Raw genomic sequence first — 58,543 nt, forward strand, 5'->3', positions numbered from 1 at the left:
TACTAGGCACATGCTCCAGGCTGCTCAAAGGCAGCAACTTCACCTTTCTGAGATCACGCACAGGCTGACCAGGAGCAAGTGGACACGGCGGGCTTCATGCCGGTGGGCCCAGGGGTGTCATGGTGCAGCACGGAGGCACTCAGACACACCCGTTGTCTCCCTACCTACGCCAGTGTAAGCATTTGTGCCTTAACTGTAAAATGGGGCTAGTGACCAGCTATAAGGCTTGAACAGAATTTTGCTACAAGCCCTAAATGAAGGACAAGTACGGCATCATTTTTATGATATTATTATTATTCTCCTCCTTTTCCTCCTCCATGTGTGGTCTTAGAGGCCAAACTTCCACTGAATAACCCAGCAGCTGCAGCCACCTGGATTCCCCTGCTTTTCCGTGGATTGACAAATTTCACATCACACGCGTCGTACGGCTTTTATAACTTTCTTTTACTGGGGATTTTAAACGGTTGTCAGTACAGTGCAAAGCCTTGGATGTTCTCAGTGTTTTCAACAATACAAAATTCAGGATAGGTGGGGAGGACAGCTGGTGTGTGATACTCGCACCCCTTGTCGCTTCCCAGGTAACGGACGAACCCCAATATATTCATGTTTAGTAGTTTTCAGCTTGGCAGGAGGCAATGCTCATCATCAGTAAGAGTTTTGAATACCAAGGCACGTGTGGGGCTTCAGCATATATCCCTGTTCTGTTATGTAAAGCCTTTGATGGAAATGCACCTTTAAGCTACCTACCATGCCCTCTTCACCAGGTCTGAAGAGGCTGCTTCTAACCCAAATCTCCCATTCCCCTTGGAAAAATCCTGAATGCAATGCACACCGGGCCAGCTGGCATCCTTAGTGTTAAGCAGCATAAATCCAATGGCTACAGCAGAGCTGTTATGATCTCTACTAGTTAAGGCCAGGCCCCTAGTTTCATGGGTTCACAAGCCATAGGCAACCCACTGAAGATGGATGGGCTCAGCCTCTTACAACCAGGTCGCTGTTAGACACTATAAACCACTAGATCAGTTATGGCTGATCAGTCTGAGGAGGATCTGTTCAGTTTTGCATCATTCAAGAAGTCCCCAATGCTGGAGCAAATGATTTCAGGGATGCCTAAGGATGGCAAGTTCCAGCCGGCTGAGCATGAGTTGTGGGACACACAACTAGCTGGGAAGCTGGTGCGGTGGCATTTAGTTTCTTAGGACCACCAAAGTTAACAGCAAACCTCTCCCCGACTTCAGAGGGAGCAGGATAGCGCTGTCAACAGCTGCTTGGTACCTGGCCAGCCCAGGGGGAAGATGCATCATATCTCACAGCACAAGGTCGGGTGACATATAAGGCACGAATACAAATCGACTTGGAAAGAGGGAGGATGTGCAAGCAGGTCTGATGACAGCTAGTTCAAGCACCGGGAAAAGAACTGGGGGGTGGCAATTGGAGGTGGCTCCAGTGTTGGACAAAGCACCTTGCGTCTCAAGGACAGCAGCATTGGTCAGTAGTTCCCTGCAAAATCAGCCCCATCATTCCCACAAGAAGGTCAGTGGCTGGTCTGGCTGCAGAGAGGGATATGGGGAAGTGGATGGCATCACTCACAGATGCAACGTGGGAAGACTAAAAACACCACCAAGGATGCAATGGGGAAAAGTGGAATTGCTTTTTGACACCAGTAGGTGGTGATACATATCCACTGAAGATGTCTTTCTAGGTTCTCCACGCCCAGATGGCATTGCTTTTTCTGTCCTTTGCTTGGGGCAGATCGTGGAGCCTGGTTTGCCATGCTTGCAGAAGCAAAGGCCTGGTCTATACCCAAAGACTGTACCAGAATAATCATGTCTCTCAGTAGTATGGTTTGCTACGAGCAAAAAGAAGCCTACTGCAGGTACACACACAGTGTATACAGGTATTTACACCATAATCTTATGCTATACACCTTGAACAGGTGTCTTGCCCTTCCTGCAGGGAAGCATGTTTATACCAGCATAACTGCATTCACACTTCAGGGCAATACATTTTAACTGGACTGGTATTGCTACAGCAGTGATGTTCAGTCCAGGCCGGCTCAGGACAGCCCTGGGTGTATTGTGGCAGCTCAACAGAAAGCTCTTGTCCTACTTGTACTGCGATCAATAGAAACAGGAAGGGCGGATCTACATGTGCTATTAATGTGAATGAATAAATATTGGCATACTTCGTGCTGGATTGCTCCCAGGTGCTGCATTTACACGTGCGCCCGGGACTCCACCAGCTGGCAGGAGACCCAGGGGGGTCAGCCTGCCAGCCCAGGGCTGCTATGACCCGGCTCGATGTCCTGCAGAGAGGCTGGCTAAGGCACAAGGGTACTTCCATGCAGTGCTAGCCAGCAGGCAGCTCCCACACTGAAGCACCCTCGTGCCCCAGCCAATCCCATCAGTGTCTGCACATGCACGGCGGTGCACTAAATAACATCACCGCAGGACAGTACTTGTGTTTACAGGTACTAACCTATGGCAGAGTTAATTAGTTTACTGTGGCTTAATAGGGCTGAATGTGTAGACGCTGAGACTTTACTCCGGAGCTAATTAGACAACTCCGCAGTAAACATCCTGGGTAGATGCACCCAAGTGCGTGCCACATTATTTGATATACCCAATGCATGTAGGAAATAAAGTATCTGCTTGAAACCATGGGTGATAAACTGAAGAGCCACTTGTGGCTCAGGAGCAGCAGTCTGGGTCTTGCTGGGCTACAGGAACACTGTTCCATAGAAAGTTTTCCCCAAAAGGATAAGAGACCAACACAATGTCATGAAGACAACTGAGTAGTTGCCTCCTATTAAAGATTTCTAGTAATGACCAACCCAGGCTAGATTTGAACTGTGAGTGCCGAGTTCAAAACTTCTCTCCATCCTTTAACCCAAGCAGCATCCCCCACATCCCATCCTCCACAGATTAAATCATTAAGGCTAATATTTTCAGATTGGGGGGCCTAGAGTTAGGCCCCTGAATCCAAAGAAAGGCACCTAGTGTGTGGCTTGGTTTTCCGAGATCCCCCTGACCCTACCCTCCTCCATTTTTGTCTCCGATTGACCTTTACCCAGCAAAAGGTTATGGCTGACATCACAGCTTTCTGGGTGTCAAAGCCCACAACAAAAGGGGACTTTGAGAAGCTCCTTAAAGCAGATATTTGAATGCTACAGCCAAGGCTTGTGGTGTGTGAGCTTCAGACCCACCTCTCCCAGCACCATCTCCAAACTCCCACGGTGTTTGGCTTTGCATATTTAGACTCGGACTTGATGTGCACATCCTCAGCTGGAGTAAATCAGCGTAGAGCTACCAAAGTTAATAAGGATCTACACCACGTGTGAACCAGCTCGCTCAAGGACCACCTGAGCATGGAGACCAGGAACAGGACCTACACAAAGCATGGTGGCATATCCAACGGGAGGGGACCAGCGTGGATCAGAGGGAGAGACCAGAACGGACAATGCAAGAGGTGGGTACAGGCTGGCCCTACGAGGACTCTGCCTAGGCAGGGAATCCTAGAAGGCAGCTGATATGAAGCACCATTGATTTCAATGGAGCTACGCCAATTTACATCACAGCGTTCTGGCCCGGTGCCTCCAGTTTCCTATTTCCCACTGAAGCCAACACAGCAGGGACTTGGCCAGTCGGCGAATAACTTCCTATCCTGCCAGCCCCTTGTCGGTCGTGTGGGGTGGTGGTAGTCACAACCCGCTGCAGGAAATACATAAGCTGCCCCCTCCTCCCATTCCAGTCCCAAAGGAAAAGGCACCGGTGTCTCATGGTTATACGCTGCCTGCCATATGCCAGTCTTCTGCCATCCTCTCCTTGCAGCAGAGGGCAAGGGCCTCTTACACCATCCGCTCCATCCCTATGCCAGCACAGTACAGTCTGTGCCCTCTCCAGTCCCTGGGCACCCGTTGGCGCTCTGCGGAAAGAAGCATGCAGGAGCAATTTGCCATCCAGGATAGAGAAGAATCCTGCCCTGAGGTCAGGACAGACCATCAGACACCAGGCAGGATTTGTCAGAGGGAGGATGAGCGCATCGTTTTTATCTCCCCGACTCCTTTCTCCTCCTGTCATGATGTTTTAATTGATGATGAAATGTGGCAGGTTCCTCAAAGGCCTCTGTTTGCCCCTCTAAGCATGCCACAGGCTGGATAATGGCGCATTAAAGCACACTGCTCCTGCCCAGAACAGGACCATACTCACCGTTAAAGGGGAAGGGGGAACTTCATGCTGATTTAATCTTTGTTGCCTTTGTGGGCAACCAGGGAAAATGCTCTGTTCATAACTAGGCTAGAGGCACAAACTCGCATTTGACTTAGGCTGCCAAATAGCTAACCATATCATAGACAAGCCAGGATGCATTCAAACAACAGACATACAACGGAAAAGGCCTGTATCCAGTTACCCCTCCCTGAGACTGTCTGCCGCGTCGTATGAAATTTTCATGAGCAGCCCTGGGACTCGATGTCTGTAAACACCTGCAGCACGACGGCCCTGGGAGAAAAGATGGCTCTGAGCTCACATCACTGCTGCGTCAGCTGCCTGAGAAATGCTGGGCCAATGCCAATCAGTGGAGCAGAGGAAAGGCCGAGGTGTCAAGGCTAGATCTGGCTCTCAATGTCCCCAAAGTTTTTGGGGGGAAGGTGGAGCTAGAGGGTAAAACCAGGCCTATTGCTACAATGGTTTGTCACAGTCACCCTACAAACCTGGTATCGATGAAGCCGAGGACGAAGGAGAGTGGAGAACGTGGTGGACAAGAACCCAAACCGGAGAAGGAGCAAGGACGAACTGGGGGTCTTTAAGAGGAGGTTACATGAACACCTCGCTGGGGTCGTTTGACCCCAGTACTTTTTCCTGCCATGGCAGGGGGTCGGACTTGATGATCTGCTCAGGTCCCTTCCAACCCGACCAACCATGAATGCACCTGCATATCTTGCAACACCCTTGCAGCTGCACCCTTAATTTTAGACTCAAAGCACCCAATCCTGCTCCCAGGGACATTTTGCAATTACTGCCACAACAGCTGGATCCACCCCACAAAGATGGACAGACCCCAGTGAGTCATCTCATTAGTCTAGGACTGATCTTTGCCATATATTCTCCAATGTTTGCCAAAGCCATGAGTGCCTGTAGTCATGGTGCTTCCCCATCTTCCCTTGGAAGACTGCTCCACAGTCTAATATAACAGCCCTTGGCTGAAACTGGGTATAATATCTCCAGCAGGCTTACTGGAGTGGAATGGACTAGAAACCTCTGCCTCACCCATGCGTCCTTGGTTAGGTGTCCTGATCTGGCATAAAACACCCCCCTGCCCTGCAGGAAGGGGCCACTCCAGCAGAAATGCCTCTGATGCAAAGGCTCGTCCAGCCCGAGTCTCCTCTCTCAGCCATGTTAGACAGACAGTGTTATGCAAACAAACCAGTTTAGGTCTATCTACATTATCCTCCTTCACTGGTTTCCAGCAAGCTGGACCCAGCCAGTTAGTATCTACTCCATCTCCAGGATGGCCTCTCAAGAGTCCTTTTTAACCAGCGCTGCCTTGATCCGACACCGCAAGAAGTAGGCTGTGACTGCGCTGCAAGCCACGAGGCCAAAGAACGAGCCGCAGGACACGTAGATGGAGAGAGGCCCGTGTCTCCTCTGGAAGATTTCCTGCCTGTTCTTGTAGTCTAGGAAGATAGCCTCAAGCTGCGAGAGCGTGCAGATGGCCAGGAAGGTGTGGAAGATCTGGTGGGCATGGCCAACGATGTCGCAGGACCCAGGGAAGTATTTCTCGGGCACGGGGCAGGAGAAGAAGTAAGCGCTGATGAGGAAGAAGAGGATCTGGAAGGTGTGATACCAGGCAGCCTTCTCCTCACAACCCCCCAGGTGGCACATGACCACCCGATGCGCCACCGGGCTGATGTCCAAGACGAAGGCCAGCCCGGCCGGGATCACTTGGCACACCTTCCTCATGATGGGGTACGGGCGGCGGTATCGGTATTTGGCATAGCAGCAGCCGGCACAGGAGAGCCAGCCGCAGAAAGCAGCTGCCGGGAGGAAGAAGAGCCGGAACTTATCGTACCAGGCTTGATCAGAGCTGTAGTAGAAATGGGCCAGGGCGCTGCCATACTGGTAGATGCTGACTCCAACGTAGTCCGCAAAGTAGAAGGTGTAGTGGGACAGCTCTGACTTAGACTGCAGCAGATGGGCTAGGAGGCTACACGTCAGGTAGGTGATGGAGGACAGGACAAAGATGAACAGGGGCAAGGACTGGACATTCACGGACAGCTCCTCCCCATCAGCAAAGGTTTTGAACCTCAGCAGCACTGCCAGGGCCGCCAGGAGGTGGGTCCACACATTCACCACCTCATTGTGCTTCTGGAAGAGACTGAAGAAGTAGTACCGCCACTCCTGGCCGGTGGGGCGGTACCCGGTCTGGATGTAGGGCTCCCGGAAAAGCTGGGGCACGTCCGACTCCCTGACAGTGCACGGCATTTTGGGGAAGCCTTCCTCCAGCAGCTTGGGCAGACGGCGCAGCTGCTGCCCGCTCACCGACAAGGTGCTGATCCGCTCCAGGATGGCTGTCATCATGCTCCCTGCAGTAGTTGGTAGTCTGTCACCAGGAAACGTTGTGTTCTTGTCCTGCAAGAAGGAGAGAAATGAGAGGCATTCATGACCAAGAAAACCCCTGCAGCATGAAGCCCATGGTCCCAGGATGGGGGGGGGAGGGATGCTCTCTGGAGCTCATGGGATGCAACCAGCTCATGCAACCCCTCTCCCTTCTCAACCCAAGCTTTTCAGGGCATTTTGGGTGCACTGAGATTTAGGTGAGTTTGCCTCAGTGAGTGGGAGACTTAATAAGGAGGAGCCCCACACATCTTTTGAGCCAGCAAAAAGCAATGGGAGAGCTGCAGATCTGCATGCCTTGCCATGCAACAGGCCACCAAACCTGCCTTCCCAGAGCAAAGCAACACTGCCTTAGTGCCCTCATCTCTCCTGCCCTTCACTTGCAGCAGACTGCTTTGGCCCTGCAGTGTGCAAGAGGGGAAAGAGCAGACTTTCCTGTGGACCTTTCTGCAAGCACAAGGGATTGGGATCAATGGCCCATGAGGCTCTGCCAGTGCAATGCCCCAATATTCAGTTTGATCTGAGCTGAAACCTCTCCCTAGGACTAGGTCTGCATGGGTATGCCCCTCCTCCTGTAGTGGGATACCAAGCCCCTCAAGACTCTGACCCATGTCCATGAAAATATGTCTATACCCCTGCGCAAGAAGCTTTCACAGCAGGCTGCTGAGGAACAGACAACCTGCTCCCATGAAGGTCTCACCCGAATCCCCAGACTTTGGTTTAAACTTTGCTGCAGAAAGTTTGATATTCCTTTGTTCATTTTAACATTCATTACTACCCTGGCATCCTTATTCGCTGCAGGATCAATACAATGCAAATAAGGTGCAGTTGTACAAGAGCCTATTGACCTCTTCTTACAGATCTAAGTATAAGGGGCAGACAACTAATACATTTACTTTGAAGTAATCTGACTTTACTCCTGGGTAAAAACGGATCGGACCCATGCTGTACAGCCTTATACCAGGGTAGATCATTTTACTCCAGGGTAAAATCACCTCCTCCAAAATGAGAAGCAGCTATACTACCGTGCGAGTTACACCAGAGTGTACTGATCATTTGTCTGCTCCCCAAATCTATTTCCTCCTGGGTACCCCGCTTTGTGCAATACATATTGGGTTCCCACTGCCTAATGGCCAGTCATTGTAACAACTCCTATTGGGAACAGCTAGCAAGGGAGAGCTCGTCGTATGCCTGCTCCTTACTGGGTGCCTTTACATGTGCAATTCATATGCAGCAATAAACTCCGGTGCCTGCTCCTTACTGGGTGCCTTTACGCGTGCAATTCATACGCAGCAATAAACTCCAGTGCATATCATACCAAAGTTTAGTGCTCCCAGGTGCAGTTTTTACACATGTACCTGGGATCACAGCATACTGAGTTGGCTTGGAGCAGCCCCAGCTGGCAGGGAGCCTGGTGGGAAAGCCTGCTAGCCTGGGGCTGGTCCAATTCAGCTCAACGTGCTGCCAAGGGGCTGGCTGGGCCATGAGGGTGCTCCAGCGCAGGGCTAGCCGGCAGGCAGCCCCCACACTGAAGCACCTTTATGCCCTAGCCAGCCCCATCAGCATCTACACATGCATTGCTGCAGAGTAAAAAAAAAAACTCCACCACAGGATAGTACTTGCATTTACAAATACTAAATTATAGTGGAGTGAATCACTTAACTCCACCCTAATAGCACTGCACATGTAGACGCTAAGACGTTTACTGCAGAGCTAATTAGGCAACTGCAGTAAATGTCTCATGTAGATGCACCCACTATGAAGCAGATTCACTAAAGATTAAAATCCAAGATAAATTTCTCCAAAACAATTGTGCCACGTGTCCATTCCTTAGGAAAGGGGTGTCCAACTCACCTGGTTCTGCAGGCTGGATCAGGCCCCCAGACCCCCTACCCCACATGCCAGATCCAGCAGCTGTGATGCCTGCTCCAGCTGATCTGGGACTGTGCCACACATAATGCCTGCCCTGAACGCAAGTCCTGGACTGGCTGGTGTGGGCATCATGTCTGGCAAGCTCCCAGACCAGCCAAAGAGGACACTGGACCACCATCCCCTGCACCCCACCAACCTCATAGGCTGGATCTAGCTCGTGCTCATGGTCTGGGACTGCACTGCACATGGGGCCTGCTCTGGGAACCATGCTGCACACAGCACCCATCCCAGACCGGCTGGAGCAGGCACGGGATCTAGCATGCAGGGGGGGTGTGGATTGGCCCCATGTGCCATGTCCATATGAATGGTGTATGGTGTGTGCCCTGGGCCCTGTGTACAAGGCTGGTCCAGCATGCATCCCCTGTGGCACGTGGGTCAACTCAAGTCCCAGGGCGAGTACCGGGGGCCGGATAACATCACTCTGCAGCCTGCGAACCAGATCTTTGACATCCCTGCCCTAGGACTACTGTTACCGCTTCGTTTAAAGATGTGCACGAGCATTTGCAAGATCTGAGCCTCTCCCCTCAGCTGACAGGCATCCAGCAGCCACCACGTTGGAGACAAGTAAATCCAGATAAGTATTTTGTTTCAGGGCAGGAAGTATTTCCCTCTTTCTCTGAAGCACTGGATACTGGTCATTGTCAGAAACTGGCATCATGGCTGCTACGCAAGAGGCATTGTGGGCAGGGATGATTGGCAGAGCGTTTCCTAAAGGACCTGGAGACTAACAGCTCCGCGAATCCTCTCATTGCTGCTTTGGCCTTAAACCCAGAGCAAAGGCTGGGGAACGGGACAACAGATCTGCAGCAAACCAGGTCACAAAACCTACCCTGGGAAGGCAACAGGCCCAGCTTGCAAAGCTGTGGAAGAGGCAGAGAGGAAAGTCGAGGACGGTCATTGTGACCCTGATGCAGCATCTCGATGTCTCCCACTTCCTCTACCAACCCGCCTGGGCTGTCAACACATGTCTGACTGCAACTTCCCAATTCCGGCAGGCACCGGTTGCCATACCCAAGATTACAAAAGGGTTTCTAGCACAGCCCCTGCTTCCCTGGCATGCTGACCTCTCAGGGCTGTAATTTTCCGTGATTGCCAAAGGGGAACTTGTTTGGTGAGATTGTCCCAACTCCCCTCGGTCATTTCAAGGTGACGCGAGGGCTCTTTTGCACATTACACTCGGACAAAACAAGATTTTAACGTGTTTTTAAAGCGGGGTTGTAGCAAATGCTGGCAGCCAGGTGAAATCTGCTGAGGGCTTCTGCCTTGGCCTCAGACCAGGAGGAAATGGTTTACATCTTGACTATGTGAGAGCAGAAGACCCCCTACTCGCCACTGCAGCAACTGTCCTGCAAGGGTGGGGGAGCAGGTAGTTGAATCCTGCATCTCAAGGTCATTCCTGAGTATAAAGCACAGCAGCTCGGGTGGTGTAGCTCAGTGCCAGGGTGGTTGTAAGCCAGGTTGGTGTGCCCCTTCCTAACCCCATCAATCCTGGGGTTATCCAAGTCCCAAAGCCATCTCTGCAATATGCTGGAGCAGTGTTAGGGCTGCTCTGTTTGAAGCTGCAGACCATCATGGCCCAACTCAAGCCCCTTTTCTCCCATCCGTGCTATGCTGCTATGCCCCTGGATGAGTGCAGCGATTCACAGCACACAGGCACTCAGTTCACCCAGACACAGCACGTGGCAGTGCCACCTGGCACCGACAGTGCCAGCAAACTGCGGGAGGAGCAAAGCAGCCAAGGATAGCACCCGTACCTCCCACTGAAACCTAGCGTGAAGCCCAGGGGGCTCAAAGTCCTGCAAAACCACCCAATGCACAGCAGTACCCAGTCCTGGCACAAGCATGGAGAGTGCAAGGAAGCTCCTTCTTGCAGCATGACACAAGGGCCATGAGCACTTACAGCTCTGCCATGCAGGGGAGATAGCTGTTCCTGTGCAGGGGCTGGCCAAGGGCCTGGGCACCATTTCTGTCCCTTGCCAGGCAAGCTGGGTCACGCGCAGGATGATCTCATGGCAGGGTAGCACGAGGTCACTGTTGAGGAAGTTGGGAAATTTTCTTAGATACCAGATCCTGTTAAGGGTGCAGCATTTACATCTATTGTCACCACACACAGCATCAGGAAGCAGGCAGCGGCTAAAGAAAATGAAAATATAAGTTGCCGGCAGGGTGGGATCAAGAAAAGAGTCCGTTCTCCCCCCTTCCCCAAACAGATCTACATAGGAGTTGTGTTTTGGGAAGTCAGTAGGAAAAGGGGAAACCTCTCAAGCAAGACCACAAAATCACAGAACAGAATCAGAGGAAAGTAGAGCTGGAAGGGATCCCATGAAGGCATCAGACCCCTGCTCAGGGTAAGATTGTCCCCAACCATCAAGTCTCTGCCCAACCTGCTCTTAGAAGTTTCCAAGGATGGAGATGCCAACCCTCTCTAGGCAGCCGGCAGCAATGCTTGACCACCATCGAAGGCATTAAGTTCTTCCTAACATCCCACCTCAATGCCCCCCGCTGCAGTTTAGGACCATCAAACCATGGGGTGGTGCAAGCTGTCTCACCAGCCAGGAGCAGAGGTGGGTAAATCTACCCAATGGCTCTATCTGGACATGGTCTTTCTGAACAGGCGAGGGGGCCCAGCTGGCACTGCAGGAGACTGGAGACAGTGCATGTGTGTATCACAGCATCACAGCTGTCTCCGGGTCAGCTCCTCCCGAGAGTCCTAGCCTGGGATATGCCATGCCGCGCGGCCTCCAGCCTAGAGCTGAGCACAAGGGCACACCTAGCTTCGCAACCAGGGCTGTGGCTGTTCCCATGCTGGGAGAAGGCCCTATGCATCTTGCAGACAGGACCATCTGTATTGCCACGCAGAGCAGCCCATCGTCTGCTGTCTCTAGCTGACCAGCTCCCGACCCTGGGGTTTGCCTCGCTCCCTGCACGGCGCTGTATGCACCGGCAGGCTAAACTCCCTAGTCCTACACTCCCTCCGGTGCTCCAAACCTCTTCTCTGGCCCCTGCCCTTTTACTGACTTTGGGTCCTGAAAGCTCAAAGAAAGCACAGGAACCTGCACTCCCCCAGGCAAAATGCATGGTTGAACGGGGAGATCCCGAGATGAGCTACATTGGGAGGTGGCCATATCGTGGTAGCCATAACTTCTGTGCCTTCTCGCCCATGAGTGGACCTTAGCTTTCTGCACACTACTGGCCCCTTTCCTCCTACTACCCATGGGACTCACTGATACATCCCACACCGGAGGGTTTGTAGCCAGGCCCCAGCTGACTATTCCCCAACTTTCCTTTAAACAAACAGCAGCCATGTACTCTGCCCTACTGAAGGCTTTGAGTTGAGTGATGATCACTGGACAACCAGGAGACCTAGTGGTCTCCCAGAAGACTTATCATGGCTAGCTTGTGTGACCCTTGTGAACCCCACTGGGGACTGACTGTGGGTCTGGATCTATTCAATATAAGCTGGTTTACCCAAAGGCCTTGGAGACCTCCAAACCCCCTGGATAAATGTGGCACTACTGGTGTCAAAGGCTCTGACCGGGTTTAAAGTTAACCACACGTCATTGGGCTGGCATAGTAAGACCCAACTGCAGTTTGTACCTGGCTGCTCTGATGCAAGACGGATAGGCCTGGTGTATAAATCTAGATAGGCTTAAATGGAAAGATCCCCGCTACTCATACACACAGGCACCAATGCATCAGCATGAATGTCTTCCTTGCCCACATGGCACGGGGCTCCTTGCCCATATGGCATAAGGGCTAGGGGAGACCACACTGGCAAGGTCCACACCAGCTCAGGGCATCCCTACACAGGCAAGTGCATACACATGTTGAATGCACCGGCTCTGGCACTGTGCGTCACAAAAGACACGCAGACCGGGCTGCTGGGACTTCTGACGGCCGACTGCTGTGCTAGGCTCCAGCTCAGGGTGCAGACCGCAACGTAGCACTGTCCAGCTCCTGGATAAACAGCCGGAAGATGAAACAAGCTGCCTAGGCAAGCAGTGCACTCCCCTTCAATGCAATCCCCCTGGCAAGACGAGACGGGGTGGGCAGCGATCTGCTATCATTTAGGAACAGCAGATCCTGCATCCATGCAGGGAGAGGACTAGATGACCCTCGAGAACCAGTCCATGGATTCCAGCCCTACACTTCGACGCTTCTTCCCCAAATGTATTTAGGGCCTCGTCGAAAGTGCAGACCAGCGATTCATAACTGGGGAGCCACAAGCGGGAGGGACCGTGGGGGCAGGTGGCTCCAGCTGCTGGAGGAGCAAGCCCCAGAAACAGGGTCAGCCCCGTGCCCCCCCTCAGGTACAGACCAGGAGCAGGAAGAGGGCACAGTGGAGAAAGTGGCACAAAGCAGGATGAGGTCCTGCCCCCATGACCCTCCAGGATACCACCTACATCAGTGGTCCTTCAAACATTTTACCTTCCAGGATCCCTCCATCATCTTTCTGAATTTAGATTTTCTCAGTGATTCTCGACCTAGGTGCCACTAAACGGAGAAAAGTAACGGCAGGGAGCCTTCAGGCTACAGAGATTGAGAACCGCCGGTGCAGAGCATGCACCGTTTTGAGGAGAAGCTAGAAATGCTCAACACCCTTAAAAATCAGGGGCACGTCAAAATGGATCCAATCGATCTTATACACAGGAGACATCCTGCGAGCGGCTCCGGGTGCAGAAAACACCAGCACGTAAAGGGCGAAACCAGCCTGAAAACGAAACGAAACAAAACCACCCCTCGGTATCAAAAAATAAATAAATAAATAATCGCAAGAAACCAGTTGGAAACGGAGATAAAACCATGCAAAATTAAGAAATTCCCGGGCTGCTTATTTTAAAGCAACCCCATGACACCAGCGAGCAAAAAAACAAGTTGGCAATTTCTGGCGATCATGGGGCGAACAAAGCAACAAGCAATTAACGTTCAAGGGGGGGAAAAAGAGAGACAGAAACCCAAGGTCAGCGCTGACTGTTTCGCTTTCACAGAGCCTCTATTCTTCCCCTCTTGCGGGGGTGTCGTGCCTGCTGAAAGCAGCATTTATTTGGAGGGCGGCTCAAAACCTTTCCCTACCCCGATCTCTGGAGGATACAGTTATTTGGGCTGCTCCCAGTCAAAAGCAACCAAATATCATTTGTTCGGGCTCAGAGATGCAACAAGGGAAAGGAGTGAGTGGAAAGCAGCCAGGTGGTATCATTTACAGCCATAATAGGAGCGTCAAAATACAAGGAAAGCGATCCCTTTTCAAAGCTTCCCCCTTGCTGCTTTTGCTTTTCACTTGGGGTCCGACATCTGATGGGGGCGTTTGAATGAGACAATCTGAAGCTCTGTACGGGCTCCCGATCTCCCCATTGGGCTGGCACCAAACCGAGAGATGTGAAATGAAGATTGTTCTTATCTATTGTATGCACTCGAAGGACATGAATCAGGCACTAGATATGTGTGCGAGAAAGGCAGGGTTTCATAGGGGGCGATTCCCGGTACACCAGGCAGACGGAAATGCAACCCGAGTTATGCCGAAGTCTGTTTAGAGCCGTTTTCTTCAATAAATGTCTCCGTTTTAGGAAAGACTGTGATCCTATATGTTATGACGTTAGCCGTGCTGGATGATTTCCCCTGCAGAGCTGGCCAAGGCATTATTATTCCTAGCTATACAGCGTGAAAAATGGGTTTGCCACTTACAACAAGATGTCTGAATTCACGACGCGAGAATGATCTGCTTCCAAAGCCACCAGCTCCAAGATTAGGTTGGCTCGTTACAGGGTTTTATGCAAATGGATGGAGCGGGTCCTCCGTGAATTCATTACCACTGGCTCAGTTCTTTTTAAAGGAAAAGATTTTCCCTAGGAAAAACAGCCATATTTTTAAATAAAAACACTTCTGTAAAAACACGGTCAAAATTGGCTAACTTGGGGGTGGGGGCAGCATCATTTTTAAAGTACAATGTCAAAACCACTAGGGATTGTTTTAATTTAAAGAAAAAAGTTCTCAGGAAGCAGAAATGATTTTGCAAAAATCACTGGGGAAAAAAACCCCATTCTTCACATCCACACTGCACCTGGAATACAATTATAAACGGCACAAAAGTGCAAAAAATGCAAGTGCCCCAGCCGGATAACTGCCATTTGCATGCACAAAGTGAAATATTTTTGCAACATCCTATTTGAGAAACATGGAAAATGGGTCCATTTGAAGCCTAAAGAAAAAATAAATCCCTGAAACCTATCATCCCTTCTTTTCCTTTAATCAACTTTACAATTTGCTCCTTGCTGGGAGGTCTGAGAGAGCGGTGTTGGATAGTTATCCATCATCCCAAAAGTGCCTGCATCTTCCATCATAGGTTTCATAGATTTCATAGGCATTAGGGCTGGAAGGGACCTCGGAAGATCATCGAGTCCAGCCCCCCGCCCAAAGGGCAGGACGTCAGCTGGGGTCATGGGATCCCAGCAAGATAAGCATCCAGTTTCATCTTGAAGGTGTTCAATGTAGGCGCTTGAACAACCTCCGGTGGCAGGCTGTTCCAGACCTTGGGGGCTCGGACAGTAAAGAAATTCTTCCTTATGTCCAGCCTGAAACGATCTTGTAGTAGTTTGTGACCATTCGTCCTCGTCATCCCTTGGGGCGCTCTGGTGAACAAACGTTCCCCTAGATACTGGTGGTCACCCCTGATAAACTTGTAGGTGGCCATCAGATCACCCCTGAGCCTGCGCTTTTCCAGGCTAAAGAGCCCCAGGGCTCTCAGCCTGTCATCGTAGGGTCTGCTTCCCTGACCTCTGATCATGCGCGTGGCTCTTCTCTGGACTCTCTCAAGCTTCTCCACATCCTTTTTGAATTGTGGAGCCCCAAACTGGACGCAGTACTCCAGCTGCGGCCTCACTAAGGCCAAGTACAGGGGGAGAATGACGTCCCGGGATTTGCTTGAGAAGCATCTATGGATGCAAGCCAGTGTTTTGGTCGCTTTACTAGCCACAGCATCGCATTGCAGGCTCATGTTCATCTTGTGGTCAATGATGACCCCCAAGTCTCTTTCTTCCTTAGTGCTAGCCAACATAGCACTGCCGAGCCTAAAAGGATGCTGCGGGTTTTTTTCCCCAAGGTGGAGAACCTTGCATTTATCGGCGTTGAACACCATCAGATTCTCGTCCGCCCACTCGCTGAGCCTGTCCAGGTCAGCCTGGATCACCCGCCTGTCTTCTGGCGTGGATGCTTTGCCCCAAAGTTTGGTGTCATCGGCGAACTTGGCCAGTCCGCTTCTGACTCCAGTGTCCACATCGTTAATGAAGATGTTGAACAGTATGGGTCCAAGGACAGAGCCCTGGGGGACCCCGCTGGTCACAGGACACCACGATGAGTGACTTCCATCAATTACTACCCTCTGGGTCCGACCCCGGAGGCAATTTTCCAGCCAGTGGATCGTGGGGGACCCAAGGCGACAATTGGCCAGTTTCTCCAAGAGACGATCATGAGACACCAGATCGAAAGCTTTTTTGAAGTCAAGATATATGACATCAATCTCTTCTCCCTTGTCCAGGTGATAGGTCACCTGGTCGTAGAAGGAAATGAGATTGGTCAAGCAAGACCTACCCGCAACAAACCCGTGCTGGCTATCCCTTAAGATGTTGGCGTCGGCCAGTCCATTAAGGATGGCCTCCTTAATAAACTTTTCTAAGATCTTCCCCGGGATAGAAGTCAGGCTGATGGGCCTATAGTTAGCCAGATCCACTTTCCTCCCTTTCTTGAAGATAGGCACCATGTTGGCCTTCTTCCAGTCTTCGGGCACTACACCAGAGCGCCAAGAGTTTTCAAAGATCCGCGCTAGAGGCTGGGCTATGATGCTCGCCAGCTCCTTGAGTACCCTGGGGTGAAGATTGTCAGAGCCGGCTGACTTGAAGGTATCCAGCTTCTCAAGATGTTCCTTCACAAAGTCAGCATTAATGGAGGGCAGGGGATCACCCTCACCCGGACTTCCCGGCCCTGTAGCGGGCACGGGCGTCCCATGGGGCTGATGAAAGACCGACGCAAAGTACCTATTTAATAGGTTGGCTTTTTCCTGGGCGTCAGTTGTCAGTTGCCCCATCTGGTTCAGCAGGGGTCCAACGTTGCCCCTGCTTTTCCTCCGGCTCCCCACATATCTGAAAAAGGACTTTTTATTGTCCTTGATGCTCAAAGCTAGCTGGAGTTCAGTTGCAGCCTTGGCTTTCCTGGTCTGCTCCCTACAGGACCGGACCAGTGCAGAATAATCCTCCTTGGAGGGGACTCCCATCCTCCATCCTTTGTAGGCCTTTCTTTTTAGCCTCAGGAGGTCTGCTAGGTCCCTGGAGAGCCAGGGGGGCTGCTGTGCCCTCTTGCTGCCTTTCCTCCGAGATGGAATAGACTTAGTTTGTGCATTGAGGATCGCTCCCTTGAGGAGCAACCACTCTTCTTGAACTCCCCTCTCCCTGTGGTCACAGTCCCTTAGGGCCTCACTGACAAGCCTCTTTTTTTTTTTTTTTCTTTTTTTATTTACTTAATCTGATTGCAACTAGCAGATAACAACACTGTCAAGAGTCCGGGACACATAACATGTCTGCAATCTCTCTTACTTCCTCCTCTTAGCAAGAATGCAGTGCATGACCATAATCCCCATTCCATTATTACGAAGTGCGAGTATGCAACAGGGGAGGGGAGGGGAGGGGAGGGGAGAAAAAGGAAGCACTTGGGAATCAGTTAGGCATCCCACCTGTGATCCTGTGTGATACCTACAAGAAACACTGCTCGTTTATAAAAATACCCCCTATACAAACCAACCTAGATAATATAATGACTGAAAACTTTATTAACGCAGAAATTAGGCTGCCCTTCTATAACATCAAGTTTACTAAAACACAAACTTCTGAAAATCATAACACTAAGAGTTTAGGTATCTGTCCACATAACCTTAACTTTGTCTTCTTCGAGCAAGTTCCCAATGCAGTCGTAAACATATACACTCTCACTGCTTCTGAACTACACTGAAGAGGGGCTACCGGTTTGCCATACAAACACTATCCCCAAGGAAAAACAAAAAGAAAAACCCATACCACATATGCTAAATTTTACATCCTGGTTTACAACTTCTTGGCCCTTACATATAGGATGTCATTTATATTTTCACTTACCCATCAGTAAACCTAGAGAACACATTCATCTCCCACCCAAAACTGAGAATCCCCATGGCAAGACAACCCCAGGATTTCACTCCAGACACATAATGTCGGGCCAAAGGAAGCATCCGAGATCATTCAAATTGTGTGCAACTTTTTCTTTTGATCACAAAGATACAGGGGACAGACTCAACCCCCTTCCAGAACAACATGGTCCCCCATGGTAAGCAAGAGTGTCGTACCCCATTTTTTTCCGTGACAAGAAATAAAGCCTGCAGAACACAGCTCCTTATAGCCTGCTGCTGCAAGGCTCAACAGCTCTGCTTAGATGCTCAGCTACTTGCTATACTTTTCCTATTTCAGCAACCAGTTAATCAGGCCCAATAGAAAAAAGTCCTTTGTATATTCAGTGGCTAATTACGCGAAATGTGTGGTATGGCACAGGAAAGACTCTTCAGGGATGAAACCTTGCCCCTCTGCTGCTTCGGATCCTTTTTTATCTCCTGGTTTAGAAGATGTTCCACTTTTTTTCTTGTCCTCATGCGTGGCGTACCACCAGCGTGCGAAAGCCATCGCCGCCCGCCGGATCGTCCTCGCAGCTGAAGCCGCAATGGGAGCACGGAGCCCAGCCCCGGCCCGGCCCATTCACCCCTCCTGTTCACGGTCTATGTAAGGCACCGGGCGAGACTGCAAGGAGTTTTGCAATCATGTGCATGCTGCATTCTGGTTGGGAGAAGCATTTATAAGTAGGGACCTGCTTAAATCACAGCTTTGCGATTTTCATGGAAACAGCAAAAAAACAGAGATCTCTGTGAAAAATGGCACTGGCCCCAATTTCACAGAAAATCAACCAAAAAATAAAAATTAAATAAAAATAAAATGCCGGCTCCCCAATGGGTCCTGGCTGCCAGGGTGGCATGAAGGGCAGCACCCGAGACGAGACCGGGGCTGTCCCCTGATGTTTCTCTGCCAATCAGTGTGGAGGGGCAGGGACACATGAAGAGCAGCCAACCCTTGTCCCTCCTCCACACAAACCCTCTCCACCAATCAGTGCCAAGGTGGGGGCCACCATGCAATGACCACGAAATCAGCTCTTACCAAGCTGTGAAAATTGGTTTCTCTTGCCATGAGTTAGGTAGGTCCCCATTTATGACATGCTGGGCCACTGTCTGTGCCATCAGTTGAGGAGCTATAGATACCAGCTGTTAGGATGGCTCATGGCTTCTGTCCCCGTTGGGGCCACTGCTGTTCAGATAGCCGTGGCAGCCATGGGGGTCTTTTATCTCAGCACCCATGACCATCGCACTCTCGTGTGGACCTCAAGAATGTCACCTACACGTTTGGCACATCCAAGCGTGACCACAGTCACACTTTTGGCACATCCAAGCTTGACCGCAGTCATGAACTCAAAAATGATGAGCGTGGAAGCCTCCTGGAGTATCAGCTGATGCAGAACGTGGCTCCCCGACACCCACGGGCCATTACGAGCACAGTGCTGTGGTCAAAGCAAGCCAATTTTTCTCCCAAGGAGACGAGGAATATTCAATACCAACAGTGCAGCATGAAATCCATGAAGAGCGGGAGCTCAAAGCCCTGTTGTTTTACAAGGATACATTCAGCACAGAATCCTATTTCACTTTCCACATGCGAATGGCAGGGATCCAGCTGGGGAAGTCCCAGTCTTGGCACATATGCACAGTTTGCGATTCTATTCCATGTGCAGCGTGGACATGGAAAAGACCACGCAGCTACTCGGCATGGGCAGGTACACACTTATATACATGCATACCCATGTGTATGGCCTGAAATTGTGGCCCAGAAAAAAAAAAAAATCAGTGAGGAAGAAGATGCTCCTCCAACTAAGGCATTCATCCAGAAAGCTGGAGTGCCAGCTTCCCCTTACAGGGTATTGAACCTGCAGCTCTGACTTCCCCCAAGGCCATGCTTTAGCCACCAGGCCGCAGGTGAGGCATTAGTTAGCCGATCACTTTTCCAGTGCTCCTTTTGAAGCAGAGCCACTGCTCCTTGTTTTGCATCACCTCTTAGTCATTTGATAAAAATAGTTGCAGAGGAAGAGGATGCTTTTGCCCCATCGGGAGCAAGGATTCAGACTAGAAACCGGTGCCTGCTCCCTTCCAAGGCTGCAGTCAACTCACCGAGCAATATGTTTGGATATCTCCCCATCTCAGCTGCCAGCTAGAAGAAAAGGGGCTGGCTATTGCCTAACCTGTGGTGTTTAGAGCACTGTGCTGGCAAGTTGGAAAAATTCAGCTTCAGACCCTATCTCAGTGAGGGGAGCCTATAAGCCAAGTTTCCTGCTTTCTGGGAACATGCCCTACCCAGTGAGTGACTGGCATCCCTCCTCTGGCATCTAACACCTGCTAGTCATAAGGCCTTACCAGGTAGAAGTTTTGCAACGTACGCTCATACGTCCTGGACCGGCTCACCCAGACTATAACCTGCAGCTCAAGCTCAGCAGCAAGGTGCCTGCTTATGCACAATTGATTGTAGGAGGCTCTAAACTGCTTAACGGCGACCCATCATGGCACCTGCTCACATCCACTTAAGCAGAGCTCAGGTTAGAGAAGAAAAGGGGAAGGTGAGAAAATGTCCTAGGCAAGACAAGTTCAGAAAGCAAAAATAAAGGCTGAAGCATGAAGATGGAGGGGGTTGTTACACGTTACACTTACACACGTGCTAAGTGTGCTAAGACTCCTCCATGAAGATAATATCAATTGCTATCATGGCTGGGATCCACAATCCGATAACTGGACTCCATGGGGATCTCCATATGACTCTGGTGGGTCTCCGGGCTGGGGTATTCAATTCAGAGAACAGGCCAAAGCCCTGCTCTCCCAACACGCATACTCTCCATTGGAAGCCAAGTACAGGGGACTCAAGGCAGGATCTATCCCAATATGCATTAATCCCAGAGTTATTGCCTCCTGACAGAACGAGCCTTGCCATCCAAGATGACAAGCCAGAACAATGCCACTTCTCTCTGTTTTCTAGCCTGGAGACCTGCTTGGCCAGCAGCCAGCTTCTCTGTGCTGAGCAGTAAGTGCCTCTTGACACCAACCTTGCATTGTCCAAGGGTTGGGTGGTTTCCAGGACATGAGACTAGTGCACCTAGTACAATGAACAATGTGCCAGGGCCTTGGATGTGGGTGAAGTGAGACCAAGTTCCTGCCAAGAGGAGAATCATGCTATGTGGCTTCCTTGGGCAGTGCTTGGGGTGTTGGAGCAGGTATGGCAAAGGGCTCGTTCAAGCCGTGAGCTCTAAATCTGGCAGCAAGCTGGGCCATTAACAACCTCTGTCCCCTGGGAAAGTCACTTGGGTCCAATGTATTTAAAACATAAGCGATCAGAAGATCTGGCCTGATTTCTAGTGTTTTGGGTGCTCTGCTCCCTATCAACTTATCCAGAACCTGCAAAATAGAAGCCATGTGGGGTGCTTGGAGATGGGTTTTGGTGACTCACCTGCAAGATCTTCATTTGAAAATATTTGGCTAGAACCCCCTACAACCTCCATGTCTCTACCTATGATACGGGTGTTGAGACTTCTCCAGTGTGATAAAATACTGAATTAACCTACAAAATTAACTACAAATTTAAAAAAAAAAAGAGCAACAACCAATCCCGGATACGTGCAAAGCATGAGTTATCATCAATGTATACTGCAATAGGTCCAACAACTCTACTCTGGGACCATTGCCCCCTTGTCCTAGATAGTGTACACAGGCATTTAGGAAGTGTCCCTGCTACAGGGCCCGTACAATCCAGGGAACTGTTCCATTCACACTTCATCTCCTCTAAACACATTTACCATTTGTATTCCCCACATCTACTCACTACTGCTTCAAGGGATTATTTTACCCACTACAGCTTGGCCATTCCCTGTCTCAGTTCCTTCTACAGTTTCCTCTTAAAACCAAATCTCATGCAGGTCGCCAGCCCAGGGGGTCTCTTCCAGTCCTGTGTTCCTACTGTGGGTCCTGCCAAGTGCAGGTCCTGCCATGCACTGGTGAGAGACTACGGGGTGAGTTTCAATGGACAAGGACATGAGACTAGTGATGTACTGCTGAGAGTCATTAACTAAAGGAATCCTGCAAATAGTCTCCCTAAACCTTCACAAACACCAAAACCACCATATAACAAGCAGGGGTAATAGGGGCACTGCCAATGCCCTGTCAGGGGCAGGGAAACGGATGGGTAATGCATGCTTAGAAGTTCCTACGAAAAAGGACCATGACCCTCGTTCCAGAGGAAGTCAACCCTTGCCCCCTGCCCTGCCTCCTCCCAAATCCATGCCAATCTAACCCTGAGGAAGACTTCCCTTCTAATCCCAGAACTGGCTTTCTATGACCCCGAACGGAAGAGCAAGGCCCTCTAGCCAGGAACCTCTTGGCTTTCTAAATACTGGCAGGAACATCAGCACAACCTAGTTAAAAAGCCCCAGCCTTAGCTATGGCCAACGTCCCAGTGCCTCACAGGAAAGTATTAAAAACAACTCAGAAGCTAGTAGCATTCATGAGCTGTACTGCTAAAAGCCCATTTGTTGTCTTCTCTGCCAAGACCGCAGAGGAAGATGCCAATTAACACCAAGGGGTCCAGAGTACTTTGTGGCGTAAATACACTTCCAGTAGGAATTTAGTTGTGACCGACCTTATTGCACAAGAACCAGCCAGTGAAAATTCATTCACTGATGGCAAAGGAAACCAAAGCCCCAGCTGAGAACTAAGTAGCATGGATCTGCTGGAGGAACGAGGAGCAATGGTCTCAAGTTGCAGCAAGAGAAGTTTAGGTTAGATATCAGAAAAGCTTTCCTACTAGGAGGGCAGTAAGGCACAGGAACAGGCTAGCCAGAGAGGTTTTGACATCTCCATCCTTGGAGGTTTTTAAGACCTGATTAGACAAAGCCTTCGCTGGGATGATCTACTTCGAGACAGTCCTGCTCTGAGCAGGGGCCTGGACTAGATGACCTCCTGGGGTCCCTTCCAAGCCTCATTTTCTATGATGAAACAAGTGGTCAGGACCTCGTATAAGATACTACATCTAAAGTCTGGAAGGCTGCCGTAACTAGATTCTAGAGGCAATTGCTTTCGGACTTCCTTCCAAAGGAAGGAACTTTCACCGCTGTGTTGACTGAGATGCTCCTTAACTTAGAAGGCAAAAGAAGGTAGGAATTGGGAGACAGTCCCTCAGTGAGAGGTTGGGGAGAGACAAAGGGACTGCAGAGGCTTGCCTACTGCTCCACAATAAATACCGTCATTTATTTCTTCCTATTCATGCCGGTTTATCTTGACTGAACCTGACGACCACTACAAGTGGGACATGGTATCCTCCTTCACATCCTATCCCAAGTCCCTGGGTGATGTTACCATGCACTGCAGAGGCTGCTGCATCTCATTGGATGCATCTACACAAGACATTTATTGCGGAGATGACTAATTAGCTCTGCAGTAAGACGTCACCATCTGCACGTGCGGTGCTATTAGACCAGAGTAAAGCAATTAAGTCTGCTGTAGGATACTACTGCCAGACACAAATATTACCCTATAGTGGAGTTATTTTTTCCACCCCAACACACGTGTAGACGCTGACTGGGGCATAAGGGTGTAACAGTGTGGGGGCTGCCTGCCAGCTAGCCCCACACTGTAGCATGTTTGTGCCATGGCCAGCCTCTGAAGCAAGTTGAGTTGGGTCGGAGTAGCCCTGGGCTGCCAGGCTGACCCCTGGGACCCCCTCCTAGCCACGGCTGCTCCACCCTGGCTCAACACGCTGCATCCTGGGCACATGTGCAAATGCCATGCCTGGAAGCAATAAACTTTGGTGCAAACTGTGCCTGAGTTTATTCAGCCACACTAATTGCACATGTAGATAGAGGCTGTGAACATATAAAGTCTGTAGTCTTTTGGAAGAGTTAATCCCCACTTCGTCCCTGGACAATGCCATGTCGCTTCCACACCAGCCACATTAAGTGAAGCAGCATGAGATCCGCCCTGGATGCAAAACCCACCAGGTGCGGGTGAAGTGGAAAGGCAGCCACGGCACGGGTAATGCCTGCATTGGGAAAGTCTGACATAACGTATAGCCAAGGCAAGGCAGAGATGCACCCTCAGAGACCTGGGAGTTTGCACCAATATTATTAGGTGCAGTTCCCGCTTCTCTGGTTGCTCCATTTCCTCCTTATAGCCTCAAGACCTATTGATGGGGCAACCTCCTTTCTGAATCAGCACCTCCCTAGAATACTATGGGATACCGAGTATGCAAAAGTCCAGGCTAGGAACAGAGCCCAGCAAAGTCAGTAGTCAGAAAATCAGCAGAGGGGCTTACCAGAGCAGACCTTTAGAGGAACTGCTGGCTGGCCTGCAGCCCGCTGCCATTGATGGGACTCAAAGGGGAAGCTAACCAGGAAACCCAGACAGTGGCCAACTGGTTCATTAGCTGGGGAACAGCTGCCAGTCAGAGCCCCAGACTGGTGTAGCCAACTAAACCACTAGCCCAGGCTGGGACCCTGACTGATACCACCTTAAAAAGCAAACCATCCCTCGTATGGGCAGATGTATGGACTTTTACAGGACTTCACACCCAAAATGTATGGGTTTGCTCACGCAAGTGAGATTCCTGTCAAGCCAGGTCCTTCTAAAGATCACTGGTTAAAAAGCAAAAACCAGTGATCCATATTAGCACTGTGGCATAAGCCAGCATGGCTTGCACTGCCTTGACATGCACCAGCTGTGTTCCCAGATCCACCACATTTATATTCTGCATGGGATTTCTGCAATCAAGTGACCCGCTGTGCCCTGCCAAACAAATGGGCCCAGACTGTGAGAGCATTGTGAAAAGCGGAGGGGAAGTTGCCCAACAGATCTCCCTTAGCCTGTAAAGCTGGACTGGCTAGGTTTTATTTTTGCTTATAAGCATGCTGCCTCCGCAAAGACAAATGCAGAAAAATATTTTTAAGGCTTTAGATCTGAAGACTGCAGCATTAGAAAAAAAAAAAAGCACATCTTTATCAGGCACATCATTAGCAAGATTTGTAAGCACACAACGTGTTGCCAGTGAGCTGTTGGCCCTGCAGGCTCTACCTTTTCTATACTGGGACCCTTCCCTATACTGGGGAATCCCTAGCCATGGTTGAGCTGTGAGGACCTTCCACTTTGCAACACCAGAAGGGCAAGGTGGTCATGCCCCCTGTCCCCATTGTGTGACCCACCAGTGAGTGACATACCCCAGGAGAAGAATCACTGCCTTAGACACTCTTCAAGGGAACATATCACCCCCGAGGAATTTATTAAGCAGGCGTTGTTAATATGATGCTGAAAGGGCTGGGAATGGCTGCGATGTATTGCTAGCTATACGCAAGCCTTGTAAATGATTTAGAAACATCAAGCTGAGCACACAGCTGCCTCCGCAACCATGCCACTGCTACTCCCTCGAAACCGCTCCCTCCTTCGGCTCGCTTGCAGCACCTCGCCGCTTCAATCTGGCTGTAGACACTTCACGGCGGGGAGCATCTTTTCCCCCTGCTTCGGGAGAAAGCCTGAAGCGATGAGGCCCCTAATCTCTACTGAAGCCTTGGACAGAGCCTCGTTTAAAAGCATGCCGCATCCCATTCCTGTTTAACAGCATCAGGACCTGGAAGAGCATGCAAAGCTGCGGGATGGATGGGAATGGCCTTTAGCCACAATTGGGAATCAACAGAAAGGTTTCTGTGGCCTGGCTTGATTTTTCTGTTCCTAGAAACTCTTAGCAATGTATGCAAGCTACCTGAGGAAAGGCTGAAAAAAATGGGTGCACTTAGGTTGGAGAAAAAAGGAGATTATGGGAGGACATGACAGCAGCTTTCAGATATTTGAAAGGCTGCCATGAGAGATGGAGAAACTTTCTTCTCCTTTGCCACAGAGCACGGGACTAGAGGCAATGGGTTTAGGCAAGGTAGGGAGACAGATCCGACTTCAGGACATGCTTCCTGACCCCAAAAACAGTAGGACAGTACAAGAAGCTGCCTAGAGAAGTTGTGATACCTCCTTTGCTGGAGATTTTCATGAAGAGGATGACTGGGTTCCTGTCTGGGCTGATTTATGGGTTTAGGCAAGCTAGGCAGACAGGTCAGACTTCATTCAGGACATGCTTCCTGACCCCCAAAACAATAGGACCGTACAAGAAACTGCCTGGAGAAGTTGTGACACCTCCTTTGCTGGAGATTTTCATGAAGAAGGTGACTGGGCACCTGTCTGGGCTGATTCATGAACAGCAAATCCTGCCTCTGCTGGGGGTGGACTAGATAACCCCCAAGGTCATTCCCAACCCTATAATTTAACAGGTAACATCCAGGTGAATCTGTATGTTCCCCAAATAATAAAAACGCATGTCTTGTTTAAGTAACCCACAGTTATGCTTCCTCCCAGCATATGCGAAAAGCAACCGTATACTTTCAATCTGAATGGTTTCTATCTCAGGAGGGAAACAACCCGCAAAGACACGCTTGCCCCATGAAGACACAGCAGATGCACCTTGCCCGCACCAGGCAGCTGTGCCCTAGTCGGGGAAAGCTGACTTAATAAAGACACTTCACAAAACACAAGCACCAACACCTACAGCCCTCACACTCTTCAGTATATTTAATCACACGGTACTGGAAAGCAGCCTTTCTTCAAACCCAGCCCCAGCTGAAAGAGCATAACATATGGAACAAGGTTTTAATGACTAATAACAGTACGTGACAGGGCAGAGTTTGCCCATAGCTCTTAGAAGTATATATACTTGCAAAAGGGTGGCGAAGAGTCGCTGTCCATCCATATCTGCAGCTGCATAAGCCAAGGCCCCAAGTCAACGAGCTTCCCAAAGCCGGGCAACAGCAAAGCCAGGATTGGAATTGAATTCTCTTCCTGACAGCTCCTTATCTAGCCCCCCCGAGGCAGAGATGCTCCTTTTCAGAGGCAGCAAGCCCTTAAATATTTTAGCTTCCCTCTGACCTAAATGCACGCTAAGTCTTATTCAGCTAAAGCAGAATAAGAGCAATCCGTGGTAGGTAAACTTAAGTTACAGCTTCACAACAAAAAGTTGCAGAGGTACCGGACAAAGGACTGGAAGCGACCACAAGTGATCAATACTCGAGTTACTCGTCTCCAGGAGTCCAGTGCAAGTTGGAGGGACCACACTTTGAAATGATCCCAAAGCTGTGCAGAGGGCCTAGATTTGCATTTGATGGGGTTATGAATGCAAACTGATGGTTGCTACCAGGGCTCCTGTACACCATGCTGGTCTCTCCTCCAAAAATATGTCACCCACAGACTCCAGAGAGCCATGCGCGTCTTCTTCTGGGGATCCAGATGGGAGAAGGTGGCGAGAAAGACGCTGTACAAGACCAAGCAGACCAGAAGCAGGAGGAAATGCCAGACATCCTCCTGTTCCCCAGAGCCAAGCACATGAGCCAGATCTGCAAGCTGGCAACTGGACCAGAGCCTAAAACAGCCCACTACCCAGGGCACATGCCGAGCTGGCGGTGGGTATGCCCAATGGGTGACCATGGCCCATGGTGTAGCCATGTTTCTCCAAGGTCCTGGATGAGATCTGGAGCAAATACGACCTGCTCAAAGAAGCCCCTTCAACCATGACCAACCACCGAAAGATGCAGGAGGCAGAGACAGACTGTCAACCATGGCCCTGCTCCTTGGTGACAACTGCCAGGCCGTGCAGGAGAAAATCTTCTACAAGGTCTTTCTGTAGGCCCTTGTGTACACACACACACATGCACACACACCCCTTTTTATTTTAATTTTTTTGCAAAAATAACTCCCTTGCACAATTGACTTGAGCATCAGGAGCTTTGCAGCTTCCACAGGCTAACTTAACTTGGAAGCACTGTTGTGCTTGAGCTAAACCCGAGTGTGAATGGGGGTCGGATTAGGGCCAAAATTCAAGCCAAAAATGCATTCAAGACAAACTGAAGGGACAACGAGGAGTTGTCCCAACACGACTTACGGCCTGTCCACGCAGATGGTGCCGGTCAATTTGATTAAAAGCTCCGTGACTCTTGAGATCCATGTGTGCGGGTGCAGGTGAGTTTCTAGGTAAGAGCCTTACGTGGTTTATAATCCCTGCCATACCAGCGAGCTCTCACCGGTCTTCTGAAGGCTCTCTGAGAGTTGCAGACGACTTTGCAAAGCAAAGCAGGAGGAAGTTGTCTTCAGGGCAAAAATCCATTCAGAGAAGGAAGAGCGCTTTTCAGAGGTCGCCTATCAGGTGTCCTGCAGCATGTTTATGAGCTGTGCGTAACACGGCAGGGAGGCGTACAAATTAATACACAAGGGGCCAAGATCCTGCTTTCATTCCCCGAAGTATCCAGCGAGGTTTGCACCACTGGAGGGTACCTGAACTTGAGTTACTTCCTGCACCTTGACACCTGCGTGACGGAGGAGAATTTGGCCGCGAGAGCCGTGAGATTATCAGCAACAGAATCCCAAGCGATAAGACGCAAAAGCAAAGAAAGGGAACAAAAGGGTGGGAAACATGCAAGCTCGGGAAGGAATTTGCCTTCCACGAAAGATGCTTTTTTTCCAAATATTGGTGAAACTGTTATAACAAAGTACAGCCTAATCCAAAGTACACGGAGCTCAGAGACACACTGGCTACAAGGAGATGTGGATTAGGCCCACTGCCAATAGTACACTCTGCAATAATAATACGCCCCAGAAAAGACCTAAAAACAAGAGCGGAAAGAGCAGAAATACACCTGTCTGATCTCCTACTATTGAGCGAGATACTCCGGTCCATACCAAGGAGCTCTGCTCACAATTTTGATCTGTTCCTTTGAAAGTCTGGGAGGAAATCAAAGGCCCGAGGTGCACAGCTTTACTCATTACCTGCCCTGCACACTCCTTCCAGGAGTAACACCCGGGCTGACAAGGCTGTCTAATCCCAGCCTTTTTGGCATCCTCCTCAAATGCTACTCTGATCCCCTTCCCCTGTCCTACCTGCTGCTCTGCTTTCTGCTCTCTCTGCCTGTTCCCTCCCCAATCGTCCATGCACTGCATACGGGCACTGCCTGGTGCCACTTGTGGCATAAATGCTGCAGATTGGCCACCCCTGATCTAATCGATTCTCCAATCCAACATGCCTCTCTGCAAGGCCTCAGCCACCCTGATATTACTATTCAGGTTGGGGTTTCCCTTCAAATTCAGGTGCAAGCTGTAATGTGAAGGGACTTATACTGATCTACAAGGGATCTGAAGCTGGGTCTACAGAATAGGGGGTGAGAAAAACATATAAATCAAGAAGCCCTGGCTTCATGCCATGGCCAAACAGGAAGGCATTGGAAATCTAATCTCCCCCCAGCCCAGCCAGGAGAGCAGCCGAAGGGCCCTGCCACCCAGCTCACACCAGCACTCACATTCCCACCCAGGCTCTCCTGGGTATTTACACAGCAGGCATTATCTGAGCTGTCCCCTGCCGTTAATATATGTATCCTCTCATCATCGCTCCTCGGGCAGAAAGGAAGCAGCTATGGACCCATTAAACAGCGAAGGATGTGACTCCGTTTAGCATGGATGTACCTGAGCCAGCTTTCAACCTGAAGCCACCCGAGCAGCCCGCAAGCTTCTCAGGACAAGGTTTTGCTGCTGGCCCGTAGCCCCCACCGCTGCCACGGGCATGCTGGCATTGCCAGCTGGAAGCCTGGCTGCGGTCGGCACAGACAAACGAGCCACTTCTGCCTGTGCAACATGCAGGTCTCCAGCGAGGCTGGCCTATTCGATGCACAGAAGCAGCACATGCGTGTGCAAACACTTAGATGGTTGCACCTCCCCCCCGTTATTACATGAGGCTCTCAGGTGTGCACCACTAATTCCTTGGAACAACTAAAACATGGACAGGGGCAGGAGCGAGAGGCAGAGGTTGATAACAAGTGCTCCAAGGGGGTACAGGGAGCAGAGCACACCAGCCAGTGCCCCCTGACCTCCAAATGGATCCAGTGCACGCTGCCCAGTGAAACCCGGCCCGGAGACATCACCGGACAAGAGACAGGAAAATGACCCGCAGTCGCCAGGCGTGTCCAGCAAGGCGGCAAAATCGAACCCCATCGTCCTTGACCCAGGCAGGCACCACGGCCGCCGAATGCTCTAACCCGGCAATTCTCAACCGAGGTCCCACTGCACCTGGGGGTGCCGTGACATCCTTTTAAGGGTGTCCCGAGACACAAATGCACTTAGCGGTGCAAATACCTGTTGCCAGCCTTGGCCATTTTCAAAGGACCTAGAGCCAAGCTGCAGAAATGTGGCTAAGCAGCCCCAAAGCCAGTGTCTGAGCAACCACAGTGTAAACCCACGCAGACATGACCACTAGCTTGGTCAGCAGAGGAGAGGAAGCCCGGCCTGCCACACCTCTAAGTAAAGCAGCGATGAGATGCAATTAAGCAAAGCAACAAGGCCTGAAAGGAGACATTAGAAGGGAAGAGCATGCATTAAATCATCCAAATACACTGCATCATCGCTTGAGCTTAAAATATGAATATTGGCAACTGATACCAGTAAATGCATGGGATGTTATTTTGCTCTAACCGATATCTTTTTGCTAAGATGCTTAGAGACGTAGTTTGTAAAAACACGGCAGCCCTGTCAGAGAAGACCATAAAACTAAGGTAAAGAAGAAACAGGCCAGTGCTGAACTCATTCCACAATGGGGAAAGAAAGGAGATTAAAAAAATACAAATACCCTCCCTTTTATTTCATAGAAGCATAAGAAACGAGGACTGGAAGGGACATCTTGTCCAGCCCCCTGCCCAAAGCAGGACCAGCCCCAACCCCATCACCCCAGCCAAGGCTTTGTCCAGCCAGGTCTTCAAAACCTCCAAGGATGGAGACTAACCTGTCCCGGTGCTGCACCACCCTCCAGGCAAGGAAGTGTTTTTCCTAATATCCACCCTCAACCCCGCACCCGGACAGGGTCTCTTCTCCAGCGTGCAAATCCCACCCGGCACCTTCCAAGTCCCAAGAAACCCGTCCCAAAAGTTTCAGTGCCAATCAGACCCATGTCTCAGCCCCGTTAGACGCGGGCATCTCCGGATGGGGCAGAGGCTGGAGGGAGATGGGGAGACCCCCGTGTGCCGGGGGCTGCCCTGGAGCCGGCAGACTTTGGGGTCCGCCCCGAGGAGCCCGCAGCGCCCGGGGCGCTTTGCAAGGGGGCTGCTCCGACCCCCAGCCAGGGGCAGATGCTGCCGCGGGGGCGCGGGCCGCCACTCACCGCGCCTGCAGCCGAGCCGAGCCGGAGCCGGAGCCGGAGCCGGGAGCGGCTGCAGCGGGCGGGCGGGCGGGCGGGGAGCCGCGGGATGCCGGCGGGGAGGAGCCGCGCCGGGCCTGCGCATGCCCCGCCGGGCACACGCACACGCACACGGGGATGCACACGCGCAGCGGCCCTGGCACACGCACACGCACGCGGGCTTGCCTGGGGGGGGGGTTCCCACGGATGCCTCCCGCGCCCTGCCGGGGACACACGCACGCGCACAGCAGCCCTGACACACGCACGGGCTCACACGGGTGCACGCCCGGCGGGGACACGCGCACATGCACTGGGGGTCACGCATGAACAACTGCATGTTGGGACACACACATACACACACACGCTGGTTCACACAAGTGATGCACACCCAGCTTTGGTCCTGCATGCCAGCAGTTGGACACACACACACATTGATGCCCTTGCACAGTGGGCCTTACACACACACACACAGAGGGGTTCACACAAGTGATGCACACCCATCACACCCAGCTCTGGTCCCCTATGCCAGCAGTTGGACACACACACACACACTGATGCCCTTGCACAGCGGGCCTTACACACACACAAGTTCACACAAGTGATGCACACCCATCACACCCAGCTCTGGTCTCCCATGCCAGCAGTTACACACACACACACACACTGATGCCCTTGCACAGCGGGCCTTACACACACACAAGTTCACACAAGTGATGCACACCCATCACACCCAGCTCTGGTCTCCCATGCCAGCAGTTACACACACACACACACACTGATGCCCTTGCACAGTGGGCCTTACACACACACACACACACATTCACACATGTGATGCACACCCAGCTCTGGTCTCCCATGCTAGCAGTTACACACACACACACACATTGATGCCCTTGCACAGTGGGCCTCACATACACACACACACACACACACACAGATGCCCTTGCACAGTGGGCCTTACACACACACACACACACACACACTGATGCCCTTGCACAGTGGGCCTTACACACACACACACACACACACACACGGGTTCACAAAAGTGATGCACACCCAGCTCTGGTCCCCCATGCTAGCAGTTACACACACACACACACATTGATGCCCTTGCACAGTGGGCCTTACATACACACACACACACACACACACACAGATGCCCTTGCACAGTGGGCCTTACACACACACACACACACACACACACGGGTTCACAAAAGTGATGCACACCCAGCTCTGGTCCCCCATGCTAGCAGCTGGGCACACACACACACACACACATTGGGGTTCACACAGTTGCATCCCAGCACCGCCTTCTGCCTGCTCACATGCATGCACACACACACACACACACACTGGGGTTCACAGTGATGCACACCCCGCTCCACCTCCCCTGCACTGGCAGCTTTGCCTACGCACCCCAGCACCCGCTTCCTGCAGCTCCCCCAGGCCTGCTCGGATCCACACCACAGCGAGGCGCAGCCCCAGGCCTGACCTCCCGCCAGCCAGCCCAACACACACATGGGCACGGGGACTCTTCTGGATCCCTCCAGGCACAATTCTTCCCTTCCCCATCCCCCTGCCTTTCCAGACAGCCTTGCACCCAGCCTGACCCCCACAGCACACATGGTGACACCCCAGACACAGCCTGATCTCCCCCAACACTGATGCATACACTGACCCACACTTACTTCTTCCACATTTGCCGACTCCTTCCCCCACAAACACACTTCCACCCCCATACACAGCCTCATCTCTCTCTTTCTTATACTCACCCATGCTGACCATGTCCACACACACAGCCCATCTCCCCACACAGCCACCCCATGCCAGGCTCCCACATTCACAAAGCTCTCTGCTACACTTTACACACATTATGCAATTAAGTGGCAAATCACACAATAAATTTACCTGCAAAGTAATTATCATGTGATAAAAACTGACTAGCCAGCTATGACAGAGAGCCAAGCAGCTCTACATTTAGTGCTTGAAACCATGTCACAACTTTGCAGCTGGTTTCTATCCACCTTTCATTTGGATGTGTAGCAGGGCTTAACAGATGCACATACAGCTCCAACTCCCTCTGATGCAACCACTTTTTTGACCCCAGCACATACATTTGGAGCCACACAATAAGCCTTCCATAGGGTGACACACACATCCCATTCACACCCCCATTTAATATGCTGACACTATCTGTCAGACACACTTTTTGCAGCCTGCCCAAATATCCTCTGTCTGATCTCTCCTGCTTGCCTTCCTTCTGAGCCACACACACATCCCATTCACACCCCCATTTAATATGCTGGCACTGTCAGACACACACACGCACACTTTGCAGCTTGCCCAAATATTCTGTATGCCTCATCCTTCCTGCTTGTCTAGTATCCAAGCCACAATCCTTATTTGAACTAGGATCCTTACAGATAAAGATGTGCAATCATCAGCTCCACCAACCTGCAGCCAAGGACCTATGTGCCTCCTCGCCATATCCGTTTGGTTTCTTCACAGCAGCTGCATTCCCTGCATTGTTTCCAGGCCTGCGTGCCTTTTTCTGGCACATGGTGGGGAAAAAAAAGAGCGGAGGGGCAGCTTAGAAAAACAGCAGTTTTTTTGTGGTAAGAACGATCCCACGAGATCCACATCCTTAGGATCTTGTGGGACAGACTCTGAATCACACCACGACATTGCAAAATTGAGTCAGCGTGTTTCCATGTGACGCAACGATCGCAGGACAACCCCAAATTGTTGCCTCTTGCTGCAGGGCCCAAGCCCAATGTGGGAGATAAGCAGAGGAAGCTTTAGTGTCTTAGAAGGTAGTTTTTCTGGGACACTGAATGGACTTGTAAAAAATAATAAATACATAAAAATCAAGTTTTCTTCTCCTCTGCAGCCATTCACTTGCACTCCAGACCTGCGAGTGCTTACTAGAGGACAGGCCTCTATCCCTGCACTGATTTCAGTGGAGCTTTAGCATGGCCATTTCCACTGAAACCAGTCCTCCCATAGCAGAACCAAGGTTTAGGTTGTACCAGCCATCCCCCCACCACAAATTCCCCCACGACCAGCGTGGATCCACCAGCGGTACCAAGACTTGGAGCTCTAGCAGTCCAGGCTATTTTAATCATTCATTGCTGAATCCTGTTCAGACCAGGTCTAGATTTGCAACCTCCTAAATAGTCTGATCTAGAATAGTTCTTGTTGCAGGTGTGGGAAGTCTTCTGCTTCAAACTGGAAATGACTTGGAGACGCTAGAGACTGGATTTCACAAGTGTATTTTAGCTACCTGTGCAGCAGCAAGGCATTGGCTGCCATGGCCCCTCTGCTTTACCTGTGGCAGGTTAGGGTGTTACGTCTTGTGGTTGTGTTAGGGTCAACTGCATAGTTTTTGCCAATAGATTGGACAATGGATTTGTGTAGGATGGTTTGGATAGGGATGACCCTGCCTTAGGCAGGGGGTTGGACTAGATGACTTTTGGAGGTCCCGTCCAGCCCTACTTCTCTATTATCCTAACTGGGAAGTTCATTAGGGTCACTGCTGTTTCATGCTTAAACCCCTCCATTTATCCTCTTTCATGCTGCTGTTCTGCAGTTTCCATTAATTATAGGTGATTAAATCAAATAAACTTATGCTTCCTAGAGCAACTGTGTTGGTACAGTGACTGGTTTCTTTTCTCTTCAGTGGGTAGACCGCCATGCTATGCTGGAAGGAAATTAAACTCTGAACAACAGAGGCCTGAACCTAGGAGATTCTTAGTCTCCTTGATACCTGGTAGAAGTCAGGGTGCTCCCTAGGTCCAGAAAGGTACGGCACTTTGCTGCGTCCAACCCCAGGTTGGGAAGCCACGATTTTTCTTGGGGAATTTGAGTAATCTGTCAAGGTCCTTTCAAGCTGCAGCATGACAAGCTTCAGAACAAACTCCTTTGATTTCTGTGGATGCAGACTGTGGCCTTGCCCTGCTGCTTTTATCCTCATTTTCCCCATCCGTTTTCTTGTTCAAAGTTCTGTATGTTTTTGGTTGCTGCTCTCCTCCCCAGAGACGGCTGCAATTCACTGGCCCTGGTCCTATGTGCAGATACCGGGAAAGAAGACGGTTCTAGTAATGTCCGATGTTATTTAGCAACATGTTTGTTCAACATTTGTTCTTCCCATGCACCACATCATGTGCAGAGGCAACAAAAAAAGTGACTCATTACATGGACTAAGGTGCCGAAGTGTGATCCTATCCCACACTGCTGGAGTCCCTGAAAAAAAAAGCCCTTCTTCCTCCATTTATTTCTCTCAAGTACCTTCCCATCACACTAATCAGGTCCCACTGGGGGCACCTGCTGTATTAAAAAGGAGCTGAACCCATGCTACTTATAGGGCCAGCAACTCGGGGACAGTAACATCTAGGACAGCAACTATTGCTACAGTACCAAACACTATGGTGACTTGTTTGCAAGACTCTCCTTGCCTAGGAGTTCATATACCACGGCTATTACTAGGACTTCTACAAGCAGCTGTCCATAATGCTATGACCCCTGCAGTCATACTCACTCAAGAGCCTGCTGCAGCCCACTGAAGTCCATGGAAAAACTCCAATGGGGTAAATGCCTGTTAGCAGCAGGCAGATGTGAACAACAGCCATGTGTAAGGACGGGGAGCTTTGAGATGAACCCACTTTTCCTCTCATCACAGGAATGAGGCTAAATGAGGGACCAAGGGCCACCGGGGGGGTATTTTTATTTATTTTTTAATATAATATTTTTAGTGTTCCAGGTCAAATTAGCCAAATCAGTTCCAAATCATATCAATTAAGCAAAACTCAATTGTTCCAAAAAACATATTGACTGAGCAGGCCGAACTCCACCGTTCTCAACACTACGTACAGCGCTACAATGGGGGAGCATTTTCCATCTCAGCCTCTCACCCTGGGACTTCAGATGCTCCCAAATCCATTGGCAGGCATCCTATGTGCAGGCCCAAATCTAGAGGTCTTGGGGTTTGGATGCCCCTAGAAACAAGTAAGCACCTTTCATCCCAGACTCTTTAATCCGGGACTTCAGATCCTTCCTACGCTCGCTCTTAGCCTGAGCAAGACTATCAGGAGCAGTTCCCTGATGCTGAGTTAGGGAGCAGCTGTTTAGCAGACAAACTGAAGCCGAAGGGGGAATCTGTAGATAGTAATAAGTGTCTTAAGCAGATCTCTGTGAGATGCTAACAGGACAGGTCTGGGTTTGGTTGTCCTGCGAGTGGATCTGATGTGTGAAACCCAAGTCCTGTTTGCCTTTTCTTCCTCTCTTGGATTTGTGATATCACTTTCTCTGCCTTAAGACACACCTGTGAACACTGCTTGAGCAATCCTTATCATAGGCCACTGCAGTGATAATTGCACTCCTGGGCGGGTGGAGCCTGCTTGGTTTGCCTGCTAACTTTTGCTGACGTCAAAAAGCAAAACCACTGACAGCATTCAGCGCGTTTGTCTGATTGCCTGATTGCAGCTGAATGCTTCGGGTAGGCTGAGGTCCTATGGACTTGCTGTGTGTTATGAATACAGCCCCGTGGACTGCACCTGCTGAGCTCAAGGAGCCTTTGGAGACAGCCCACCTGATATCCCACTAAATGCACAGGTAGAGAGCTGCCGCAGGGATGCTCCATGCTGCAGGCACTTCTAGGCAGCCCTCACCTGCTGCACCAACACATGTTCTGGGCAGAAGCCACCTGTGATGATCCTAAACCTTTCAGACACAGCATTGGAGAGCGCATCTGCGCCGACACAAAACCTTCCAGCCCATCCCGATAGCATAAAGTGTATGGTTAGCATTGCTCAATGCGTTATAAAGGGCTACAAAATCAGGAGCAGTATAGAAGGGATCGATCGAGGTTTTCTTTTTCAACCTGCCTCCTTATCCTTGCACTTTGCAATGAGTACAAGTGAAAGGTGACACATTTGATAAAGATAAAGAAAAATGCTTCCCCCGCCCACACCACACATAACTTATCGCTTTCACGGGATGTAACTGAGGTCAGAGCTTAGCAAGATTCAGAAAAGGACTAAAGGGCAAAGTGATCCAAGTTAAACAGGATGAATGAAAAGATGCCCATGAGTTTTGGAAGGGATACAGACCCTCGTGCTTCAGGGCACCAAATGCTAACTACTAGAGGTCAGGAAGAAAATTGCCTTCTGGGCAGGTTAGTCCATAAGCATCCATGGGGGATTGTCTTTGAAGTCCATCTCAGAGACAGACATGCTGGATTAGTCTGATTCCTGCATTATGGCAATCTCTGTATGCAATAACTGGAAGGGTCTGCCTGGATCAGAGCCCAGTGCCCTGCTGGCACAAGTGACCACGTGATATAATCCATATGGGAGCCTGCTTTACACAAGAAGGGCAGCATTGGTGGTGTTACAAGGAAGTGTGACAAGCTGAGGAAGCTTTTTTGGCTGGTGTGGTGGACTCTGTGCAACTCCTAGACACCATGTGATGACTATTTATGACCTTATGAAGATGAATTTTAAAAGCGGCACATCCTTGTTTCTGAACTGGACCAGATTGCTAGTGCTGAAGCTGCTTGGGACCAGCAAATCCCATAGATTCCCCCTGCTGCCCTGGAGCGGGGTGTAACTCCAGTAGGGAGCAGCTTTGGACATAAAACAACATTGATTCTTTAAAAAAACCAAACCCAAGAAAACCCAAAACCAAACCATTAATTTGCCTTGAAGAGCAATCATAACTGGAAAAATAGCAACTTCAAACCTCAGGCGCCAGATGCAGAAGTGGCTCGGGATTCGCGACTGGCGCAAGGAGGCAAAAGGGTGCTCATACTTCCTTAGTTATGGGGCAGAAATACTGTACACACTTAACTCGCACACCCACACACCTTCCCTTCTGTGCTAGCAGGAGGTTTGCTGTTCCAACCACGCCTCGGTTTCCGTTTGCTTGGGACTGATTTTCATTCTGATAGAAACCACGGTCCTTTTTCTTCTTGGTGCTACACCAAATTAAAACAAAACGATGACTCAACCAGTCCGTCGCTTGCCCAATACCACCGTGACCTTAGGAGTCATCTCCCCCTTCGCAACAGAAGACAACCAAGACTAGTTCAGGGGACTTACAGGCTGCCTGCCCTGCAATAGCCAAATACACCCATTTAAATAAAGAAACCAACATCTATCATGCATTTAAATAAAGAAACTAACCTCTATGCTTTTTGCTTTTTTCTCCCAGCCTGCAAAGGAAATAACTAGATCAGTTTAGAAATAAGTTTGCGGTGTGCAGATAAAGGAAATACTGAGAGAGATGCTCGAGTTGGGTACAGGCATGACTGCATGAAATCCTCTAGCTTGCATTATGAAGGAGGTAAGACTAGGCGCTGAAAGGGCTCTCCCGGCCTTCAAATCTAGCGTGCTGAATTTGCACTTGAACCCAACGAAATGCATGGCCCTTCCTTTCCTTGGTACAAGTGAGTTTCATGATCAGAGTCCAATTCTTGGGTTTTCAGTCTCTTGAATACATCTGAGCAATAGAGGGTTTGGGTTTTTTTGGCCAAATCATTTACTGCTGAAAAATGAAGGTCTGGATCCACCGAAACATTCTGCCAATTCCTACCGCTTTCCTCCAACTGCTTCAGTAAAAAATGGAAAAAAAAAAAAAAAAGCTTGAATTTTTCCTATTCAAAAAGTACAATGAGGTGCTTGGTTTGAAACACACGTCCCTTTTCATTTTGCGTCATTTTTTTGGAAGAGCAAATGAAACCCTCAAATCAGTGATTTGTGAAACTGGTGTCCAGAGTAGCCCACAGCTCTGTTGTTCCAGCGAGAGAGAGCTCCCGAGGAAAGGACCAGGTTGCTTTGAGTACGGAGGACATCACAAAGGCGACCAACGGTGAAGGGAGGATCAAAAACGGCTTAAGCAGTAAATCGATTGGACAGACTTTCAGTTTAAATTAAGGAGCCAAAAGAGAACAAATGCAAAGTCCCCAGGAAAGAGCACATGCGTGCGTCTCATCTGCAGCAAGCTGCAAAGGAACCGATGCAAACTCAGAGATCATCTCCTAGAAACTTCAAGGCACAGGACCTAGGTGATGAAGTCGAAACAGTGACATGCCTTCATGCACCGGAGACATGCAACAGTGTTGGGTCTTCCTGGAGACATCTTAGCCCAAAATGTTGCCCTATTGTGGGTCAGGCAGGGGTTGCCTTGTATCTGAGAATTTAATATGGGCTGTAGAGGTGGTTATACTGAGTTTTGTTCTCTGGGGTGGATGGGCAAGTGCTTTTCAGTTCCCTTTAGGTTTCTTCCTACTGCACCTCTTAGCTAAGCTCTACCCCCAAGGTCCTTTGTAGCTTCTCTTGGCTGCTCTTGTCTTTAGGGCAAGGCCTTTAGCTGGGGACTTGCTTATCTGCCAGCCTTTTTCATCATAGCATGAGAGATTAATCTGAAACAGAACTGCCCTAAAGCCTGGGAACCAGGCATCAGCTCCTTTCTCCATTTACTCTGCTCCCTCTGCCCCAGCATGTCTCTTTTGGTGGATACAAGTTTTGCACTGCGCTTCGCCGGGAGAGCTTTCTCATTTTTCCGTCTCTAGAGAAGTACAGTCCACAGCTGCCAGGTTCAATGCTGTAAATCATCTACCCTGGGAACACGTAAGCTCTGCACAAATGTTTGTGGACACGTTTCCATTCTCAGTGCAAATTATTTTGCCAGCTTCCCCCCGCCCCGACACCCTTTGCTGCTCTTTCTGCATTAATGATCAGAGCCCTGACAATAAACCACGCACCAGCACTTTGTTCCAAGAAAGATCCTGCTCGCTGGAAAGCCAGTATTTTCCTCCACCAGAGCACATCGATTAGCTACGATCAAGGTTGCAGTGGGGAGCAGTCCGATGAAGCTACGTCCCTGGTACCCTTCCCACTGCAGCTTCCCGTGCATGAAACACATTCACACCATCAGGTTGCTCAATCCTACCACGGCCCCCCCATTCAGATCCCTCTAAAATGCTCATCTCTACTGAAACGCAGAGCAAACTGAAAAGCAAATAGTTTGCTGGCCCAACTGATTTGTCCAATCCATCTTATTCTTTGCCAAATCCTCCAAATCTTCCTGCCCTGATCTTTTCTGCTGTCCCCCTCACTGGCTGTGTCATGCCTAAATTTTAGCCTGTAAACGCAGTGCAGCAGGGACTGCCTGCGTGCTGTGTGCAGGGCCTGGCCTACCCTTGGCACAATATAAACCTTTTAGTTGTGGGGAGGTATGAAGTGGGGCCCCCCAGGGATCTGTCCTGGGGCTGGTGTTGTTTAATATCTTCATTCATGATCTGGATTAAGTGCATGCTTGGCCAGTTTGCGGATGACACTGAGTTGGGTGGAGGTGCAGACACTCCAGAAGGAAGGGCTAGGATCCAGGATGACCCGGATAAACTTGAGAAATGATTCACGGTCAGTTGGATGGGACTCAACAAAGACAAGTGCAGAGTTTTGCACTTGGGATGGAATAATTGCATGCAGAAATAACAGCATGGGGAATGACGGGCTAGGCTGCAGTGCTTCAGAGAAGGACCTGGGAGCTACCAGATCACAAGATGAATATGAGCCAACAGGATTCTCCTGTAGGAAAAAAAATCCTCCTATAGCATCTTGGGTTGTATTAACAGGAGTGGCACTTGGAAATCAAAGGAAGTGATTCTTCCACTCTCTTTGGCACAGGTGAGGCCTCACCTGGAGTCCTGTGTCTAGTTTTGGCCCCATGCTATGGGAAAGAGGTGAAGAGACTGGAAATGTTGTCGGCAGAGAGTGATAGACATCATTAGAGGCTTGGGGAGCATGATTTAGGAGGAAAGGCTGAAAGATCTTGGATGATTTAGTCTGGAGAAAATCAGACTTGAGAGGGGATGTGATAATAGGCTTCAAATAACTGAAGGGTGATTGCAACGAGGATGGAGATGGGCTTTTCTCTGCAGCCATAGGGAACAGGACCAGGAGCAATGGCCTCAAACTGCAGTGGAGGAAATTGAGGTTGGAGATTAGGAGGAGGGTGACCATGAGGGTGGTCAAGCACTGGGACAAGCTGGCCGGAGTAGTTGCAGACTAGACAGACACACGGCTGGGATGGTTTAGTCAAGGGGTGGTCTTGTCTTGAGCAGGGGGTTGGACTAGATGACCTTCCCAGGTCCCTTCCAGCCCTACTTTCCTATGATCCTGTGAAGCATGTATGGCTTTAGTATGTCACCAGGGAAAGTCTCCTTTGGACCTCCCACACTGGAGTTTGATGTAAGCCCTCAAACAAGAATGTTTCTATCTCTACAAACGCTCTTGCTTATTCTTAATATGGACCAATATAAGGCTGGATTTTATTGGTAGCCATATAAATCACCATGTAAGATTATATGGCAGGGGTTTCCAGGCTTGTGTGGAAAAAGGCTTTCCTTTTCTCCTCACCGGTAACCCAAGGATGATACTCGCCTGTCTCAGGAAGGCTTTGAGAGGCCTCATTCATGCGTGCTAAGTGCCCTGAGATCTGTGCATGGAAACTTCTCTAGATAAAAAAGTGTCACTAATGACCCTGACCAGACAGCGCGGTGGCTTTGTCTCAATGGCAGCACAGAGATCTCTTACCTTGCTGCTGAATAGGGCCACGAAGAAATTGGAGCCTGGTCCATTATTCTCTCTCGTCATTCCTTTGTCTTCCTAGGCACTGAACCGTTGAGATAAATTATTAATACACCAGTGCTTGCACCTGAGCAGCTGCCTTGGGACGCTGCTGTGAATAATAACAGGTGGCTATTTTTAACCCTACCTCTTGTTACCTGGAGGCCTGGAGCCATAGTTTCTTTTGACTTCTCAGGATCTCCGCCACCCTGCCCACGTGTATGCCCACTGGGGTGGGGAAGGGTTTGCTCTTCCTATCCTAACAAAAATGCAAGCACGAGGGATTTACAGTTCCACACCGCTGTGCTGGGGATAGCCAGGCTGCAAGCTCAAAGCAGAAGCCACCAGCCACTAGAGGTAAATGAGACTCGCTGGGCATGCTTTTACGTGCACCTAAACTTAATGCACATTTGCTTAATGTGCATTAAGGTGATTTAGGTGTGCGTCTACACATGCACACACACTAATGTGCATTAATGCAGTGTGTGGACCAATTTGAGATTAAATTTAGTCCAGAATCAGTCGACATACACAGTGTTAATGCACCTTAATGCTGTATATGCCATGTGCACATTGCTGTGTATGTCACACGCGTGTGTCAATGCTCTGTCTACACGTGCATGAATCTGCTTTCACTTTTGCAGGTATCAAATGTAGGCGTGAATAGCTTAAAATTGCCATTTTTAAGGTGGATTAAGGGCACACACGTGTAGACCCATGCCCTTAATGAACCCTAAAAATTTCTAACGTGCCTTAAATTGCCACATGTAGATGCGCCCGCTGTTAGCAATACAGGACTTAGGGTACATAATAGAGCCATTTCAGTGCCAACCAGCAGAGGACAGTTGTACTAAATCAGGATGCACAGCCTTCCCTTCTCTCATGCTCTCTTTGCACAGACAATAATAAAAACTGCACACAAGGGGAAAAGCAGTATATAGCAAAGCCCAGGTCAAGCCTACACAAGCCTACATCTAGCACAGCAACTATTGCTACAGTACCAAGCCTATATGGCAAAGCCCAGGTCAAGCCATGGCTTGTGTACTGCATGTGTGGGTTTAGGGGCCATACTGTAACCCCACAGATGCACCGTGAAGTGGCTTCTAATACAGTGGACTGCCTGCTGACTCCCTGCTTCATCGGACGCTCCTATGTTTTTTGGCTGATAATGAAGGCTCGATCCATTCATTCTCACGTGTATCAGGCCACAATGTATTATCTGTTGCAAAGAGAGGAACAGCACTGGCAGTTAATGTCAGGGTCAGATAATGTTTCTAAACTGTCCCAAATGTCCTCTTGCAACTAAATCCTCCAGCCAAATAACAAGCATCTCATTGTCTTGTCTGCTCATGTGTCGTCCTAACAAATGCCTGTCCTTTGCTTTTACAGCACCCATCAATTCGTTCCAGGTTTTGCGATTTTTCTGTACACACACACACACACACACACACACACACACACACACACACACACACACACACACACACACACACACACACACACTTCAACTTATTCCTGTGTGTTTGGTCTCCTGCACAGACCCCATTTGGCACTTCTTGGTTTCTCAGCTATAAAATTGTATGGCTCGGTCTGCTGTTATTGCTATCAGTGGTAAACTCATAGGAGCATCTGTGGAAGCATTAGTCTTTCTATTGTTGCTGCTACTGTTCTACCGTGTGGGTATCCAGGACCCTAGGTGTGCATGGGACTTGCCAGAGATAAGGACTTGGGGTCAGCTCCTTAGGGGAACCAGAGCTTTCTATCCCCTCTGATCCTGCAGGCTGCTCAGAGCAAGATGAGGTGTCCACCCAAGGCAAGGTAGCCTCATATAGATGCTCTTACTTGAATTGGCTGGAATAGCCTTCTGTGGCTTTCCACTCAGCCTGGTCAACGCGTTATGCCTACACACTTTAAATATGTCCTCTCCGCGATCAGGACCAGGAGCAAGTGTATAGTCACCGGTGCTGGGATCATGTCACCTGGGAGATTTCCTTATATAAAGAAATCTGCAGCAAGCTCATTACAGCAGCTTTCTGTCTGCTGCATCAACAGAAGTGCCAGAGGCAGAGACCAGAATCTACTCAATGGTCCTGATTCAGTATATTTTGATGGTACTGGTTCTCCGCCATCAGACGGTTGGTAGGAATACTTGCACTGTTTCTATTCTGATTCAGGGACATTTTCTTTTGACCAAGCCTGTGCACACATTTACAATACTGCAGCATGCAACATATGGAGAACCAGGTTCAGATGCACTGTCCCAGTCATCTTCCACCCTGGGTCAGCTCCGGCCCTAGGCTGGAGGCACCATAGAGGATCAAGGAGGGAAGATGCACTGACATCGTGAATTCACTTGTGTTACATGTTACTTTTACAGCCCATTAGTCTCGAATTGCAAAGATCAGCTTGGGAGTCTAAGACCCCAGGCCTGCTTCTCCTTCCAGTAACATGAGTGCAGCCCCATTGAAGTTACTGCTAGGAAGAGGAGAATGAATCCCGTCCTAAGAGAGATCAGGGAAAGGGACGGGGTTGAGGAGGGATGAAAGGGGAAAGAGGGTGAAGGAGGCTTCAGAGCATAGACTCAGAGAAAATGAGGGTTGAAGGGACCTCAGGATGTCACATCGTCCAACTCCCTGCTCCAAGCAGGACCAGCCCCAAGTAGATCATCCCAGCCAAGGCTTTGTCTATCCAGGTCTTAAACACCTCCAAGAATGGAGAATCCACAGTCTCTCTGGGTAACTTGTTCCTAGTGAGAGAGTTTTTCCTAATATCTGACCTAAACCTCTCTTGCTGCAACTTGAGCCCATTGCATTTGTTCTGCCATCTGCTACCACTGAGGACAGTCCAGCTCCATCCTCTTTGTAACCCTCCTTGTGTAGGGCAGAAAGTTTCCAGCTATACAGAGCAGCAAGAGAGGAAGCAAGATGGACATGAAGCGCAGGCTGCAGAATTGATGTAACTCAGCATCTGAATATAGGTACTTGGCAAGAAGTTCTCCATTTACTCCAGTTTTACACTGGTCAAGCTCCACTACTTCGTTTAAACCAAGGGAAGAGAAGAGAAGCTGAGATAAAGAGGAGGGGAAGGAGGGGCAGGAGCATGGAAACCTTGGAAAACGAAAAGCAGGACATTCAATCCAATGTGGAACGAAAGGCAGCAGCGGTTAGAGGAACAAAGGAGTGGCATGAATACCCTCCAGGATTCAGGGTGACACCGGCTGTGAAGCAGATCTCAGCAGTCTCCAGGCAGACCTGATGCTGATATGTAACCTGGCAAAGAAACCAGATACCTTTGTGGTGCCCACTCATTTGTTCAGGCAGGCAACCCACGTGCTCACTGCTTTGAAGGGGATCTGCTCCCTCTAGCGGGATGAAATGTGAACGAGACCTCTGACGGACTGTGTTACACAGCCGATAATATCCTGCATGGATGTTTATTCATGCCATCCTCATCACCGCTGCTTCCTTTTATAAAAGCCTAGACTTCCCAGTCCAGCACCAGAGATCTGTTGTGCTAGGAGAGATGCACGTCCACTGAAAACAATCCTTCCTTCCTTCCTAAGGGCAATTACAATAAATAAAACAAAATGCAACAAATGCATCCGGGTGTTTTTAAGCCATCATTCAGAGGCATCGGTGTTGACTGCAGCCAGTGCTGGGGAGGTTGACTGGGTTGTGCCAGTGCTCCTGGTGGGACATCAAGCCAGAGGTTCCTGGACGGAGGGTCTGGCCCCTCCGCTCAGGGTCAGATGGATTTGGGGTCAGGCAGGAACTTTACCCCCTGGTCAGATTGGTATGAACTGGGGGGATACTGGTTCCAATCCAGTGCCCGGGTCCAGCATGGCAGCCACTACTTGACCACGCAGAGGGGGGCCTGAGCCCAGCCCTTCAGGGGTGCGAAGGGGGCTTCACATGATGGGGCAGGGATGTGACCCAGCCCCAATCTGGCCCAGGGAGGAGGTTGCATGGCCCAGCTTTTTGGAAGCAGGGGGTGTGGACTGGTTTCAAGCCGGCAGGCAAGGTGTGCAGGGCTTGGGGTTTGGGAATTTGGCAGGAGGAAGTGGTATAGATGACCACCACTCCCCCGCTGCCAAATTTGCTGCTCCATGCGGAGCCCCACAAGCCAGATGCTATGCCTCCATGAATCCCTGCCCCAGGACGACCCATCCAGGGCCTGCTTCTCCCAGCATGCACCTTGCCAGGACCACAACTCCCAGCATGCAACACCCCGTCTCTGCGCAGCGTCCATTGAGCTTAATGGAGGATAGGGCGAAGACTACACATCCCACAATGCCCCTCGCTCCATCGTGTGGCCGAACCCTGCCCCAGCGACTTAACGTTCCGCGCGCGCTGATTGGCTGCAGCGCTGGAATGTTGGCTGCCCGGCCGGCTTTCTCTCCCATTGGCCGGTGGCTCCCGGGCTGGCCAATGGGAGCAGGCGGAACTTTGGCGTCTGGCGGGAAAATGTATCGAGTTTTGGCGCCAGGGGGCGGAGCCGGTCGCAGCGCGCGGGAAACGGCAGCATGGCGCTCCCCGCGGCCGGGCTGGAGGATGCGGAGCTGCGGGAGGCGCAGCGGGACTACCTGGATTTCCTGGATGATGAGGTGGGGAGCGTCTTTGCAGGGGTCCGCTTCGTTAATTACCACCTCTAAATTAATTCTTCCAGCCCCCAGCAAGACCTGGGCCCTCCTGATCACCCCCCTCTTGGCCCTGGCGACATTTGTGATCTCTGCCCAGGAAGGAGGCTCCTGTCGGGAGGACCCTGGAGTCTGCGGGGCCCCTTTCCTGTCCCTCCTCTCAGAGCAGAGTTGCACTGGGCAGTGTCCACAGGCTCCTTGGACTCATGACCTTACTCCCATCCCTGTTTTCTCTGTAGTTGACCCCCCCAAATTAATTGGTGGGCACCCAGTATCCCCCCTAATAATGTGGGGGCTAGCCACTGCTCTGGGGGAGTCAAATTCATGTTAACTGTTTGCATGACGTAGGCCTGTATCGCACTGGATGCTGGACGGGAGAGTGAACTGGGTCTGACCGGGGTTTTTGTCCCCCCCCCCCACACTCTTCCTTCCTCACTTGCAGCCTCCAGCATTTCCGGTCCAGGAAGGCCTGAGTCTGAGCCCCCCCACCCCACTAACCCCCCTGCCCAGGTCCCTTTGCTCCAAACGGGGGTCCGGTCCCTTTTTGAATCTGGTAAAACTCATCTCCTACATCTGGGGGCAACAAGTCCACGCTTGAGTTACATACGGGGTGAAAAGTAACTTCCTTTTTGTGGCTGCAAACTTGCTACTTTCATTTTGTGACCCCCCCCCCCCCCCCCCCCAGCTCTTGTATGGTGAGATAGCAAATCCCTATTGACTTTCTCTTCACCATTTAGTATTTTGTAAATCCCCCCCCTCCCCCCCCAAGCATCTCCTTTCTAAACTGAGCCTGGCTTCTTTAGTCTCTCCTCATATGAAAGCCCCTCCATGCCACTCATCAGTCATCCTTGTTGCCCGTTTCTGGGCTGTCTCTAGCTCTTCTATCACCTTTTTATGGTGAGGGTCCCAGAACTGGGCACGGTATTCAAGGTGTGGACACAGCATGGGTTTGTAAAGGGGTATAATAACACTTTTTATTTTGTTTGCAGTTTGTTCGCAATTTCCTTCCAGGCACCTCCTCAGTTGGCTGTCTCTTGTAACCTTTTTTTTTTGCCTGCAGATAGTCATAGATCTGCACTAAACATTTTTCTGTTGCAAAGACCTCAGCCTACAACAAGGCAGAGTGCTTTCAATGTTCTGTATTCCTCTTTGAGATCTCTTAAGTTTTGTATGTCATGAATCATGTTGGCAGATAATGTCAAGGGTGGATCTAGGATTTTGAAAAGGGGGTGCAGGTGGTGGTGTCATCCTGTATAACATCGCACACAATTTTCTCCAGGGAAAAAGAAACTTTATGAATATGCTCAGGGCCCAAGGCTGTATTATTCAGTTTAGCAAGAACAAATGTAACTGCATTGGAAGGAGTTAAAAACAGCCTGCAGGGCTGTGAAAGAAGGGCTCTGTTAGCAGGAGCAGCTCCACAATTGCAGAGCAAAGGGTAGCTTGGTTGGTGGACTATCAAGACCATTAAAAAAGAGGGTCGTTAACACCTGTGGAAGAAGAGTTTAGAAGAAATCAGGTAGAATATAATGAGCCATGAAATCAATTGGGTCCCTCAGCGCTGCTTGACTAGAAATGCTGCTGTCACTACCAGGCAGCTTGTTTTAAACCTTGGCTGGAGCAAGAAGAAAAAGTGGAGGACACTGCACCCCCCCTGGATGTGCCTCTGAACAGTGCTAAGCTTGTGTGGCACCCTTAAAAAAAGCACAAGGCGCACCCCATGGCGCTGCAGCACCGTGGTTGAGAATCATTGATCTAAGCTGAACACAACATTGCACTGCTTTAAGGGAGGAATGACACCAGCACAGTTGCATATAGTTAATCAACTAAGGATTTTGGGGGGTGCATATAGAGTATAGGGGAGGGAGTTGAGCGCGTGTTCATAATCCTGGCCCTTCCTAACCACCAGGGCATTTGGGGATTGGTGGCAGTTTGGGGCTGGCAAAACCACTGCAGGTTTCTGGAATCAAGCACATTGCCGTTTAAGCTGGACCACGCTCTCGCCTTGTGTCTTTTGCAGGAGGATCAGGGTGTTTATCAAGGCAAAGTCCGGGACATGATCAGCGACAACCAGTATCGGCTGATCGTCAGTGTCAACGACCTGCGGAGGAAGAATGAGAAGCGGGCCAGCCGGTACGTGTGGCCTGCAAAAAGGATCGGAGCATCCCTCCAACTGCACAGTGCTGTCCTCTGCATGTTGGGTTTAGAAGTGACATGGGGAAAGGCATCCCAAGTGCTATAGGATCATAGAAAAGGAGGGCTGGGAGGGACCTCAGGAGGTCATTGTGTCCAACTTCCTGCTCGAGGTAGGATCATCCCTATCTGACCCAGTCAAGTGTTTGTCGAACCTCTCCAGCATCCCAACAACTGGAGATATGCAGAGAGGAAGCTGGGAAATCTGTTGGCTCTCCTGGTAGAAAACTTTGCAGACAGGCCAAAGGGTTAAGCTGTTCTCCCTCCCTCTGTCCAAGGCTGTCTTTTCAGTGGCAAAAAAGGGTTGTCTTTGAAGGTGAGGTGCAACACGTGTGCTTCTTGTTTTCTGCACTTGCACTCAACTCATTTCAGGAAGCAGCGGGCCATGGTCGGTGAACTTTCCTGGGTAGCTCCGTCCAGCTCCCTTGTTAACCCCTGACCTCACTTCCCTCCCTGTTTTCTTTATTTGTCCCAAGAAATCAGCTGATGTGCCCATAATGACCTCCCTTTTTAAGGGGAGCTTATACTTTTCCTTGGTTAACTTAGACCCAAGATCTCCTTGGCACATCAGGTATGCCTTTCTTATGTACTTGCATCTCTCAGACAAGGAAGGAGGCTTTAGCCAGGTTGAACTCGCATGGCTGTGGGGCCATCTTCTCATCACTCCTCTGCTCACGTTTCCAGGTGCAGTTTCACTGGATGGCATCCACTGGTTCCTTACACTTGTTTGAACATCAGTGGGTGCTGGCCACTCGGTATCCCCACTCAGATCCCTTCTTAATAACCTCAAACCATCACTCTCATTCCTGTATTCTCTCTTGTTGTCCCCTGTAATTAGTTGTTATGCATCTAGTGGCCTCCCTGAGAGGGGCCTGTAGTTGTCTTAGCGGGCCTAGAGCCACTGTTCCCTATTACACAACAAATAAGCCTGTCTTTCTGTAAGCATCTGTTGGAGACTAGTTGCAGATTTTCTGTTGCAAGGGAGCAGGGAGCTATGTGTACCTTGTCTCCACTGGGATGGCACAACAAGAATGCTAAAGCGGGTTAATATGTTTAAAACAGATTGCTTTAGAGGCAGAGAGGTCTCAAGTGTCATTTAAAAGGCCACAGTCTCTCCAGTTCAGACTGCACTGCGTAGCTTAGCCAGCTTCTGCGCTCGGCTCTTGTGTAGCGGCAGAGCCCTTCCTTCTGTGGCTGGCAGTCTCCCCACTTCTGCCGAGGGTTGCAGAACGTGTATATGAATGCCTCCTTGCCTCCATCCAGGTGCTGGGTGCATTCAACTTCCAGTGCCCTTGACTGTGCATACACCTGGGGTGGGCAAAATGTTGGATCCAGACAGGCACGCAGCTGGGTGGGGATCCTGATCCGGCTTGTGGACTGGATTTTGCTTTCCCTCAGTGTACACCCTGGTGCCTTGGTTGTGGTGTCTGCTCTTTGACAGCAGAGGGGTATAGTAGTTGAGGCCAGGAGCTCCTGTGAGCCCTTTGATTCTCAATGGCAGGTTGCATCCTGTTCTCTTGCCTTGTCCCTGGTGTCCCAGAGGAAATGAAGGTTCAGGGTGTGGTGCATTTGTTTGCTCTGTTCTCCTGGCCTTTTTGCTCCATGAAGGTACTGGGACTTACTCCTGCCTAAAGGAGGTGCCTTCTTGCTGTGGCTGTGCTGGCCAGGTCCTCCTCTTCACAGCAGAAGTGACTGCTCTCCTCTTGCTGTAGGCTCCTGAATAACGCCTTTGAGGAGCTGCTCGCCTTCCAGCGGGCCCTGAAGGACTTTGTCGCCTCCATCGATGCCACCTATGCCAAGCAGTACGAGGAGTTCTACATTGGGCTCGAGGGCAGTTTTGGTGCCAAGCACGTGTCACCCCGGACGTTGACATCCTGTTTCCTCAGCTGCATTGTCTGTGTGGAGGGCATTGTCACCAAATGTGAGTGTTAGATGGAAATCGGGCCCCTGGAGCATGACATTTGGGTGTTGGGGATAGTTAGGTTGGTCCTTAGGGGTTAAATAAGCCATGGGGCAGACAGTGAGCAGAAATGTGCCCTGTTGGGGCATGACTTCCCAGCAGGAACCCCTGGGCTGGTGTGGGCAGACACGGTGTTTTCCCTCCTCACTTCTTTTCTGCCCTCTCTTTACCCCACACCCTGGCCACAGGCTCCCTGGTGCGCCCCAAGGTTGTCCGCAGTGTCCATTACTGCCCCGCCACCAAGAAGACCATCGAGCGGCGGTACACGGACATGACGTCGCTGGAGGCTTTCCCTTCCAGCTCCGTCTACCCCGTGAAGGTGAGTGCAGGGGAGGCAGCAGTGAATGCTGTCCCGCACATGGAGGCTGAGCAGCTTCTCTTGGAGATCTTGTAGAGGCTCATGCTTTAAGCATTTGAGTTCCTGCTTCTTCTTTCTTCCTTTTTTAGACCTTATGGGGCAGCTATAGTCCTATACACACCCCCCATAGTCCCTTATAGCCACTGGGTAGGGACTCATCTGACGTAACCCTGTTGTGTTAAAGTGGCAGCTGCCTATAGGGTCTGCTTTGTGGCAGAGGCATGAGCATCCCCTATTGTGGAGTCATACCCAACTGTTCTTCCTGCCACAGCTAGTGTGCAGGTACCTGAGGTAGGTTGCAGTTTGGTAGGTTGTGATTCACCCTAGCTACAGGATAAGTCGCCTGGGATGAGATCTGTGGTTATATTGCTGTGGGTACCTGAGCTAACCTGACTATTTGCTACAGTGCAGTGTAGACATCCTCTCCGATGGGATCCGGTGTTGCTCCAATTGCCCCAGGGGAGTGGAAGATGGCTGCTAGGAACAAACCCTTTCTTTTCCTCAAAGGTCTGTCGCATGAGACCTCTCTCCAAGTGGTCCATGGTTGCTTCTCTTTTCCATGAAGGCCTAGGTCAGGGCATGGAGAGATGCATTTGGGTAGCACAGACAAGGTGTCTAGGATGAGGAATATTGGGTGAATTCAGACGAGTCCCTGCCTCCAGCAGCTTCAGTGGAAAGGCCCTTTACCTTATCTCCCTGCCCTCCTTTCCCACTGCTGCTTCCCTTCTCTCCCTGCAAAATCCTCTTGTTCTGCTCTGGACAAAGGGGTCTCACTGCTGTTGTCTCGTCTCCTCTCCAGGATGAAGAAAACAACCCTTTGGAGACAGAGTTTGGCCTGTCTGTCTACAAGGACCATCAAACCATCACCATCCAGGAGATGCCTGAGAAGGCGCCGGCTGGGCAGCTGCCTCGCTCTGTGGACATCGTTCTGGATGATGACCTCGTGGACAAGGTGAAGCCAGGGGACCGGATCCAAGTTGTGGGGACGTACCGCTGCCTGCCAGGGAAGAAAGGGGGCTACACCTCGGGCACGTTCAGGTGGGTCTGTGCCTGTCCAGCCTCCCCCTGTTTCTATGGCTGCTTTCATCCTAAAAAGGGACCCAGCATTTAGAGGGAGAAACAATTCACTTGCCCCCGAGATGCAACCACTTCTGGGGTGGTGGGTTGGAGTGAAGCTGTGGTATAGAGTTGGCATTAAGCCAGGACCCTGATGGAAACCCCTAAATCTTGTGACTGGCTTCTCTCCTGGAAGGATTGCTTTGCGGGTTGCTATGTTCCCAATGGGCGTGAAGGGTAATACAAACTCTGAAGAGCAGTTTCGTGGTTCAGTTAGCTGAGCTGATGGGAGGGTGTAGGGATAAGGTTTGTCCCAGGCTCACCAAGACTCCTCCACGTGGAGAACTCGTGACGCTTGTGGAAGGAGCCCTGGGCTACTACTGGGGGCTGTAGGGCAAAGTCTGAAGGGTTACCGATGGGCTACGCCTTTTTTATAAGTGAAATGACCAAACTCCTTCTCCAGGACCATCCTGATTGCCTGCCATGTAAAGCAGATGAGCAAGGAAGTTCGGCCTCTCTACTCTGCTACCGACGTGGCCAAGATCAAGAGATTTAGCAAGAGTCGCTCAAAGGTATGAAGTTTGTCTTCAGATATGCTCTTGAGAGAGACCTAGAGGCAGAGAGATGTTTTAAAGCAGCTTCCAGTTTCTAATGGCTCTAACTTCAACTTCTGCCTCCTACATTGTGGGGGGGGGGAAAACTTCCCCAGCCTGATCGGTGATGCTGTATCTTTTTTTGCAAATCCCATGAGCCAGTCTTAAATGAGTCCCTTGCTTCTCATGGATGCTTAGCATGGACACCTTCCTGTCTAGTCAGCAGTGTCTCATGCGTGCATTGTTTAAGCTGCAGGAGTCTTCTATAAGGGATGTGCTGACACTACCGTAAGGGAGGAGGTGGTGATTTTAATCTCTTAGGACTAGCACTGGGATCTGGTCTTGCACCTGAAAACTTTAGCACTGCTAAATTAATTCAGGTCTGTGTGGGAAGAATTCTCCACTGAGAATAGATGTCTGGGGCTATCTGCAAACACACCCAGCATCCACGTCAGGTTCTCGGTTTAAACAATGTTCCTGTGCTAGGGAGGGGGTAGCAGGGACTGGGTCACAGGCGGGTTCTCCACCCCCCACTTGATTTGGGCTGGTCACGATCTGCCATGTGGGGATCTGCCCTGGCCCCGTGCTGTCACTGCCCTATGATCCTGGCCCCAGCTCCACTTGCCTGTCCCATGGAAACCCTGCTTGCCTGCCTGCTCCGCCTGGTGCCCCCGGTAGTGGGTGCAGACAGGATGGGTCCAGCGGTGGTGGTGACACTGGCAGTGGCAGCAGGAAGGAGCCACCGCTGCTGCAAAGTGGAGTCCAGCTGGTGTGTGCCCACAGCCCCCTGTGCCCTTGGCGGCAGGACCAGCTGCACATACCATGGTTTGGGCTGGCTCCCTGCGCCTGAGCTGAATGGGGCTGAGGGATCCACTGCAGGCCAGATAAAATCCCTTGGTGAGCTGGATCTGGTCCATGGGCTGTTTTGCACACCCCTGGCTTAGTCCCATGTTGAAAACGATTCCCATTTGTTGTTTTTGGAGGGAGGTGTGGTTTAAAAGACAGGTCCTCTTCTCTTGTATCGCTGATGTTGAATACTCCACTCTTCCGCTTCTCAGCTGTTGTCCCCAATGGCTGGAGTTCAGGGAATCGAACCTGTTGAGTCTTTTCTTGATTTGGTCCCAGCTGCAAAGGGAAATGGGCTGGACATGTTACCAGTTAAAGTCCCCTCCTTTCCTGCCTAACAGAGCCTGAGCTGCTTGATCTCCCCTTCTCGCTGTCGGGGGTTTCTTATTTTTGTACCCTCCCTTCTTCTGTCTTAGGACATCTTTGACCAGCTCTCAAAGTCTCTGGCACCCAGTATCCACGGGCATGAGTACATCAAGAAGGCGATTCTGTGCATGCTGCTTGGCGGGGTGGAGAAAGTGCTGGATAACGGGACTCGCATCAGAGGAGACATTAATGTCCTCCTGATAGGTACGGCTGGGGGAATTGGCTTTCAGACTCCCAGAGTGGCACTGGGATCCTATGATGATGATTTTAGGTTTGCTTGAGCTTCAAAGTAGGTGTGATTGACCACACCGTGATCACGGCTTTGTCCCTTCCAGGAGACCCGTCAGTCGCTAAATCTCAGCTCCTGCGGTACGTGCTCTCCACAGCTCCCCGGGCCATCGCCACGACTGGCAGGGGCTCCTCCGGGGTGGGTCTGACTGCAGCCGTCACCACAGACCAGGAGACTGGTAAGGGGCAGGCTGGATCCTGTCCGGGGGGATGTGCTTAGGGGTGCAGTAGCAATGGGAGGGTTTCTGTAGTCTTTGCCTGGATAGCATCCTCCCTTGCTTGCTGGGAAGCTGATTATACTTCTTCCTCCCATCCCCCAGGTTCAGTTTTGAAGGTTTGTCCTGCTTGTGTCTTGCTTACTTCTTGCCCCTGGCTGCCTCCCTCGCTGAGGAGAGCTAGGCAGAAGGGGTCTGAAGTCAGGACTGTGTCAGTCCATGATCAGTTGGGGCTGAAGGGGGTGGCTGCACCCATAGGGAGAAGAGGGAGCTTGCTGGAGCCTGCAGGGGAGGGTTTGGGGACATTGGCTGGGTGTCACCGCAGATGTCTTTCCATCAGGGGAGCGCCGCCTGGAAGCAGGTGCCATGGTCCTGGCTGACCGGGGCGTGGTTTGCATCGATGAGTTTGACAAGATGTCCGACATCGACCGCACGGCCATCCACGAAGTGATGGAGCAGGGCCGCGTGACCATCGCCAAAGCCGGCATCCACGCCCGGCTCAACGCGCGCTGCAGTGTGCTGGCCGCGGCCAACCCCGTGTACGGCAGGGTGAGTGGGGTGAAGGCTGATTGTCCACGGGGGCTGCCTGAACTGCCTTGTTGCCAAGAGCTGGAGATCAGGAAGGAAGCATGTGAAGCCAAATAGGGTCCAGTTCTCATCCTCCTTTCCAGGGGACTCCTTTATCTCATCTCCTCTGGGACTGGAATAGTGGGCTGGCCAGGAGACCCTGGGGGAAACTCCAGGCAGTGCAAACTTCCAGTTCAAATAAGAGGCTGGGGGGAGTCAGGGTTGGAAGAGACCCCCAGGTCATTTGGGCCAAATCTCTGAAGTGTCGACATCATGAGTCTGTCCTAAAGTCGAAGCTGGGCTCGTGCTCTGTCTAGTGCAGCCCTGTCTTGAAGCTGATGAGTTGGAAGTGGAACAAAGCAGGTGCCTGGGGGCCCCGTGATAGTGGGGCCAACTCTGGTCCCTGGCCACTTCATGCCTGGGGACAAAGTTCCTCTGTTTGGCGCCCACCAAATCTTTCAGCCTCTTCAGGGAGGGATGGCTGCTGTCAAGACCTGGCTCAGTGCTCCCCTCTGCTTCCCTAGCTTTAAATCTTTGACCCACATCCTTTCCCAGTTTTTTCTTTCGCTCTCCTGGGCATTTAGTTTTAGCCCCAGACTTGATTCATTCCCTTCCCAGTGTTGGGGATAGTTTTGAGCACCCGGCTTGCAGCTGGCTATGGAGAAGGCCGTGTATGAAATGACCTGCTAAGCTGGCTTGTTTACTTTTCATTCCATCCAGGAAGAGCACTCGCCAACTGCTGCAGCGTCCTTAGCCTGACGAAGGGTTTTTGAACCCGACAGCTTGCTTAATAACTGTTCTCCAACCATTTAGGTTGGTCTAATAAAAGATATCAAATTCACCCAAGGAACCTTGTCTGCTAAGCTGGGGCATTACTGCCCTTAACTGCCCCCTTCCCTCCCATCTCCAGCTGTGCTGGGGTCTCCTTGCCGCTCTGAAAGCTGATGGTTGCGGCATTACCTTTAACAACTCGCTCCCCTTACTCGCAGTACGATCAGTACAAGACCCCCATGGAGAACATCGGCCTTCAGGACTCCTTGCTGTCTCGATTTGACCTGCTCTTCATTGTCCTGGATCAGATGGATCCAGAGCAGGATCGGGAGATCTCGGACCACGTCCTGCGCATGCATCGGTACCGGGGCCCCAATGAGCAGGATGGGGATGGTGAGTTCAGATTTCCCTCTGAAAGCCCCATGCATTGTCTGAAAAGTTGGTGCTTCTTCATTACCCGTGAGCTGGGACTCCTCTCCAGCATCCCCTACCCCCGCACACTCCAGTAGGCTTTTTGCTGCGCGGTGCCACAGCCCTGCCTGCTTGTCCTCTCCAGGCCTGGGGGCTGCAGCGGGGGAGCTGGACTTCCTGCATGGCCGTCATTGCCATTGAGGACTGCCATCAAACAGGCCTCTCTGGGAAGGAGATTCCCCTGCTATTTGGCCTAATAATTATGGACTTATCCCATATTTCCTACCCCCATTCCCAGCCTGCAGTGTCTTACTTCAGTGCCAGCTAATTTCAGGGCTTAGCCAAGCTGTAGGTATAGTTGTTTCTAAGGTTCCCTTATGAGCCTGTCCCTTGAGGGTTCAGACGAAGGGTGCGGAAATGCTGCTGTCCCCAATCCCAGCTAAACTCATGCCTTCTACCTGCAGCCATGCCCCTGGGCAGCGCCGTGGAGATCCTGGCCACAGAAGACCCCGATTTCGTTCAGGAGGAGGAGCAGGAGCTGCAGGTGTATGAAAAACATGACAACCTTCTGCACGGGCCCAACCGGCGCAAGTGAGTGTCCTTCTGTGGCGTGGTTGAGTCCACTGCCCGTGGAGAGGGCCTGCCCCTGTGCCTCCAGATCCCAGGGGTTTAGGATCATAGCAAAGCAGGGCTGGAAGGGACTTTGCAAGGCTGTCTTGCCTGGCCCCTGCTCACGGCAGGACCATACCTGAATAAACCGTCCCAGTCCAGTATCAGACTAACCTCTTAATGTCCAGGGATGGTGATTCCTCAGCTTCTCTGGGCAGCCTGTTCAATGCTTGAGCACCCGGAGAGTCAGAAAGTTCCTCCTAATCTTCAAGCCACTGCTCCTAGTCTTATCCCCTACAGGCACAGAGAAAAACCCATCTCCATCCTCTCCGTAATCACCTTTTGGGTAGAACGATAGAAAGTGAGGGGTGGCAGGGACCTCAGGAGGTCACATCTAGTCGAACCCCCTGCTCAGAGCAGGACCATCCCCAACTACATCATCCCAGCCAAGGCTTTGTCTACCCGGGTCTTAAAAACCTCCAAGGATGGAGACTCCACCACCTCTCTGGGTAACCCATTCCAGTGTTTTATTATCCTCCTAGTAAGAAAATTTTTCCTATTATCTAACCTAAACTTCCCTTGCTGCAAGTTGAGAACATTGCTCCTTGTTCTGTTGTCTGCCCCCACTGAGGACAGTCCAGCGCCATGTCTTTTGGAGCCACCCTGCTATTAAATCCCCTCTTGGCCTTTTCTTCTCTAAACTAAATAAGCCCAGTTTCCTCAGCCTTTTCTCAGAAGTCATGTGCTCCAGCCCTGAACCACTTTGGTTGCCCTCCGCTGGACTGTGTCCAACTTGACCACATCCTTTCTGTAGTGGGGGGCCCAAAACATGATGCAGGACGCCAGATGTGGCCTCACCAGTGCTCAATAGAGGGGAATAATCACTTCCCTTGAGCTCCTGGCAACACTCCTACCAATGCAGCCCAGGATGCCATTAGCTTTCTTGGCAGCAAGGGCACACTGCTGGCTCATATTCATTTTATTGTTCCCTGTCACCCCCAGGTCCTTTTCTGCAGAGCTGCTGCCCAGCCAGTCAGCCCCAGCCTGTACTGGTACATGGGATTGTTTTGTCTTAAGTGCAGGACTTTGCACCTGTCCTTGTTGAACCTCATGAGATTCCTTTTGACCCGATCCTCCAATTTGTCTCCGTCTCTCTGAATCCTAGCCCTACCCCTGAGCATATTTGTTACTCCCCCCACCCCCTTGGTGTCATCTTCAAACTCGCTGAGGGTGCAATCCATCCCATCTTCCAGCTTGTTAATGAAGATATTGAACTTTCCAATCTGTCCATATCCTTGAAGTGCGAGGCCCAAAATTGTACTGTACAATACTGCATTGCTGAGCAGCATGGAAGAACGACTTCTCTTGCCACCTCTGGGGTGCTATGCTGCTGCCCTGGTGCCCCAACCTGTAGCACAGGCTACAGGGAAGTATCTCTGCCGAATGTCGTGTGTGTTCAAAATACGCAGCCTTGAGAGCATGTGTCCCTTTTCTGGGGGTCCCTTTCACGTAAACAGCAGGTGAGAAAAGGGCTGTGTGAAGCTTCCCGTGTGCTCGCTCCTCACGTGACATGGGTGTGCGTGTCCCCGGCAGAGAGAAGATCGTCAGCATGGAGTTCATGCGGAAGTACATCCATGTGGCCAAGATCATCAAGCCCGTTCTGACTGAAGAGTCAGCCAGCTACATCGCAGAGGAGTACTCCCGCCTCCGCAGCCAGGACCAGATCAACTCCGATGTGGCCAGGGTGAGCGATCCAGGCAGTGCCCTCGAGCTGAGGCTTGGCTGGCGGTGCAGTCCCCTGCTGCTCTCGGGGCGCTGCAGAGTTTTGAGCTGCCCACGCTCTGCCCCTGAATTGTGGCCTGGGGTCTGCTAGGATCCCAGAAAAGCTCATTGCAAGGCTGAGTCTTCGGGCTGGGTTGTTGCCCTTTTTCTGAAAGCAAATGGTCAGCCTTGAGCCACAGCTTTCATTGCTTTAGCCTGCTGGATGCTGAGGCTGTAGCACTTGTTACACCTGAGGCTGGAGCCCCACCTCATGGGCCAAACATGTTCCCTACCCTGGTTTTCTGGCTGGCCCTGCCTGCCACTTGCCTCGGTCCTGCCTTTCCCAGTCCATCCAAC

At 50.8% G+C, this 58,543-nt stretch overlaps 2 protein-coding genes across 3 annotated transcripts in view; one reads left to right on the forward strand and one right to left on the reverse strand.

Moving 5' to 3' along the window:
* Positions 1-423: 423 nt before the first annotated feature.
* On the reverse strand, positions 424-30,974 carry PAQR8 (progestin and adipoQ receptor family member 8). 2 transcript variants are annotated; one of them, XM_019491339.2, is made up of 2 exons: positions 30,914-30,974; positions 424-6,629 (listed from the first exon to the last, which is right to left on the reverse strand). In XM_019491339.2, the coding sequence occupies exon 2, from the start codon at positions 6,576-6,578 to the stop codon at positions 5,517-5,519; it is 1,062 nt and encodes a 353-aa protein (XP_019346884.1). In that variant the 5' UTR covers positions 6,579-6,629; positions 30,914-30,974; the 3' UTR covers positions 424-5,516. The 2 variants fall into 2 exon arrangements, with proteins under 2 accessions (XP_019346884.1, XP_059584592.1); XM_059728609.1 differs by lacking the exon at positions 30,914-30,974 and adding an exon at positions 10,447-11,434.
* A 15,063-nt stretch (positions 30,975-46,037) lies between these two features.
* MCM3 (minichromosome maintenance complex component 3) overlaps positions 46,038-58,543 on the forward strand; it is an 18,315-nt gene continuing 5,809 nt past the window's right edge. Inside the window, exons 1-12 of the mRNA XM_014599620.3 lie at positions 46,038-46,159; positions 48,213-48,325; positions 50,098-50,306; positions 50,534-50,664; positions 51,503-51,741; positions 52,223-52,331; positions 53,615-53,768; positions 53,900-54,031; positions 54,408-54,616; positions 55,624-55,798; positions 56,281-56,407; positions 58,019-58,169. Of these exons, the coding sequence (XP_014455106.1) occupies positions 46,079-46,159; positions 48,213-48,325; positions 50,098-50,306; positions 50,534-50,664; positions 51,503-51,741; positions 52,223-52,331; positions 53,615-53,768; positions 53,900-54,031; positions 54,408-54,616; positions 55,624-55,798; positions 56,281-56,407; positions 58,019-58,169 (1,830 nt within the window). The 5' untranslated portion in view covers positions 46,038-46,078. The remainder of the gene's footprint in view (positions 46,160-48,212; positions 48,326-50,097; positions 50,307-50,533; positions 50,665-51,502; positions 51,742-52,222; positions 52,332-53,614; positions 53,769-53,899; positions 54,032-54,407; positions 54,617-55,623; positions 55,799-56,280; positions 56,408-58,018; positions 58,170-58,543) is intronic.

This window comes from Alligator mississippiensis, chromosome 1 (assembly GCF_030867095.1).
Source record: "Alligator mississippiensis isolate rAllMis1 chromosome 1, rAllMis1, whole genome shotgun sequence".
NCBI classification, from domain to species: domain Eukaryota; kingdom Metazoa; phylum Chordata; order Crocodylia; family Alligatoridae; genus Alligator; species Alligator mississippiensis.

What these genes read in the sequence shown, in the direction of transcription:
- PAQR8 (XM_019491339.2), bottom strand. Translation starts at nt 6,578, where the DNA reads ATGATGACAGCCATCCTGGAGCGGATCAGCACCTTGTCGGTGAGCGGG.